This window comes from Tachypleus tridentatus, chromosome 8, assembly GCF_004210375.1.
Source record: "Tachypleus tridentatus isolate NWPU-2018 chromosome 8, ASM421037v1, whole genome shotgun sequence".
NCBI lineage: Eukaryota > Metazoa > Arthropoda > Merostomata > Xiphosura > Limulidae > Tachypleus > Tachypleus tridentatus.
Window position 1 is genome coordinate 101,116,296 of NC_134832.1, and position 72,089 is coordinate 101,188,384.

The 72,089-nt window shown below is 33.0% G+C and overlaps 1 protein-coding gene and 1 long non-coding RNA gene across 2 annotated transcripts; both read left to right on the forward strand.

The window, feature by feature from the left end:
* Nucleotides 1–8,618: 8,618 nt before the first annotated feature.
* On the forward strand, nucleotides 8,619–35,926 carry LOC143223070 (uncharacterized). The gene is made up of 3 exons (XR_013012647.1): nucleotides 8,619–8,934; nucleotides 13,657–13,735; nucleotides 34,875–35,926. It is a non-coding gene; the product is annotated as an uncharacterized LOC143223070 (long non-coding RNA).
* A 6,456-nt stretch (nucleotides 35,927–42,382) lies between these two features.
* Nucleotides 42,383–57,396, forward strand: LOC143223071 (histone-lysine N-methyltransferase MECOM-like). The gene is made up of 3 exons (XM_076450487.1): nucleotides 42,383–42,847; nucleotides 51,704–53,259; nucleotides 56,834–57,396. The coding sequence occupies exons 2-3, from the start codon at nucleotides 51,768–51,770 to the stop codon at nucleotides 56,872–56,874; spliced, it is 1,533 nt and encodes a 510-aa protein (XP_076306602.1). The 5' UTR covers nucleotides 42,383–42,847; nucleotides 51,704–51,767; the 3' UTR covers nucleotides 56,875–57,396.
* Nucleotides 57,397–72,089: the final 14,693 nt, after the last annotated feature.

Sequence of the window (72,089 nt, forward strand, 5' to 3'; positions counted from 1 at the left end):
TGTAAAAGTGTATCATCAGTATTTAGAGAAAAGAATTTAACACGCTGTTTGTTTCGTTTGAACCTTTACAAAAGGTAAGACATTTATTGGAAACAAGTGAAAGTGGTCCAAATCTCGAGTATTTTTTCTGACAGGAAAAAGGTTTGCATTATGTAAGTCTATTGTACAAAAGAATGAAAAGCTCGTTTTCCGGGTTACGCCGTGAAGGGACAGCCCCACAACTTTAGCCCTTATTCACTCACCTCCAGGGAAGGGAGGAGTCTCGTGGTTGGTACTCCGTGTCACGTAGTTTCTCTGTGAAGAGAACAAACCTCGTCTTCAGTGTTTGAAAACACCTTGAAACCTCAACAGCAAGAAAATGTTTTTCAGGGTGGATTCTGAAAATGTGGAATGTATTTCATCCTAAACAAACTAATTCATTCATTATGGCAACTAAAACGACAAACATGATTGGCAAAAAGTGGATTCCTTAAGCTGAAAAGTGTGTTTTCAAACAACCTAAAGTTGTCTTTTGGAGAAGAGGAAACTGATGGATAAAGCTCACACTAAGCTACTAAAACTTCCAATATAAATTTCTGAAACAGCCCCCGTTTATGAGAAGAGTGCCCCGCCTACCCCTAGGGATAGTTAAACCGGTAGCTACTGTAATGAACTGGAACTGTCTCTGTCGAAGAAGCTACTGAGTAAATACTTCTCCAGTACAGCTCGTCCTTTTAACCTGGTTTATTTTTTAACAACGTAGATTTCAAACAATTTGGAGGAAGGCAGAATCCCACTTGTTCCAGTATATGAAACCATCACTCGGCTGTTTAATCTGTGAATAAATTCTTTGTTTTGGTCTTAATATTGGAAAATAGTAAATACTTATTTCTTTGGATACTTAAGGAAACTGATTTTAAATCGATAATCTTTGAATGTTCGAAAATTGAAAAGCAAAAAACCTCATAGCTTGAGAATGTTGGGAATACATTAAGTTGCATGAGTAATATAGGTTGATCTCATATCAATATATTTTCCTTATGATATATTTGTGTATAAGTTACTTTAACGCTGATAATAACACTTACTATACAAAATATTTCTGGGCCACCAACACTCCCAAATTTTTCTGCTCCAAGTAGTGAAAATAAAGTGTTCAATAATTTAGTTCACGAATAAAAGCCATTTTAACAGCTTTATATTTATATGTTAAATATAATAAATTGTTCTCTAACTTTTCTTCTTCTGAAAATAATAAAGAACCTATAAGTTGTGTTTCTTTCAGAATTTTGTTTTGTTAGGCATAGTAGAAATCATAAAATGGTTAAAGCTATAAATGTTGATCTTCAAATTATGTTACAAAAACAAGTTAAGTAAAATACGTCAATCATATCACAAAATATGTGTTTAAGAAACGACGAGTTGCACTTGTGTTATAAAAATATTTTGTAATCATTTTATTTGTTTGATTATTTTGAATTTCACGCACAACTACTCATTCCTAATTTAATAGTGTTAGACTAGAAGTAAGGCAATTATTTATGACTCCCCCACAGCTATCTCTTGGGATACTCTTTTACCAACAAACAGTGGGATTAACCGTCACATTACCACGCTCTCAGTGCTAAAGGGTGAGCATGTTCGCCGATGGAGATTGTAATGATTTAGAAAATACGTTAATGTTTCATGTAGACTTAACACCGCAAGAAAAATATTTTAGTAACAAACTATAAGATTGTAAACTGTCTTCTGAAGTAGATTTAAAAATTCTGCAGACCTTTCACAAATGTATCAGTTTTATCTATGTTTGAGGTCTGATTTACTGACCACAAAGGAATCCGAGGTAATAAAATCAGCCGAATGAGATACAAGCCAACTCGAAATGATAACATTGGTGTCAAACAAATCATGAAGTAAATGTTTAAATGGATGAGCCTAGATCCAAAATTATGGAAGTTTTCTGTTCTTCTGAACTAAGTCTTACGACTATATTATTTTAACACAATGCAATTACAGAGATTGTTGTTTTCTAGAATCTAGTACGTTTTCACTCTTTCTTCTTGTTTTGAAAGTATAATAAATTATGTCACTGATTCATATTTCAAACAGTTTCTTAAATGTAATTTCTGACTACTGTAGAGTACTTATTTCAGTAGTATTAAAAACCGTGCTAAACTACAAAGTTTTATTTATACATTTAAATGAGATTTTCCAATATGGATTTTACCTGACGAAGGTGTTTATATTTATCTTCTAACTGGTGCACGTTTCTGTTTGGAATACCTTTTGCACAATACCAGAACTTGTCGACTAAGCTGGACGGGGTCAGATCAAGGATGATCTAAAAAGATTTTATTACAAGAACTTTCAAATTACATTCTTCAACGTCAGGCTCGGCATAGCCAGGTGGATAAGGCACTCTATTCGTAATCCGAGGGTCGCGGGTTCGAATCCTCATCACACCAAACATGCTCGTCCTTTCAACCGTGGGGCGTTACAATGTGATAGTTAATCCTGCTCTTCGTTGGTAAAAGAGGACCTCAAGAGTGGGCGATGATGATTAGCTACCTTCCCTCTAGTCTTACACTGTTAAATTAGGGACGGCTAGTGCAGATAACCCTCGTGTAGCTTTGCACAAAATTCAAACCAAAAAACCTTCAACGTCAAAATCTCGCCCTGTGGTTTCTAATGCTTTTTTAACCTTTGGTCTTCAAACCGTAAGTTATTTCATAATTAAAACAAATATTATTACAAGTCACTAGAGTCTGCCGTAAGACGGAATGAGCAAGATATTAGAGCAACATTGGTTAGTTATTATACGTTGGCTGCCTGTAATTGCTTGTTTAAAATTCTGTTCCTATGGGTAATGTATCCTAAAACTAATTTTATTACTAATTTTCATATGAAAATAAGCTTCTGATTTTTGTAGCAATCTAAATACTCAAATAGGCCTAATCTTGAAATACCCTACAATTTTTGCTTTTTGAATTCGTATTAAATGTACTAGGAAGCATGGCCGTCAGGCAGAGCATGACCAGACCTGGCGACATAGACTACGACAACATGGTTAAGCTCAGAAATTGTTTTAATACAACGCACTCAGTCTCTGTAAATTACACGTTGAAAGTCTTTTGTTTGTTTGTTTGTTTGTTTTTGAATTTCGCACAAAGCTACTCAAGGGCTATCTGTGCTAGCCGTCCCTAATTTGGCAGTGTAAGACTAGAGGGAAGGCAGCTAGTCATCACCACCCACCGCCAACTCTTGGGCTACTCATTTACCAACGAATAGTGGGATTGACCGTCACATTATAACGCCCCCACGGCTGAAAGGGCGAGCATGTTTGGCGCGATGGGAATGCGAACCCGCGACCCTCAGATTACGAGTCGCACGCCTTAACGCGCTTGGCCATGCCGGGCCCCGTTGAAAGTCACAGCTTAAGATGCACATATGAGTGGATTACATAATATATTATAAATCATTTTTCACCCTATCTGGTGTTAACTTTCTTAACAAGCGAAGAAAAGGTAATTGAGTTGTTTACTGCTTCTAAGTTATAGGCAAATTAGATATTAATATTTTTCAACCTGAACGAAACCTCGTGCAACAGGTGGACTAAACAGCCTGAATAGAGACAACGAAAATTTAGGCATATCCACGATTTACAGTTGCTGACAAGGAAGTGGACATCTACGCAAACACATTTTAAACCGAATAATGGGATTGAATATTATAATAACTGCTACAAGTGCGGGACATGTTCACTGACATATTGTATTTTAAATGTTGGACTTTCTGATATGCAGTCCGTTACGATAAACATAAGCTACGCCTGATCCAGAGAATACACATATGAGCTAACGTAAAATTAATAGCTGGTTGATTACGGTGTGATTGAACATAGCAATTCACTTTGAATTAAGTGACATAAAACGAAATGAGCATTTATAGTGAGGAATAGTGTTTTAAATGGCGAAAAAGTATTTTACTGAGAAGAAAATGTTTTCTCCTTCTGCTTTTACACGGGAATATATTGATATCAAATGATACTTCTTATGGAATCCTCTATATTCTACAAATTATTACATCGAGATGCAGAGATGATAGAAAATCTCGTTAGATATTCTCTAAATTTTCTTTTGGATATAAGAATAGTAAATATCTAGCCAAATACACTTATTAGTAATAAAGAAGCTATTACAGAAGTTGAGCACGTGGTATTAAAAACCTTTTTTATACAAAATGTCGCCCCTTTCAATCGTCCTTTAGTTGACGAGAGTGCACCTTGGAAATAGCCTTGCAGAGTAGTTTCAATTGCAAAAGCCCGTCGTACCTAACTCACACCTTACCTGCATGCATACTTTCCATAAGCCATCTATTGTATAAGAACGACAACTTTTCAGTGTATGTTTCAACAAAACCAGTCGCACGTGATTCCATAGAAATTGCGTTTGGCGATTTGATCGATGTGTTTTCGTATAGAATTGCATGAATACACATTATTTCTCCAACTGCTTGAGGTATGTGACGGCTGAACAAATGAGTTATGAAAGGAACTTTGGTCGCTTTTACAGAGTTCTATTCCCAGGAACACAGAACGACTTTTGCAACTTATTCTGCGTTGCTACAAGACTGCATGCTACCCGATAGCTCAAAGGTAAGTTTGCGTAGTTATAACGCTAAAAATTGAATTTCAATGTCTGTGGTAGAGACAGCGAAGATAGCCAATTATGTAAGTTTGTGTTTAATTACAAAGAAAATAAAAAATATATATTTGATTTTCAAGGCTGGGTTATTAATTGTTAAAGATCTCTTTCTGAATGGCCATGGTGTCTCAAGTTGTTTCACGCTGCTTTGTTGTCCAGTGATATTTAGTTCAAAACATATCCTCGTCTTGTAAATTCTAAATTCTGGATCTCAAGTCATCTTTATCATTTTAGTATATGAATTTTTTTAATCAGAAAGCAATCAATTTTCGGTTGCAACTCCAACCAATGTCAAACTATAGTTCTGATACTTTCCGTTCCATCTGACTTTAAATTGACTGTGTTTTTAACGTAGCTTATTGATTTGCACATCAAAAATTGTTTAGTGAAATCTACTCATCTCTCTATATTGTTCCAGATCGGTTGGACTAACTTCTAGTTCATTCATTGTTATTTTTAACATGTTGACTTCATAGTCAAAGCTATGATACTAGCATTTAAATAAGGAAAGCAGACATATTAGACATTCGATTGGAAACTTGCCAAACTTATTAGACTTTGGCGTTTAAACCGGGCCAGATTTAGATGAACATTACACTTTTGGTTAATTTTAGGGTGATAATATACACAATTATCTAATTCAGATGTGGATTAACGGAAAACTAACGTTAACTTGTTTACACCACGAGCTAAAACATACACAGTCTTACTGTAATCTAAGAGAATAGAACGTAAATTCGATTTACAGTTCTTAGAGCTTTCGTCAAATTAATATTTCATGGCAATTCTTCACTTGAATTCTTGCGTGACTACTGAAATGACAGGCCTTGGAATACTTGCAGTAAATGAAAATACAGGTAGTTTTACTTCTACTGTGATACTTCTGTTTCACCAACTACTTTTTATTTTGTAAGATGTATATGTTGAATAAATTTTCCGATTCAGACACACGATAAAGAAGTCAAAAGGTTATAATCCCAATAAAAGTTTTATAAACATGGGTATAAAATATTTGATGAAACATATATATTCATATGTTCTTATTTTTTACTCTCGAGGAACAAAAATCACACGACATATTGTTCGTGACAGTGACAAACACGCACAAAGAAGTCAAAAAACGCTGTGACATCACGTTGAAACATGTAAAAGCGCTTTCAGAATTTGGACTTGTCTTCTTTGTCTAACTTTATTCCTGAAGAACGAACACATGTCCATCTGTTACAAGAGGATTTTACTGATGTGATTTACACGAAAAACTACTATATTGGAGAAAGAAATACTTTCGAGTTTTATCAGATTTTTCTATGTATGTATATATATAGTGACTGAGATATTAATATATATTCAAATGTCTTAAGGCTACGTTATTCTATAGAATAATCAACCTATCTTGGTTTGTAAATGTATTTTAAATGTCGTGTGTTAAAGATAAAAACATTCTGTGTCGGTTTCGTGTAGCTTAATAGATAATCGATATTTTTGCTTGTTTGATAGCGAAACCCGTCTGCCTGATAATGCAAAATACTCAAAAAATAAAATAAAACAAAAAATAAACTTGTTCATATCATAACTATCTACCTACCAGCCTCAACCGACTGTTTAGGGAAGTAATTGGAGTACAGTTGTCAGGTGGTTGTCTCTACCAGTGTTTAGTCAGACACTTTTTTTTCTACAACACCCAAAATGCTTAGATAAATGAATAGCAAGTCATTTAACACAACTTTTCTGTGCATATAGCACAAGCCTAAATAAGTTAATCGCATTTTCAACAATAATGAGATCATATATCATTTCTTTACTCATTAAATAAGTATTACAGCTCTCTTTCTGTGATCGCTTAGTATGGTGGTGAGTTTAATAGTTACTAATGTTAAATTAATCACAGTAGTAAATTATATAGTTATTTGCTTTATAATTTCACAAAAAAATTAGAGGGTTGTATATCTTCATCCATAACTTTGGGCTGATAGCCAAGAGATAGCTAGCCAAAAGCACCCATCGCCAACTCTTGTCCGACCGAACAGTTGGATTCGACCGTCAATATTATAGCGTTCTCACAAATGTTTTTTTTTTCGGCAACGGAACGCCAACCTCGAATCTTTAGAATCTCACTCACCACTCGCCAGGTTAAGTAGTAAAGCAAGTAGAAAAGAAATGTTCGACCAGTCTGACGATGTTGTAAGAAAATGTAAAAAATGAAAAAACCCAACAATAACATATTGAATATAGTCACCACCTGAAATTATTTTTGTAATAACATAAAAATTGTTTATAAACCTAAGTCAATTTAGTGTAGATGTCTTTTGAAACACACAAGTTGTGTGCATAAGTGTATTTTCTAATTATTCCTTGGATATACAATACTAACAGGTGGGACTACTAATGATATAATGACAATATTTTATATTCTCAAGGCGACGGGTGTAGATCCAAATTGATAACAACTTGTACAGATACGTAGTTAACAAGCTTAATCCTGTCTCTATAGTGGATTTCACCTTGGACGTTTACATTGAATAATATTATCAAACAACAAACTCTTTGAAGGTTCACCAGATTATAAAGAAAAGCTTCATTTTTTTATTAACAAATTCACAACTTTAAATACGTATACAAACTAGAAGTTTACGCGTGTCGAAACATGAGGTTACAGTTGGTTAAACATTAGGCATTCAGTGTATATTTACAATAAAAGGAACATCCTAGCCAATAAATCTCACCCGTGCCATTTAAAACAGGAATGACATTGAAGGTAAATTAAACGTATTAAAAGTTGTTACGATGTCATATCGCCTATCCTTCTCGATTAAGTACATTTTAGCCGGACAGTTGATCGAATGTCATGGTCAAAATTTAAAAAAAAATTTATAAGCCAGCTGCAAAAAGATAAACTACAGACGTTACTCGAGTATAGTATCCGATTTATAAATATGGTAGGGCTAATGGTCGGGTGGTAAATTTCTTTGAACATTAAATAATCTAGATAAGAGAAACGCATGTGCATAAAACAGGAGGTTCAATAATTCAGCAGGTGAACTTTGAAACGACAAATAATGACGAAAGAAAGAGACGACATACACGTTATTCTCTTAAATTTAAATATTAGAATGAAATATTCAGCCTTTCTGACAAAAAAAAACTGTATATACGCATGCTACCCCTAAAAACAGTATTACAAAATTAGGAGAGCTTTTCCCCCCTCCCTCTACACACTCAAGCTGTTTTTGACCTAGTACTAGAACCTTGGTAGACCCGGCATGGCCAGGTAGTCAAGGCACTCGACTCGTAATCTGAGGGTCGTGGGTTTGAATCCCCGTCACATCAAACATGCTTGCCCTTTTAGCCGTGGATGCGTTATAATGTGACGGTCAATCCACTTTTCGTTTGAAAAAAGTAGCCCAAGAGTTGGCGGTGGGTGGTGATGACTACCTACCTTCCTTCTAGCCTTACACTGCTAAATTAGGAACGATTAGCACAGATAGCTCTAGTGTAGCTTTGCGCGAAATTCAAAAGAAACCAAAGTAAACAACCTTGGTGACAAGTAAAACTGTATGTATCATGACACACCTAAACACTATTACATAATTGGAAGAGCTTTTGCCCACTATGATTAACAATTTTTGGAAAAAAATATGAGCAAAAATGAGGACGAAAAAAAAAATCATATTCATTGCAAATTTCTACTAAGGTATCATTGCGTGTAAAGCCGAATTATATATAAGTTAGGTACTGAACTATTCCATAATTCTTGGTAATTATTATCTAGTTGTTGCTTTCGGAAAGTTATATAAAGAGCGTCAATCATCGAAACAAAAATCTCAAACCTAAACTGAATTAAAATATGGATATTTTGATTTGAAAAGTTAAAAAAATCAATATTAACTTAACCCGCGCTGTTCACCTGTACCTTTATTATTCTGTCGATATATTCACGGTTGTGATTACGAATGGGCAGCTGCTCTGACTCTGTGTGCTCAAAGTCCGCGCTGTTCTCGACATCCGGTGGTTTGTCTCCTAGTACTCGGAATATCAGGCCAGCACCTGCCGAGTAATTACCTTTTCATAGACCATACTGAAAGCATAAAACGTTTCGGTGGGGAGCAGGGAATAACGGGTGTGAGATGCCACGCAGTTGCCTAACACCCACAAAAGAGGTACAACATAGAAAATTTAGACAGGAGATGCCTGTCTGTGATTTATACCGCACGTACTTCTCAACACCAAAATAGCTGACTCAGAAAAATCTCACGTAGGTAGATTTTGTTTGCCATTTTCGCTATCATATAATGATATCCTTCACGTGCTAAGCATACGCAAAATTATGCTACGTATGTATTAGCATCCTTATGTTTCATAAATGGATGGTTGGTTTTAGATTTTCGATATGATGAAGAGAGAAATAAAGATCTGGAATATTAAGAGAAAACACAAAGAATGAGACCGAATAATATCTACAGATTTGGATATAATGTAAATTAGAATTTCTAGAAAGTCGAAAAAAGTTTTAATTAAATAAGTCATTATACATTAAAATAGCGAGAGAAATGTTGAAAAATAAAATGTGAATGAAATTAAAGGGAATAAAAGCAAAACCTAAACCGAACAAAATTAACTACGGTTGAAAGAATGAAAAAAAAGTTGGAAAATATAAAGGAGATAATGTAGAATGAAACAAAGAAACAAAGATGGATATTATACAATACAGGGACTAGACATTATACAATAGAAAGAGTAGACATTATACAATAGAGGAAGTAGACATTATACAATAAAGGGAGTAGACATTGTACTTCAAATGGCAGAAAAGACAGAGACCGTAATTGGATAAACATATAATTTTTATTTCAAAAATATTTTTGTGTTTTGATCATACAATGTAAGACCAAAGTTAGACTTAGCTATGTTGATTTTACATATGCATCAACTATAAAATATATGGACTTGGAATTACAAACTTACATCACTCTACTGCTAAAAAGAAATCAGAATGAAGTTAGTCAAATGAAACACTTACAACAAGTTATTTTTAGCTCAGTGTGAAGTAAATGAAAAGGTAACATTTAAACTTTATAAAACCGATGTTCCACGTTCTATGCCACATTTGAAACTAATGCCTTCCCAATCGCTATGATCGTTGCTTGCCACTATAATCTTCGTTGTAACAATTTCCTGCGAGGAAAGTGAAATCAATATTAGTCCATATACTTTAGCAAACTTTTTAATGATTAATCAGATTTAAAACACAAACTTCCATAAGATCAGCGGCGACAGACTTGAAAGATGTATAGTCGAATGGTATTATTATGATTTCAAATTCTTTGGCCATATTTCTCAGAAAGACAGCGACTGATTTCAAACTGTACAGTGGAACCCCTCTAAGCGGCCACCCCTCAGATTCGGTCACCCCTTGAAAGCGGTCAGTCAATCACAGTCCTTTTTTTTTCTCCATTTATCCCCATGTTAAAGTGTTTTTCTCTCTATACAGGCCACCCCTCTAATCAGGCCAATTTTCTCAGTCCCGAAGGTGGCTGCTTTAGAGGGGTTCCACTGTACCTGAAAGACAGCAAACTCTGATAATGAGTCTTTGTCAGTTTCTTGTATTTGTTTAGGTACCTAGAAATACACATTTTCGTCACAATGGCGTTGTGGTTTTGAAAGATCTCATTTGGAAAAATAGCAGTAGCTTCACGGGTAAGAGTTTTGCTTCGAACTGGTTTGTGCTATGGTTTCGTAGCTCATTACTGTCCTAAATTTTGTGTTTAGCCAATGTTTCTGTTTCCATGGCTTCAAAAACACTAAAAAAAACCTATTTATTCCTCGTTAAATGATTTCTTTGTGTGATTATTTTGTCTTTTAAAAACTTTTTTTAAATACTTCTTTAGCTCTAGTGGCACCACTCTGTAGAATGGTCGTAATCTTACATAGAACTGAATGAGATATATATGATATGCACCTCGGTTATATCTCTACGACTGTCAACAGCAAACAAACACGCTTTATTAACACAAAAATCATTTATTAATTCCCTGTATTCAGCTCAGTGTAGAAACTATATGACGAACACAATTTTTCAGTTCGTTACCAAAATGTTATAACAACTAAGTAACTGTTAGGTCAAAAAAATAACAGGATGAATAGACAACTTTTATATATACTAATAAAAAAATTCCCCAACTAATAATACAGATTGGATAAATTAATTAAAATTTAGTTATTCAACCTTTTACAAAAATAGCGCCATGAACATACAACTGCTATAGAGTAAATAAAAACAGACCGAAGTAAACAAATCATTATTGAACTTTTAATATGCAGTAAATCTTCTAAACATTCAATCACTTGACCTTTTACAAAAAAATACGAATGTGAACAAACAGGTGCTGGAGTTAATTTTAAAAAAAAAGCTTGTTAATACACATTTATGTAGCTTAATAAACTTGTATCTCCACACCGCAATACACAGACAAGGTAAAAACAAATAACTATTCAAAGGATGTAACTAAAGTTGATTAATCAATGCGGTGTTAAAATTAAGCGCTTAATACCGAACAACTCTACTCGTCATAAAAACAACAACAATGAATCACGCTTTGCTAATTAAAAAAAAAAAAGCGCTATAACGGAAAGAATCAAAATACTAAATAACTACATGTACAACACCGTATAAGACGATAGTAATAAACATAAAATAATTAGTTGATTATAATAGCAGCATATTCAACGTAACTCAAATAACTATGAAAATAGAATATCAAACAATAAACGTTTCAGTTCAACTCACAATTATCATAAGAATGTTGCAACTTGGTAACTTAATATACTATTATTAAAAAGTAAATCTTCAACATATTATAAACAGTTACTTAGTCAAGTATAATAATAGCATATTAAACAGGCGACTAATAAGCTTATTATAATAACACGATGAAAGGACTTAATTCAATTTAATATAAGGTATTTAATAGGTAAAATCTCAGTACATAAAACGAGAACTACATCATCTATATCATAAAAAACACTCCATAAAAATCATCAACTGCAAAAACCACGAACAGTCTTTAACCATATGTAGAAAGTGAACATTAAACAGTGTTCGCAGCACAACAAATATCATATTATATGTTATATCAAACTAGGTAATTGATTTGATGCACATGAAATAACAAGTGTAAGATAAGGAAATTTAAAAACTGAATTTCTGTTAGCAGATAACTATACAGTGCTCAGCGAGGCCATACAATTTTTACTTCGGATAACTACAACAGCGTGGAAATCAGGCTAATAACTGTGTGAACGTGAGACTTGGCGTGTCGAATAGGACAATTTACTAATAAATCTTACAACTCTCTCACTGTCAGTAGCTTATGGAGCATGTAAGCCACCTGTGATGTTTTTTGGGGATTTCAAAAAAAAGTATTATATCTTGATGTATGTTTAGATTCACTGAGTGTCGGTACCTCACATCACGTATTTTGAAATATTTTAAGATAAAGATGACTTAAAATAGAAATACTTATTTTGTTTTAATATTTAGTAATTTTACTAGAAATTATATTATTATACAAAAATACACATATATGAGAGACCTCCAGAGAAAAACCTTTGGACATTATACAAGTTAATTAATTGTAGACCAGAGTTCAATATATACCTTTGGCGCGAAAGTGAGAAATTTGTGATACCTGCTTGAAAATATAACTTTTCCCATTATTATGTTTTTCCTATATGAATTAAAGAATAACAGTTTACCATTTGTGATACCTGCTTGAAAATATAACTTTTCCCATTATTATGTTTTTCCTATATGTATTGAAGAATGACAGTTTACCATTTGTGATACCTGCTTGAAAATATAACTTTTCCCATTATTATGTTTTTCCTACATGTATTGAAGAATGACAGTTTACCATTTGTGATACCTGCTTGAAAATATAACTTTTCCCATTATTATGTTTTTCCTACATGTATTGAAGAATGACAGTTTACCATTTGTGATACCTGCTTGAAAATATAACTTTTCCCATTATTATGTTTTTCCTATATGTATTGAAGAGTGACAGTTTTACCATTTAATTGCTCTTGATGCAAAATCTTCTACAACTTTGTAGAAAATCTTTTTTTCTCGCAACATTTATTTAGGTAGAGATTGTACCCGCCCCTGGTGGACGTTTCTGAAACATGGAATATTTTACTCTGTAAAGTTTCAAGACTTATATAGTCTCAGTTTTATTGTAATTAATCTTGACTTTGAACAGGTCATCTCAACAGATGCAACAATTTCTGGAGCTGCAAGTAGCACCTTGAGTGTGTTGCATACGTTGTTATAAACTGTTGCTAAACTTTTTTTTTTGTAAATAAAGCGTAGTGTTTCAAAAGTGTTAAATATCTGGGAGAATTGTAACCAGGTTTTAGAGTTCAACCGCTAAGTCCCTATCTGGTTCAGCTCCGTTGGGGCTAAATAGTAGTTTTACAACTAAATTTTTGCACGATTTAAAAATCTCATTGTGTTATACATTTTCTACTTCTTTAATATCACACCGATTTCGAAAAAAATGACAAACAATCACGGAGTAACCCAAATATATCTTCAGATTTCTTAAATCACAGTCCACTGCAACATAGAAATATTTTTTGAACAAATGTTGTTCAGCAAAGATGAGCTCAACCTAATATTCGAAGCTAAAAATGCATTTCTTTCATGTGGCATGAGTCTCCCGTAATTCTGGAACAACTAATTATTTTGTGTCATTTCTTTAGCGCTTGCTATGACATATTGCATACCGTTTTCTTTAAAATCAAAACTTTTGCCACATGCCATTCACTAAATTAATAACAATATTTTGCCACGAACGTGATTTAGTGGTTAGCGTGCCGAATAGTGAATCTATGTTCATTAGGAGACTAAATTTTGTTATCAATTCCTCTTGAAATAATAATAAAATATCCATTTCTATTTATGTTTTTATTGCAGGAATGGGGGAGGTGAATTGACCTAACAATACTTCTGCAAAAGCTTCGCTTGTTTTTGGAAAACGAATAACTACTGAAGAGTAAGTTTGCAACCACAGTTCTACTTTCTTCCATTTCTTAGGGCATTTCATGTTTTTTTTTTTGTTCACAAATTACTTACATGAAAAAGAATAACCTCTAGTTTTAAAGAGTACACCAGAAATGGATGTGACACTATTTGAATTTTTTTTTCGAAAACAGTTTTCTTCTGAAAATTATCCTCTGCGAATGAAAACATCGAGTATTTTATTTACTCAGGTTTATGGTTTACTCACATATCTTTTGTTTGTTCATCTATATTGTGTAATTACAAACCAGTACTCGAAATATCCAGTATTAGTATTTTATTATTAATGATTTTCCTTAATTGCTTCTTCAAAGTACACAAGATTATCTTCCCACACTTAGATGTCTTTTGTTTTGTATAGGATGACACTGTTTTAGTTCATTTTCAGCTGTCTCTTCTACTGATGAACTAGGAATGAGAAATGATCAAATGTGCATTTCTGAATTTCTGATTGTGTTTTCTCTATTTCTTACGCAACATTAAACTAATATCTTGTTAGCCCTTCATTCACTTATAACTATTAATTTAATATTTGCCTTCTTTCTCGCTAATTATTTCTCGGTTTGAGTTCTTCGCTTAATCAGTTCTCTGTTTGAATTATTTGCCTTTATCGCTTTACGAATCTCTTGTCGGCTATTCTTTGCAATGCTTTATTTATAACAGTTCCCCCACCGCGAAATGCTTGTACCGTTCTTCCGAGGTGGATCTCGAACTAGCTGCTTCAAGCATAATGTATGACATGGTTGACTCGCGTCTACAATAATTGTTACAGATATGTTATGGGCTGTCAGGCGCTTAACCAAAACTCTACAAATAAAACAATATTATTACTATTCCTTTCACACACGAAAAGTACAATTTATAAATCTGAAAATTCATTTTTAAAATGTTCTTTGACATTTAATTAATTGAAGATTACTTTTTGGTCGTGCTAAATTAATAAAATAGATTGAACATAATAATGATAAAAATCATATATACAATTCGCGGCATGCTTTTACTGAAACAATTCTAAACTTTGACAAGGTTGAAGAGTCTACTAGGTCCCGACAGCCCGAAGCTCTCTCGAATAATCACAGGGTAGCACTGACAAAAGCCCTGTAATAACTCTTAACATGCTTTTTATGTTTTTGTTCACAGTGTTAGAGTGAAATTCACTTCAACTACATGTGTTGATAGATCAGTACGAAACTGATGCGGGCAATAATTATCCACAAGTGTAAGTGTAGGCGTGAATATTAACGTATAGGAATACAACATTAGCATTCATAGCTTTGTATATTGGGACTCAATACTACAACGTGGCATTGATTATTTACTTAGGTATAATAAGAATTAGATACAATCTTACAGAGACGTAAACTTGGATTACCTCTTGATTGCTACAGCACTAATAACACATTTGTTTAGGATTGACTGAAGGTAATCCGTTATCTACTGGATAGCTCGCAGGAAAATCGTAGCTGATATACACTGTTGATGTAAAGAAAAACAAGTTTTATACTACAAACATATATACACATTACAACCACTACTTACCCAGCTCTAGAAATTATACCATAACCCGCCAGGCGTTGATACATTAAGTTGTTTTACTTTACATAGTTTTCTTATTTTACTCGTTCTAACCTTTCTAGGTGACTGCTACCAGTGTTAGTGCATTAACATTCTTGTATTCGTTTGTGTAAAACGTCAAATATTTTTGTGTTTTGTAATTCGTTCAAAGTTGTTATTTTCTATAGAACTGGCACACAGTTTACCAGAAATGACAACTACACTGTTAAAGAGTTTCAGGAACTTATTTAATCAGTTCTTTTGTTACAACAACTTGCAGCTGCTTTTTCTCTATTTAAATGAATGTGAAAGTGATTATATAGTTTTGGTCAGCAGTGTACTAGTGGCTAGAGATGTGATATCTTATAATGTTGTATGACAGCTACAGTATAAGGTTAGTAAGGACACAAAGAAACAATGGGAACCTATTTTCTTAGGGAATTGTTATATTCTTTCAGTACAGTTTTACCACATACCCTCAGGGCTGTACGAACACATTAACTAAGGAGGCTTGAAGTGAACGGGAGAAACTACGAGCCCTTGAGCCCACTGGTGTGAGAGACAAGTTATGAAAAGAAGGGGCGTTCTCTTAAATATATAGTGAGAAAAGATTTCTTTAATAAAATAGTGGATATCAAAAGTAGGCCATTTTACGTACCAGAATTGTTAGTGCGTGCGGAACCAGTTGCTGAAGAAAATTGTTATTGTGATGATTCATTCCTGAAACACGTGTTGTCTTCTTAATTCAGTTCGCGCTAAATAATTCAATTTTTCAGCTACTTATGTATTTGTATAGAGGGCGTCTCTTAGAGGAGCCAAAAACCTAACTTCCCCTGATGTGTGGTGAAAATTTACAATTATCACACTTCTGAAGTTACCACACTGATCTAAACACGTTGATCTAAACATGTCTATTGTATTGTTCCAGGTGTACTTACTATACTCATCACATACCTATTGTACTAATAGAGAAATATGTGTAGTAATCCAGATACACAGTGTATACCGTATTTGTCTATCTGTAATTACTTTATTAATACAAACATTATTATACTTATGGCGATACAAACTAGATTGCTTCAAATATAATTATACTTTATCGGTAGAGAAATACGTACCATATTGACGTGAGTACTAATACTGGACCTTTATGCCTATCAACGTGATACGGAAACAACCACAGTGATTCAAACATACATGACATGTTGATTCAGACATTTTTGTTATATGATTAAAACATACTCCCTGTACTGATCCAGACATATGTACGATATTGCTCTGGACGTATTAGTATATCGATAGATACTTATTCTTTATATATCTGGTCAAACCATGAACAGAAATGTGTTCAGTTTAGTTTAAGTGTTGATAAAATGAGTCTCTGATGCACGTCAAAAACATCCTGAAATAAGATATTTGTTAGTATTTTTGAAAAAGAGAAAAAAGAATCCTTATTCAGTATGATCATACACTTCCTTTCTAACCTGAGAAAACGATCATGCATTTCCCACACAGCAAAGCGAATGTTTTATTCTAGTAATGTTACCAAATATATTTTAATATAGTTGTAAAATCATTGCTGACTCTTGTGCAAAACAATAAACTCCAGAGACTATAACAAAAAAGCAATGTCACTACCTTGATGAAAAAAATAATCCTTTGGTATCTCGATGGATTAGCGATAAATCTAATGGGTTATGGCGTCAACAACCGGATTTCTATACCAGCGATGGGCACAGCGCATACATTCCATTGGATAGCTTTGTGTTTAACAACGAACAGATAAAAAAAAAACATTACTCTGTGACGTCAATTCCTACTCTCGAATTCAAATTGTATGATAACTTTACTGTACTTTGATTGGTTATATGGCAAATTGTTTGAAAACTTTTGTCTTATCAAAATACAGATAAGAAGCAGTGAAGAGAAGTGCCTGTTTTTTAGTAATGATGTATTTTTGGAGTGTGGAAAACAAAATATCCGAACTTTTTATTTATTCTTAGTTCTTTTATTGCAATGTCATTTCCCAAAAATTATTTGTAAATTATGTATTTCCATTATTTGTTCTAATAAACCACGTCTTATTGTATTCCAAGGTTCTTAGTATTTTCACATCGTCTATGCTGTTTCTGTGTTATTTCTCTAAAGTAGTAGTTTTATGATTCCTTATGTTATATTCTTGTCTTGGTTATGTGTTATCGGGTACAAATGAATAAAACAAATAATATTTTAACATTCTATTCACAATTTACATTGAGAACGTTATTAAGACAAGCTCTATTGTTTCACCTCGAAATTAAATATAATTTGATATTTTGTTTGATTGTTGTTATGCGAAAAGCTACACAATATACTATTTGTGGTATGCTCACTAAAAGCATAGCTGAACAATCGTAAGAGATCTAGTTTGATAAGTTTGATTCTAGTTCAAGTATTTCTTACTCTGATATAATTACGTCTCTTAATTACACCTTAAGGCGGTTCCTGTATTTACTCTCTTCATTTATATGCGGGGATTTATTTTCTAATATTCATTCTATTGGAAGGTTCCATATTTTCAGCTCTGATTGAATCAGAGGGTTCTGCTGACTGCTTGCCTTGCTTCAGGTTAACAGTTTATAATTAAAGAAGGTTATGTGGTCTCTGATCTGAACAATTAATATATTTGTCCCATGTGGTGTCGTTCAGATTGCAAATACGAAAAATTAATAATTTAATAATGTTATTGTAATAGTTAAATATTTTTACTATTATTAAACACTGAACTTTTAATACTTAAAATTAATGACATATAACACCACTAAACACTAAAACACTACGATTTAACTGGTGTCAAATTCATATTACAATGGCCTACAAAAACATATTTCTTAAAAAAATTTCTTTTAATGCGGCACATTTGATTTCTACTACAAACTAGTTTGACTTCTCTTTTCAAATTATTATTCAACTGAAGAAATTAGTTCCCATTCACAAAAAGTGGTTAGTACTTCAAATAAGGAAAAATATAAACCGGTAAAACTGAAGAAACGATCAATATCACAGTCCCTCGAGTCATAGACAGATAAATCTAAATACACGCTTCTTGTGTTTCGTTGTGGTTTGGGTTTCTTTTTTATCGAGATATCATTTGCTTCTGAAAATAACATTCATCGGTTTTATCTTTTTTTATTATTGTTAATCGTATTTTGCTACTTCAGAGCTCAAATATACAAGTCGGGAAAAACTAGAATAAACCTTCGTGACAACAAGACATAAACTACTGAAATCATGCTGGAATAACGTGATAAACTTAGTAGAATTTTTTCCGAACTGTAAATCGTGAAGGCATGTGCGATTCCACAGTAGCAGCCACGTGTCCCGAACTGTGAGTATTAAAGCACGAGTCACGTTTACTGTGTTGCCACTATATATATATGTATAGAAAGAGAGAGAGCGACTCACAATTATACAGATCTACCTATCTATCTATGCGGCTGATCCGCAGGTTCATTCTACTCTAATCAGTTTATATTACTTTAGACACCTGCTGGTACAATAAAAGTAATACTAAAGCAAAGTCTCTTAAGACTTGATAGAATGATTCGAAAGAAATGGCGAATTACAGTGGGTATCAAATACTGATAGTCATGGCTTAAAGTATGCATGGATGGTCAGGTCATATAGGTATCTTAGCTATAGTGCTGAATAAAAGAAATATATATAATTATCACTCACTAAATTTCTAGTTCACACCTTGGTTAACTTGACACCCCACACATTCCTAGAACACGGAGTAGAAAAAAAACAGGTAACAAAAGGTTATTTCAACCACATAGAAAATCAGCCAACCGCCCAAATGCTCATTTCTATCCGAAATTAAATAAATTTACTCTGTGGCAAGAACAGCGAAAGAATCCAATTTATGAAGTACACCCTACTTTATCAGGTAAATTATCTCCTAACGCATAACTCTAAGAGAAGAAAAGTAATCCTAGGTAAGAAAGACAAAACTAAACTCTTATCCAGTTTTTAATAGGTAAGCAAGAAGCTACTCACTAGGGCTATTTGTGGTGTGCCCACCACGGGTGTCGAAATTCAATTTATAACGTTATAAGTCCCCAAACTTTCCTCTGTGCCACTAGGGGCACTCTTATTTGATAATAACTGTAAGGTATTTTAGATGTTTCTCACGTTCATGCCATATACTATAGAGCAAAAAGAAAGAATATTTTGCTAGTTTATGTATTGTGTCTAGTTTTAAACTTTTAAGGGGTTTTGAATAGCGTATTTCATAAATGATTTCATTTACCAAGACACTAGCATCCGAACCTAGATAACATGGGTTAAACCTAATGAGCGGTCTTTTTTTTAACTTCTATGTATAAGTGATGGAACGTTGCAGCTTAAATATAAACTGTTAGACCATATGTGAGGCTATTTTGTTTTGTTTTTCGTTGATTCGTTTACTTTTTACGTGCAGTTTTTTGTTTACACAAATGTGTTTAATTATTTACTCCTTCATTCAACTTGTATACTGTTCACGCTCTGCTTCTAAGCTTTAAACTATGAGTAAAAAAAGTGAATGAAAAATCAGCTCCACTTAAACCACACTTGGTGCTTGCAACGATAAAAATCGAGTTTCGGTACTCGTGGCGTCAAACCCCCAGATGATCCACTGTGCAGAAATGCAATTAACAACAAACCAAGAATCCTTCTGAAGTGACCTTCTATCATTTTCTAGATTATTACGAACATCGGTCATTACATTATTCTACATCAAATGATGTTTCAACCAATTAACCTTCGAACAGACAAAACTGACGATGATAATTTACCTTCTCACCGTTGTTGTATGTACCAATAATAACGATTATTGACAGCTAGATATCTAATTTTATGTTCCTTGGAAGCTAGACATCAGTCATCGAATTTGTTATCAGACACGAGAATTTCTAGATCATTTTGTGTACATGGCACGAAACAAACGCTATGTTTACGATATGAGTTGCAAGTGGCAACGGTCAATCATTTGCTATGACGGTTTTAAGATGCCGACAGTTTAACTCGTTAAGAAAAAGGAAGGAAGGAAGTATGTAATGAAGTTCCTTATTAGTGGTTAGTCTCTTTTTACCCGAACATTTAGAGAGTGAAAACTTTTAAATTCTGCATTAACTTAAAATCTGCAATGCAAAACTTGAGATAAATTAAAAGTATTTATACGATGACAGAGTTATGCTTCTTTCATACCGTATATCTAATTTAAACTGGTTGAATGCAGAGGTAGTTAATCGGTAATAAATCTTATCGTCAATCCAAAATTTAGGCTTAGCGTCTAACAGAACTTTCAACGTATAAATAACTATACACCGTCTTTGTTAAATATTCTTTTCTTCTTCTAACTCAGCCATTACCAAATTAGGTCCAATAGATCTTATGAATTGTAAGACAAGAAAATAACTTGTAAAATCTATCAGCGTGATAAGATTTAAATATTTGGATTTCGCGCAAAGCTTCACGAGGGCTATCTGTGCTAGCCGTTCCTAATTTAGAAGTGTAAGACTGGTGGGAAAGTAACTAGTCAACACTGCCAACTCTTGGGCTACTTATTTACCAATAGAGAATAGCGGGATTGACCGTCACATTATAACGCCCCCACGGCTGAAATAAGGAGCATGTTTGGTATGATGAGGATTCGAACCCGCGACCCTCAAATTACGCGTCGAGTGCTTCAACCAGCTGGTCACGCTAAGCCAGGTTTAAATGTGGAGAAAAGAAAAGTTAAAACGTGCCTGCACAGCGGCAAACCTTTATGCTGACGACTCTAAAAGTGGTTTCGATATTCACGTTGAGCAAGGCACAGACATCCCATTGTGCAGTTCTGCAATGAAACAGCAACCAACTATAATTCTTAAAGGATACTGGCATAATAATATCATTCTACAACTCGAGCTGTGTTATGAACAGTCCCGTGTGTCCTTGACGAGTAATATCTAAGTCCTACAGAAACAAAACTTTTCTTTTCAATGTTTGAATTCGCACGAAAAAAAAAAAAATCCAAATGATAGAATACTCCTTATTTGGTTTCTATAGGGACTTTGATTACCAATACAGTGTTCTATAAGAGGTAGTTTTCGCTTGATAGAAGATAGTGCATTAAAGTCATCTGACCATAATCATTCGCATACGTTTCGTTTTTAAATTAATAGGAAATAATAAAATTTACAAGATCCTGGTCATGGCATACAGTATTAATCCATTATCTTATAATTGCGTTTCGTGACATTTAAATCAAGTGCTTTTTATAGTCTATGTTCCCTAGACTACTACTGTTTGTTTCTAGAGGGCGGGGTATATTTTAAAATAGAACTTTTAGTGGATAGATCGTCGGAGTTCCTTTTCCGAAAACATTTTCTTTGAAATGCAACATGACTTGCAACTTAATCAATAATATGTTATTTTTTGTTGTTATAAAACGTGACTTATTTTTTTCCGTATCGGGAAATATACCCCACCTCGCTAGAAAGAAAAAAGAAAAGAGAGATAGAGAAAGAGAGAAGAAAACGTAAGACAATAGTGATCTGAAGTTTGAAGGTTCTTTAGGAAATGTCAAGAGGCGTGGTATCAATCATTCTCTACTCACGTAGCAACACAGAACAGTGGCTTCACGAAGATGTCATGAACTCCAGATCATGACTAGACACTGTTATAACAATCACATACATGACCTTATTGGCAAGAGAGGAAGCCCTTTGTAACAAATCGTCAAGAAGCAAACATCCATAAAATCGAATAGAAAGACAGCGATATCTGATGTGCAGAAGTCTTTCCAGTTAACAAATTACTATATGCCTAATCGAGCAATTTTCTTTGCCTGTTTATTTTCGTCAGTAAGTTAGTTTCTTTAAAGAAAAAGAAATTACTTGGAAAGAAATTAAAATGTAACAAATTATCAAGGTCTTAAACGACACATGTCGAGTTTTTTAATAGAATGGTAAAGTTTCTTAGGAATTTAAACTCGGTATATGTGAAATTGTAAGTACCGAGATCAGATATAAAGTAACTACAGAGAAAAACGTTATAATGAAGGAAGAAAATATATAAATGGATGAAGAGAGAAAATATCAATAGTCTACAGGTATAACGACAAAAACTGTAAACCATTAAATAATTATTTGAATCAAGTCGTTTTGCAAAAATAATTAAAAAAAACAACAAAAAAGAAACCAAAACTGAGTCATCTTTAGTGAGTCACAATAGATGAACGAATACCTTTTAGAAATATTTAAAAAAACGTTAATGAATGATGATAAAACGAATCATCATGTGAATGATTCACAGATTACCTCATAGCAGTGACTCGGTTCAATGTGAATGACGTTTGATGTATGAATAAGTACAATTCTGCTTCAACCGTTTCCAAGAAAATCGATGTTATATATGTAATGCCCTTGTTTGTTCGATCTCAGTCCTTCAGATCTTTAATCTTGTTTTGTTTGATATCAGTCCTTCAGATACTTGACCTCAATCCTTCATATCTTTGACCTTGTTTCGTTTGACCTCAGACCTTTAGATATTTGACATTGTTTTCTTTTACCTCAATCTTTCATATCTTTGGTCTTGGTTTGCTTGACCTTAATCCTTCAGATCTTTCACCTTGTTTTATTTGACCTCAGTCTCTTATATCTCTGACCTTGTTTTGTTTGGCCTTATTCCTTAAGATCTTTGCCCTTGCTTTATTTGACCTCAGTCCTCCAGATATTTGCACATAAATCAATTTTTCAGAATCTTGGGTTTTCCTTAATATATTGAACTATTTTCATATTTTGTCAAAATAAATACATACATTAAAAGTTTTATTTAATTGTTACTTTTTGTAATTGTTTGTGTTTAAGCTCCAAACTACTCTTTTTTGTCTTAATAAAACGTACATAGGAGAGTCAGATCCGAGGTAGCGAGAATTTAATTGCAATGTTAATAAGTGACCTCCGGTGAACTTGTGGCTAAATTTGAACAAAAATCTTACCTTAAACATCGAATTGTAGATATACAAATAATATATTATTAAATTAAAGACTACAAGATACGTTTGGTCATGATGGAAGAAATTATTTTTTTCATTTATCGGAGCAATTTTGCATCGTTGCTTTGAATAACCTGGTGTTTAAATTTGGAAATTATTTTTTAGTGTCTTGTCAATATTTCTTACATCTATCATGCCAATCTTCAGAAAATACTGATTGGATATCAATGTGTTGATTCAGTTTGATGTACTTCATCACTGTGTTTATGAGTGGCGACAAGCTGGTGATGGAACGGGTGATATTACAGGTGTATTTCTGGTCTAAGGTTAAAAAAAAAGAAATTGGAAATACATATTATAATTTATGCTACTTTATAAAAAAGATAATAGTGTCTTCAACGAACGGCGTAAGGCAAAAAATACAAAAACGTAGTATTGTGGAAATCATTCGGTCGTTTTTCCTGTGTTATGTATAAAGTCAATTACTAGGGAGGACTGTAAAGAAACAAAAAAATGAGGAAGGTAGTTGCTAGGCAGCTGCACTACCTTGTATACTTCACACGACGGAAGGCACATCTGCAGGCGCCGGATGCGGGAAAGATGAGACACGATCCACCTGCGAGCGTGACGAAGCCTGTCCCAAGGCTAATACATACAACTACCGTTGTTATTTCTATGGACAGGTGATTCTAATGTCTGTTGCTGTCTAACTATATGTGGTTTTAGTAAAAGATTGTCGGGTAAAAACTTAGACGTGATGTATCATCAGCTGACCTTGAGCATTCTAGACTTGCAGGAAAACGAATAAAGGACCAATAGGGCGAGGCAGAAAACGTGTTATTTGAAGAAGTACTACTGTGGCATTAGATTTGCTCGTTGCGTTCAGAGGATTATAGATTTCCTTTAACTGAAATTTCCATGACTTACCATGAACAAATTCATACAAATCCTCATTGTGTAGAGTATTTGTTTTTTTTTTTTTTTAACTTTTGGTTTAAAGCTGTGATAGAAAAAAGATATATTTCAATCCACTGTTAACATTAGACTAAATTTATTGCTTAACATACCACTAATTTTAGGATAAAGTTATACACTGCATTACAATAATTTTAGTATAAGCTGAAACTAACTTTTAAAAAGTTAGCATAAGATTAGATCCTATTCTTTACACTTTGCTCTAACATAGCTAGGCCAGTTTGACTCATTGTTGGCGTGATGTTCAAACTTGTGGTTTAACCGCTTTTAAGTATCGTTAACTCAAACCAAATCTGCCTTTCTACACTATCACTCATACAAGGCTAAGGCTTCCGCTTTAAGTTAATATTAGCGTAGAATTAAGTTTCCTATTCATAGCGTTATCAGTACAAAACTAACCTTTATTTTATCCTAGTAGTACGTGAAGGCTAGCGCTCTTATTAGTTTAGATATTGGTATGATTTAAAGTAAATGAAACAAATAAAGAATAAAGTTGAAGTATAAATTTTTGTAAGGGCTAATAATTAAAATTATAAATCTGTAAATAAATAAATATATATTTGTACAATTGCTGTCTGAAACACTCAAAATAATTTTTATTTTTTCTTTAGACTTAGATCAGATATTGATTAAAGCTGAATTTTTATGTAGTAAAATTGAATTTTCTTCAGTGTGTTTGATATCAGCTATTCAGTTTATTCGACCCCGCGGTGGCACAGCGGAATGTCTGCAGACTTATAACGCTAGAAATTGTCTTTCGATACTCGTGGTGGGCAGAGCACAGATAGTCTATTGTATATCTTTGTGTTTAACTTTAAACAAATCAAATGATTTGTTTCTATATCTTAATCGATATTTGACGTAAGCGGCTTAATGCCTTGTATTTGAGTGTAATTGTTTTGTACTTTTACTAGGTTAATTACTAATGCTTATAAAATTTATATTTCTCAGTTAAATATTTTTCTTTAAAATTAAGTGTTTGGTAAATCCTTTTAGGTTATGATAAATAAGGCTATAACTTTGCACTAATTTTTATAAAACTAAAGGTACTAACTTACATATTGTTTCTAAAGAATTATATCTAGCACTTAATGCTGTTGTGATACGAAACTAAACTTATAATTCTTACACCGTTTTTATATAACACAAAACATATTATGCAAGACGTTTACAATATATATATATATTGTAATGTATGTACCACATGACAACGCTTTTACACAAAACTAAATGTGACATAACACTTTAATTTTATTATGTAATTCTAAACTTATCACGTTACTCTTTTATTATATAACAACAAACATAACTTTATACTGTTTGGAAAAACCTATGTATGAAAGTAAAGGATATGTATAATAATATATAAACCACGTCATGTCTGATATATCTGGCGCCGATGAAGCTTTTCGTACATTACCACGACTCTGGGATTCTACAGGTACAGTATAATATTCATATAAGTAAATTGTTTGAACAACTGATTTGATGCATAATGTGTTACATCGTCGACGTAAAATGTCAACCCACTTTACTAATTATACTACAGGGTTAAATATTGTTAAATATACTTCATAATGAATCTTTGTTTTATTTTAGTTTTCAAACTTGCTAAACATTCATAAATCGACTCATATAATAAACGTTAATTTTTCACATGACTTATGTTTAGTAGCAATAAGTCGAGATTAAAAAAATATATCGAGTAAGAATTTTAATCACCAGTTTCCATAAGCCATATATAAGATTGTTAATTGGTTTGAATTTTGCGCAAAACTACACGAGAGCTATCTGCGCTAGCCGTCCTAATTTAGCAATGTAAGACTAGAGGGAAGACAGTTAGTCATCACCATCCACCATCTTGGGCTGCTCTTTTACCAACAAATAGTGGGATTGACCGTCACTTTATAACGCACCCACGGCTGAAAGGGCTAGTATGTTTGGTGTGGCGGGGATTCGAACCCACGACCCTCAGATTACGAGCCAAGTACCTGGCGCTCCATATATAAGAGAAACTTTATTTACAAATACGAAAATATTAACTATTTGATAAAACAAGAGCAACAATTTATTAGGTTCAAAACGCGAATATCTTAATGCTAAATAAGTCCTATGTGAAAATGTTTTTATTATATTTGAAACAGTAATTCACACTCTTCCTTAAACTGCAGAACTTGAAATGACTTTAGTTAAACACTTTACAGACCCCATACCTAATCACAGATCGCAGTTTTTTGTTTGTTAATTTTTCACTCTTTTCGTTTAAAGTATCGATCTGTTTATTCTGATTTTACTTCTTACCTAAATTATTGTGTATTTATCTGCTCCACACCAATAGAGGATGGCTGTTTTCGTCATGTTTATGTGAACATCACATGCGTTGACTCTAATTACAAAAACATCATTTTGGAACTCATAATTCGAATATAAATGTTTACACAATTCTTTTGATTTTACTATTGATCAATATTTGGATTTATTCTGTCTGTGAAATAATAGAAATGATGAATTTAAAACATTTTTATCGGTATTATTCCATATAGATCAACAACGCATTTGATTTTAGGTGTTATCGTTTTTATAGTATTAATACGTCATGTTGCAAGGTGATTTGATTCATTATATCAGGTCATAGCTGTAACAACTGAATAAAAATTGTTTACGATTGTTGAATAACGATTGTTTTTATTCAGTTAACAATATTTCACCAATAATGAACATTTTAAGAATCAGATATCAGTGTCTTAAATTACAAGAATTAATTTAATTTTAAAGATTTTAACACTTTTGGCAGGACCACTGCATTTTTTATCCTGAGTTATTTCCGGTACTGTTGGATATGAACTCAGAATTTCCTTTATTTTCTTACCTTATCATCCTTTTTGATTAATTGTTTCTTTATTAATATCTAACGAAAGTTTACTAAAAAATACAATAGGAAGCAGTCATATTTAGTGAAATCGATGTTGAAAATACATTATTATAGAAATAGTTTCTGGTCACCGAAACTGAAATAAACTGTGTTAACTTCAAACGATGATGGCATATAATGATAAATAGTTCTGTTTTCAAAACATAAATTTGTATTCTAGTAATTTTATGACTTGATGCAAGTTTTTATATAATATCTCCAAATAATGCTTTACACCTAGTGGATAATAACATTTTCAGACAAATATAATTTAAATTATATTAATATAAAACTGAAAATGGCTACGTTTTTATTTTATGAACTGTATTGGTATTGTTCGAAGCCCATTCGTGAGGCTGACTGGTGGAACACAAGATGTGATTTTACACTTAGTTGTGAAAGTTTATAAAACTTTTTGATGATCAAATATTTAATTAGTTTGTATGGTTTAAGGTATTACGTCGTTATTATTACTGTTTTGATTTCGGACATTACAAGAAAAATACTCGTTATTTTGACTTCTGATTAAAGTAAAAATACAAAAACTGGTCTCGTCAAAATCTAACCAGTTTTTGTATTTTTATCCACCTTTCAAGGAGATAAACACATACTTCTTGTTTCAACTTTTATGCCCAGTTTCTGTGCAACAATAAAACTTAACATGCTTCTTTCTGTATATTTCGATGAGAAATCAGTTTTCTAATGTATATTTATAACTTGAAGTTCATGATTCACTTTCTGGTCAAGATAAATATTTCCAAAAAGAACAATTTTTCTTGAGTGCTTTTTTTAATAAACTAGAGCAAGTGTACTAATGTGATAGTCAAAAGATGTAGACAAGAAGGAATAGCTATTTACCAAGTAAACTGTATACCGTTAGAGAGAACATGAGGTAAATTTACATATCGTTGTTTTAAAGGTCTTCTACATTACTTCCCATGGCAGTTTTCATAATTTTGAATTATTGCAGACACCCAAACGATAGACCTACCTGTGTTCAAGATGTTCAAAATATAGGATAACTCCGGTATATCATCTTACGCCCTTTTAAATAAATACAGTATGCTGTATGAGTCTTTTAATGTACGAATGATTGCCTTGGTTACTTGTGTTTAGTGCAAAGCTACATTTGTTTTTGTTCACTGTTTTTCCCTTTTGTTAGTGCAAACTACACAAAGGCCTATCAGTGCTATGTTTGCCGCTGGGAATCAAACCCCAGCTTTTAGCGTTTTAAGTCCGTAAGTTTATCATGAACCCTGAATGCATATATGATTGTTTGTTTGCTTTTAAGCACAAATTTACATAATAGGCTATCTGTGCTGTGTCCATTATGAGGAACAGAATTGAGGACTTAAACGACATAAATCGTTAGATATACCACTGAGCCAGCGAAGCACTGAGTGATAGCTACTTATGTAGTTTTCGTACTGAAATAGTATGAAAACGAAATCACCTGCTTCATGTTTAATAAATAATGCCGATAAAGCATTTATATTTATCCTAATTATATATATATATATTTACTGCGTTTTGTTTCTTGATCGCTTCATTAGTTACTATTCTAAGCTCCTCTGTTGAAACCCAGTTTCTTACAAAGAAATATGAGCTTCATTGTGAGATTATTTATATTTCGAACATCCATAATTATTGCTGTTGTTCCTCTTGTGTGTAAGCAGGTATTACATATTATTTACAGCTAACTGTATATATCCTCTTTTTTTTCTAACTGAATATAATTAACTTCATGATTCCGGAACATTAACTTTTTCTTTCTTCTGCTTGATGATATAATCTAAATGACAGTAGTAGATGTTTTGATGTTGTTGTCTTCGTTCACGTTCTTATTTAAACTTTACAAAAACACAAGCTGAAAAGATTAGAATTCTCCAGGTGACACCGGGCACATCCTTGTCTATGATTTCTGTTTTGCATCATTGCGAATGACTTCTTTGATGACGTCCTTCAAATAAAGTAAGGTATTGAAGAAGTAAAGGGAGAATGCACAGACTCTAGTGTCGGTGTTCTGTGAGATGAGTATTGATTGGTCACAACATTTTTTGCTCGCATCTGTAATTTCAGTGGTAGTCATGACGATATACAGACATTGTGACCCACTTTCTGATTTTCCCAAGAATCAAAAAATGACTTCAAAAGCTACTCAAGTGAGAATAGTGGCACAACGTGTAAACTACGTCAAAGAGAATTTGGTGTCAGCCACGTTGGACTAGTTCTGTTGGTGATATGAGCTTTAAATATCAAATGAGGGGGAGGAAGACCAGTTTTGTCAAGCAAAGAAAACAAATACTGAACACAGGGGATGATACAGAAAGAACCCTTCCGTCATGACCTCAGTCTGTTTCACTCCAGTAACTTTACTGACAAGAATATCATGTCAACAGCCGGTGGTTTTATTTGCGCAAGAAAGTCTCTCACGAGCCTTTTCCCTCTTCTTTAATACAAAAGTCCTTGAGATTAAAGATACTCTCTGGACATTATTTTGACATTGGACGTGGATGAGTGGACAATACAAAAATAAAAGGTAAATGCTCAATGAAAACCTGTAGTAATATATAGCTCTTATCTTGAACGTTTAACATACATGTTTCACAGATATGTGTCAGTAGAAATTAACATGAAACCACATTTGTAAACAGCATCGTCAGGTGATACTAAAACATCTGCATTGTCAGTTTGGCAAACATCATCTTTGATGAAACACTTGCAGAGATGTTAATATTCTCTAAGTTACAGACAACACTTTGACAGATCATTGATCATTAAGACATAAAATGTAGATTGTAATCAGATGCTACAGAACGATTAATTATTCACATTGAAAGAAATAACGTAGGTTAGCCTTGAATTATGAAGTATACTATACATTAGGTATTAGTTTAACGTACGTTAAATTATGGTCGGTTTTTTTGTACAAAGTATGTGGAAGAGAGAAATCCTGGTCATTTTTATTTGAAGTATTCTCATGGTTGAGGATGCATGAGTGGAATTCCATTTAATGCGGTAATGAACCTGGATAGATTTGAAGAAATGACTTACACAATAAATTCAAAATCTGGAATATATGTAATCTATCAAAATAATTAATTTTCATAAATCTTTATTTTCTGACCAGAGTTAAACGCTATAAAATTTGTCTTTGAGTCTATTCAAGATAAATACATATCTTAATTATATCACTAGTTGTACTACAACTACTTATCACAAAAGTGTATTTAAATTAGGATATGTATTTTGATTAACTTTAGCTCCTACTTAGAGCCAATGGAGCAAAGTAGAGAAATATTTCAAACATACTGTTGGTGTGAACGTGCTTTGTCGTCACTATGAGAAAAACATATACACTGTATAGATGAAGTAAAGAGAAAGTGTCATTGGCCACTGTTTTGTCCTTCACATTATATAGCCGCATTATAAGTTTATTTATTATCAGAAAATATTTGTTTATTTTGAGGAAATATGAGATAGGTCTTTAAACGACCCTTTGCAGTTTTAAGTGTTTTGAAGGTTGATGTCCGTTTTTACATAGGTAATCGTCGAGTACTGTAGAATAAAGATCATTGAATAAGCTAGTAATTGTTTACTCACTTCTATACGTATGTGAACGTAGCTTTAAAGTGAAACCAAAAACGTAGTACGGTCATTGTTCCGATTCCACAACTGAACGAACTCTTATCTTATTCCCGGCAGCCAATATACTTTGATAATAATTTTATTTTTACCCTATCATAATAAACAATATCAACCTAACGTTAATCTTCTTTATTAAAATACACACTACTATATTTTGTGAATATACACGTTTAGAATAATTTTCATTGACTAGTTGTATTCACAGATTTTGCAGATAGAAGTTAAAAATGAAACCAAAACAGTTTTGGTATTAAAAGATAAAAATATCTACATTCTAAGTTTTAGTCCCGACTGAACACAGCTAAAATTAAGAAAAGGGTTGTATTTATGGTGGAAGATATTGAAGAAGTGTCCTCATTACTAGTGTTACTATTTTAATGCTGTATACTTAATAAAAGGATACAACCTATCACTGGTGAAAACTTTATTTGCATCTAAATTTCCCCTTAAGATTTTTATAGAGTCTATTTCTCTACAAATTACAATGGTACTATTCTGACATGACGTTTTTATACACTACAGTTTACACAACTTAACAAAAGAAATATACTTGAAAGTTAAACAATATTCATCTTTTTTTAATTAACAAGCATTTAAGCCAGTTATTATGAAATCCTTCTTCAGTAGATATAAGAAACGAGTTTTACCACAAATGTAATCTGATTTTCATAGAGAACTAAATACTTAATATGTATTAACGGTTCTACCATTCCTCTTTGACGTTCCAATGGAATTGTGGGCTATTATAACGATGTATGAAAATGCATTTCTAAAGCTACTACCTTACCATATATAATTTGTTAAAGTAAACAGTTTTGTCAGATTAATTGTGAAACTAAAGGTATGTGAGAAAATGAGCATTTGATCAGGAAAGTTTTTATAACAAATAACTTAAAGGATTGTTCAAAAAAGATAACTGTTGGTTAACTTTCAAGTATGTGAAATCTGTAGTGTAAAACATCTACTTCAAAATAACAATACAATCAAAACAACTGATGTAAGTTGCAGAAAAATAGACTCTAGAAGAAGTTTCATACTAAAATTTAAAGGCAAATAAAAGTTTTTCACCAGAATGTTGGGGTATTTTTAGTAGGTGTGCACGGATGGCCAATAAGGAACGTAATATTATTTTTTTGTCAGCTGTTCGTGAAACGTTGACACCAAGTTTGTAATTTTATATCCTAAAGAATTGATGGAAATAATTATTTAACAAGTATTTCTTTGAGTTATTTAGTTGGTGCAACGAAAGGTGATGTACAACTGCAAGTTTTTTTTAAATTCATATATTGAAGTTATGTGTGTGTATGTTTATGTTTTTCTAAAAGCAAAGCCACATCGGGCTATCTGCTGAGCCTACCGAGGGTAAGTTATGTGCAGTTATTTGTTATTCCTACTCAAAGATATCGATTTCAGTGTGATCGATCTGGGTGAAAAAGGGAGAGAATCGAAATTCTGCGAAGAGACAGGTGTGAAACATGTTTAGTCTATATGGAAGTTTTCTCCCTGTTATCTTTTAACTGTTATTTTGCTGTTCTGGAGTTCTTATACTGAATTTCCTAAAAAACAAAACTAAAAAAACTAAAGTAATATTCTACTTTTTAGAATATTAAGTTCTGGACAAATATTTAAATAATTATAAAGCAAACAAATAAATGTTTTTCTAAGAAATTTATATCTTTAATTTTTGTTGCTCTGAGGCAAAGCTTCACAATGGGCTATTTGTGCTCTTTCCACCATAATAAATCAAATCCTTGATTCTAAACTGTAAGTCCGAAAGCTTTCAGATGTGTGTCTTTATAAAAACGCTAATTTTCGACGTGATTTAATGTTTTATGAAACAAATATTTTTAATATTATTTTGTAAATAATATTTACTTAAAAAAAACAACAACATTTGATTTCGTAACAAGAGAACAGGTTGATTATTTGGAATTAAGCACACAGCCGCACAACGGGGTATCTGTGTTGTGCGGGTATCGAAACCCGGTTTTTAGCAGGGTGAGAGCGCGAACATACCGGTATACCCGCCAGTAAGTATTTAAGGTGTAGTTCGTGACGAAAATGTGTTTTTACAACTGCTTTTGTTTAGTATTTTCTTAGAACTTCGACCTTAAAGTGTAAATATTACAAATATAATATTAACCAAATATTAATCTTCAGTGACTAGAAAATAAACCAGTAATATACACAGATTTTCAATAGAACAATGATGTTAAAAAGTAATAACTACAAACTGATTTTGTTTACCCTTTATTTTGACTTGAAGATCAAAATTCAGTGTTAAATAGTAAAGTATCAAAGATTTAAAAATACCTCCAAAAATACCACCAACAGAAGACATCAAGTTTTAGAATGTCTGTTTTCCAGTCGTTAAATATTGATGATCATTCGCTAACTATTCAAATATATCGAATGTTAGAGCATATACATTCATTAAACAGTAAATTCCATGAAATATACATTGTTGCCAATAACACCTGTAATAAAAGTAATACAGCAACAAGACCCTTTTCAGCTACTTCCGAATTCATTTTTACAAAGAAAAGTTTGGCCACTTCAAAAATACTTCTACTCAATATTACAGATGATAAAATCCTGTTTTATAATAAGAAAATAAATCCACCATTCGCCATGTGTTCGTGCGGTATCTAAAATATCAAGAAAGTAGGGCTTTCTAATCCTTTTTGTGTTTCACGTTTTATCACGCTCAAAGGCCACACCCGGCTTCGCCGCAGGCATCTTTGGCACAATGGATGCCTCTCCCCGGCACAGGCTAGCACAGAGGCCCAGTCGCTAACCGACCGGCCCGGCCATACATATATTTGATGGCCTATATGATAGTTAGCGTCGGTTTATTTGTTATGAGTAGAAGTGTAGCGTTTAACCTCTTTGTACTACTTAGCGGTCTCAGAGCTGCATGAATTCATCTCATTCAAGCAGGACGTTAACTCAGAGGTAGCTTCTCTCCCAGTTTGGTTACAAAGTCGGTTAAAAGAAAGATGAACTAAATTGTTACAGATGAAACATTTCTCATGAAGTATCAATGAGCGGGTTGTACTAACTATGTTTGTACCCGATACAAGCATTATATTTTTAAGATGCTATATTTTAGTTATCATGTTTCCTTTTCATCTTTTAAGTTTATCGATTGAAAATGTTTTTTTGATTGAGCACAAGGCAAGACAATTTTCGCAATCTTACAGTCACATTACACAGTTTAAAAATTAGAATGCCAAACTTAAAGTAAAGATTAAAATTATTTCAGACATTTTAAACAGGAATTACGTATTTGATTTTTAAGTTTAAAAAACACGAGTATCAGAAACAGTTTGTTCGTAAGACAAAGGTAGACTTTAGGCTAGCTGTTCTGTGTTCACTGCTAGTATCGAAACCTGTCATTTTAGTGTTAAAAGCCCGCAGAGCCACCGAAGGGCAGATGTGTTTCATAAAGAAGTATCTATGACTCTACGTTAAGTCAGTGAAAAATTGTACGTTACAAGTTCTTTTACTCTGAGATACGTTCATAATCAAGAAAACAGTTTTCTTCTCGGCGTATGATGGATGCCTTTTTAGACATAATGAATCAAATTCAGTAAGAAGGCGAAACACTATCATGTTACCATTTAGCAGCATTAGTTTTTCTACACTTTTGAATGATGGTCTTATATTAATTAACGTCGTGTTTCACAACTAACTTCTTCAACAGTCTTGGAGCTAGAAGGACCGGCCATGACTGGTAGACTAGAGGTGGACCATGAGGTTTCCTTATTTATACAGCGTTGCCTTCCTACCAAGAGGAATTACGTCGCGCCCTGAAGGTCGTCCAGCCATGATGGGGAGTACTAATAGGTTTTAAGAGTTTTAGACCAAAATCTGCCAGCGAATCCGGACCTCCCCTCGTGATCCCGGAGCGCTTTGTACGAAATCTTGTTCATATCCTCATTCACAACCTAGAGAGACAAAACTTGGCACACTTCCCAAAGTGCCATGGGCGAATGTCCTAATGTTTTTTTTTTTTTTCAGGTAAGGACCGTTTTGGACTCAGCAGATTGCCCAATGTGGCTTTGCTATAAGAAAACGTACATACACAAGGACCCTTTTAGAACAGAGATAAAAGAATTGGAGTTTACTCAGGAACTTGATTAAACATTGGGACCTCAGCAATTCATGAAAAGACCTATGAATCCAACAGTGGAGATCGTCTATTTTGTAATAGTTACCTGTTAGTATAGATTAATGTTAATATAAAATTAGCAAAAATAAATCAATCTACAGACTCTAAAGGAAAGATATGTCAAAGTAATAATAGAGCAAAAATAATATATATGCAAAAACGGCTCGTTTGGGTTGAGAAAATATTTTACGTAGAAGAGCGAACAACGTTTCGACCTTCTTCGGTCATCATCAGGTTCACAAAGAAAGAAAGAGGTAACTGACCGGAAGCTGACCACATGTTTGGAAGGGGTTGTGTAACTGAGTGTCGGAATGTAGAGGGCGGTGTTAGATGTTTTAATATATAATTTTATTTTATTATATTTAATATAGGTATAAAGGCGTTCCTTTGTATTGGTTTATTTTGGGTTTAAGTTGTTGTATAAGTAAGGCTTTTTTAATTTTGCGTTTGTTTATGTTTGTTTCTTTATTCAGTATTTGAGTGTTTTCTATGGTTATGTTGTGTTTATTTGACTTGCAGTGTTCGAAAACGTGTGAAGGTGACTTTTTATGTTCTTTGAATCTGGTTTCCATTTTTCTACTTGTTTCTCCAATATAGAAGTCGTGGCAGTTATCACATTGTATTTTATAAATAATGTTGGTGTGGTGTTTGTCAGTGTAGTTTTTACATAGTATAGACCTCAGTTTTGTGCCTGGTTTTTGAATAAATTTGGAATTAACTGGAATATCATATTTTGTTACTAGTTTTTGGCAAATGTTGGTTATTTGTCTGCTGATGTCGGGAATATATGGTATGCAGCAGTATATGGTTTCGTGATTTTTTGATTCGTGAGATATATTTACTTTTGTTGGTTGATTTTGCTTTCTGTCTAGGTGTGTGCGTATAATGTTTTCTACGGTTTGTGGAGGAAACTTATTGATGTTGATGAAGTATTGTTTTATTTTGTCTAATTCATCGTTAATTTTATCTGGTGAGCATAGTTTTATGGCTGTGTTTATTTGGTTTCTTAGTATGTTGAGTTTTTGTTTTGTTTCATGTGCTGAGTCCCAAGAAATGTATAGTCCAGTATGGGTGATTTTTCGGTGGATTTCTGTTTTAAATTGTGTGTCGGTTCTTGTAATTTTGAGGTTAAGAATTGATATTTGATTGTTTTCTTCCTGTTCACATGTGAAGTTAATGTTGGGATGTATAGAGTTAATGTGATTGAAAAAATTAAGTATGTGTTCAGTAGATCTGAATCCTGCAACATTAACTTCACATGTGAACAGGAAGAAAACAATCAAATATCATTTCTTAACCTCAAAATTACAAGAACCGACACAAAATTTAAAACAGAAATCCACCGAAAAATCACCCATACTGGACTATACATTTCTTGGGACTCAGCACATGAAACAAAACAAAAACTCAACATACTAAGAAACCAAATAAACACAGCCATAAAACTATGCTCACCAGATAAAATTAACGATGAATTAGACAAAATAAAACAATACTTCATCAACATCAATAAGTTTCCTCCACAAACCGTAGAAAACATTATACGCACACACCTAGACAGAAAGCAAAATCAACCAACAAAAGTAAATATATCTCACGAATCAAAAAATCACGAAACCTTTACTGCTGCATACCATATATTCCCAACATCAGCAGACAAATAATCAACATTTGGCAAAAACTAGTAACAAAATATGATATTCCAGTTAATTCCAAATTTATTCAAAAACCAGGCACAAAACTAAGGTCTATACTATGTAAAAACTACACTGACAAACACCACACCAACATTATTTATAAAATACAATGTGATAACTGCCACGACTTCTATATTGAGAAACAAGTAGAAAATGGAAATCAGATTCAAAGAACATAAAAAGTCACCTTCACACGTTTTCGAACACTGCAAGTCAAATAAACACAACATAACCATAGAAAACACTCAAATACTGAATAAAGAAACAAACATAAACAAACGCAAAATTAAAAAAGCCTTACTTATACAACAACTTAAACCCAAAATAAACCAATACAAAGGAACGCCTTTATACCTATATTAAATATAATAAAATAAAATTATATATTAAAACATCTAACACCGCCCTCTACATTCCGACACTCAGTTACACAACCCCTTCCAAACATGTGGTCAGCTTTCGGTCAGTTACCTCTTTCTTTCTTTGTGAACCTGATGATGACCGAAGAAGGTCGAAACGTTGTTCGCTCTTCTACGTAAAATATTTTCTCAACCCAAACGAGCCGTTTTTACATATATATTTCTCTACAAGTGGGGTTTCTCGACATCACTGATTAGAGCAAAAATAAGTTATGCCAAGTTATTCTAACCAAGTACAGGAAGTTGACTGATTAGAAATAGTTTTTTGATGAAACTAAATAAAAATAATAATAAGTAATGGAGATGGGAGCCGTTAACAATTGCTTGTTCATCACTGCTGTTTATGAAGCTATAATTACTGTGTTGTTAAAGGTGTTTGCAAATAGAGGCTAAACATAAATGTACATAATGAATCACTTTTCAGCTTTGGATGTTACTAACATCACCCAAAAGTATTATAAGCTAATGTAAATAAATAATAATAATTTATGTATATTGCAAAGCTGCTTAGGCAATCTTCCGACGTACCTGATTTTGAACTACAATCAATGACGTGCCATCTACCATTCACGTAAAAAGATTGACTCTCACTCTTATAACTCACCTACAGCTTAAAGTACAGAGAGGATTATAGTATCGCACGGATTCAAACCCGGTTAGTTAGCTCCGAAATCGAAACCTCTACCACTTGATCAGTCTCTTCCAGCAGTGACTTGAGAAAGCATTTTGGTACAAAAATATAAAAAAGTCCTAATGGAGAACATAAACTTCTTTTTTCACATAAAAAATATACTCACAAGCAGCACACCATTAAGATTATATTATCTCTCCATGCAACTTCAGTATTTCTATAAAGGCCATTGGAATGAGACAGGAATAAGAGAAGTAATAAAGAAATAAAAAAGGAGATATATAACACTAAAACTTATAAGACATGTTGACTGATGCTAGCTAGATTGTGGAAATAGCTTTAAGCCTTGATTCACTAATAACTACAGAGGTCTTAGATTTATTAAATGTTGAAACTGTCATAAGAGTTAAAGTTTACTAGGTGTTGTATTTTAAGGATACTAATTTTATAAATAATTAGCATTACTAAACTTCACAATCAATCTCGAAGAAAAATAAAGGCAGACGCCACAGTAAAAAAAAACCTATTTTTATATAATGAATGACTTTTAAAAGAATTTACCACATTTCATTCCTTGTTGACATATGTCATAGGGTTTTCTTGGATAACATAGCTTCATTTTTACACTTGTATATGTTTGTTTGTTTTACTTCAGTTTTTACACGCTTATGATGTTGCAGTTTTATAAGTACGCATAAAAATAAAACAAAATGTGCTCTGATTCTAGTGAAAACGTAAGTATGATAAAATAGTGAACGTGCCAAAATGCTTGGTAAATAACAATGATAATTAAAAGAAAATGTTTTGTTTTTGTTTGTTTTATTAAGTCATTTTCACCTGCTCAAAGGAAATGCGTCAAAAACAGATTTTTTTAACCGTAACAAAAACGTTTTGTGAAAAAAAGATGCAATATTTTGTAGTTTGGTACACATAAGGGTTTCAAATTATAAGGATACGTTAAGTAATGGACTTTATTTATATGAACACAGTTATAATCCTCTGAAATAATTCAGCCCACAACTTAAGGATATGCTAAGTAGAGGTCTTTATTTATACAAACACAGTTCTATTCCTCTGAAATAATTAACACTACAACTTCATGTTGTCGAGGACTATATTTTGGTAATAAAACTATTAAAACTTCGTTATTTGATAAAACGGAAACATTTTAGATGCAAAGCGAGTTTTCAAAGTGAAAGCCATTAACGGCTTCAGTTAAGTTTTTAATATTTTGTAAATACGAAACATTGGTTTTAATCATATACCCCGTTTTATATTCAGAAACATAGCTATTTAAGAGTCATTGTAACGTGTATTGATAAAATTATCGTTTAGATTCAAAGTGTCTATAAATATTACTAATTATAGACATAGAAAGTAGTTCAAAGACAGCAGTGTAATTTGAAAAGTGTTGAACAAACAAAATAAGTAATAAATAAAAACTGAGAATAGGACGTATGAAAATGACATCGAAATGGTTGTATTAAAATTAACGTTATTATTATATAATACGGTATTTCAATAACCACGTAAAACACTCTGTGGATGTTTCTACTGTAGTAACATTGTTAAATAAATTTTCCCTTATAAAGTAACATAATTTTTTCTTAAAGTTAAAAACACACATAATTTACCATCTTAAATTATTTTAAAAGGTTAAACCGTTTCACTTTTCTGGTAGGTTTACATATTTCATCGTAATTGAATAATTTTATATTTTGCCTGTTTTAATACTCACTGTAAAGTACTTAAGCAGAAGTTACACCCATATGGTGTGAGTTCACAACCCTCCCTTTAAACGTGGCTTAACATCCGGAATTAAATTACGAAATATTAAATGGTAATACTTAATACAAATGAGCTTACTTGTAAAGGTAAGCATTTTGAAAAGTTACTGTTTTCTAAAGAAAAAAAGTCTCCATAAAATATTATAATTATAAAATTATTTTAATGACATGTATTTAGCTGAAAGACCTTTTGTTTTATGCTCAAAAAGCACAGATGACTTTTATTGTGTTTATACATTTACACCTTGATATACATATGAGTATATATATATATATATATAAACTTTTATTTCTTCTAAAGTTACACCTTTAAGGGGTTAATCTCTGCCTAGTGTTTGTTGAAATACCCAATTTTTTATTACAGCATGTGTTACAAAGGCCCTATAATACCAAAGTTATTGAAATACAAGCAATCTGATGTGTAAGTAGTTTAGAATTTGTTTGTTTATTGCTAAGCCGAAAACTACACAAAGGGTTATCTTTACACGCAGAGGGAATCGAAACCAAATATTTAGAGTTATAAGGTCATAGACTTGCTGCTGAGCAATCAGGGGTAATAGTTTAGGAATAAATGCGTTTGAAATGTCGTTGAGGTCTATGTGGAACCCAATCGGTACTTCTAGAGTGTCATAAATGTTATGCTTAGGTTTTGGTTTTGTGTCCATTGTCGACATACTTAGTTCCCAATCAGAGACTTTGATTTAATATATGAGTATAGAACAGAACTGTTTAAAAATATTACTATCAAATAGAACAAAAATATTTATTTCTTAGCAATATTATTTTTGTCCAACCTTTTGCATGAGTTAAAACATATAGAAAAGGGCGGTAGCTGGAAAAGTAGTTTTCACGATAAACACTCAGTAGCTTTCTGTACCAGCCTTATTTGTCAAGAAAGCCTCTCGGGAAGTTCCCACCAAACTTGAAAGTAATTGATTTCAGCAACCTTCACTGACAAGTAGATTTATGTCTTACTATCACGTGACTACCACGCACTCATTGTTTACATCTGTTGTCCCTGATATTTGATACTTGTTCAAACACATCCTTGTTAATACCTGGAAAATCAAAATATTTCTTAGAGTGCATCAGCTGGACAATAAGGGTGGAGGGAAAGCACTGGCGCTTCTAAACAGATCATATGTTTATTATAAGGTACAGCTGTAGCCAAAGAACCATTTCTATAGATCACACTTCTGGTCTTTCACACGTAACTGTGAGCTTATGAAGGAAACTCGAATGTGTTTACATATTCACGTATCTTATATCACGCTAATCAATTGCATGCTTCTTATTGTTCTTACTATGATTTCCAAACTATGGACTGTTATCAGCAAATCTGTGCACTCACATTATAAAGAAAGATATCCACTACTGTGGCTTGGTTTACGACTTATTATCTTCAAAACTTTTTCAGTCTGTTGTTTCTGAACTAACACAAGTTATTACATTAAATGTGATTGATTCAGTTTTATAAAACTGTGTTTCCGAAATGTCGAATAACAGGATTTAATACAGCGCTCAACTTACCAATTTATATTTCAAATATTTACCAATTATATTTCAAAGTTATTTTTAAAATGTGTAAAATAAATCAAAATTATACATCATTTCGACATTCTCAGAATAAGAATTTTCAAACGTGGTTCACAAAACATTAAAGTTTAAAAGATGACTACTCCATCATCACTCCAGGGTCGTAAGGAACAGAGACATGAATGATCATAGGAGAGTGGGTAAGGGTGCTGTCAGAAATGTACTCCAAACAGAAAAAAGAAAGTTGTAGAGTGAGTGCAGCATAGTAGACGCAGGAATGAATAGTTAACCGGAGCAAAAAAAAGTTGTATGGTAAGTAGGTAGATGGCAGTGGGAGCAGGAAGGCACTGCTAATGGGAACAAAAAGTGTCGTTGGGTGAGTGGAGCGTAGTAGAGACAGGAAAGAACTGTTGACAGAAATATAAATGATTGTATGTATAAAGAGAATAAAAGTGGTAGAAGCAAAAATGCTAAATTAGCAAGGTCACGAACAAAGATGGTGGTAGAGACAAGGTTAAAAAGGATAATATATGGGTTTGGATGTGACAAAAACAGGGTCAGAACAGTGGTTTCAAGAATAGAAAGTGGAAGGGGGAAGAAATGTCATGTAAGCGAGAGCAAACTTTTTGAACTGGAAAGCGGGTAGATACAGAAGTAGGATAGCTGTGCTAATATCAGGAAGAAAACAAATGTGTTTAAAAACCAATATTGAAATTGGTGGCAGGATTGGAACATTGGGTAAGAAGGGACATAAAACCGTCTGGAGGTTGTATCAACAAATAATCGATACAAATATGCTATAGTAAAAGCAGAATATAGAGTATCGAAATTACTGTGTATCAAGAGAAAATAAGAAGAAATAAACATGGGTTTGAGATTTGCGGGAATAGATACGACTGTATTTAGAGTAAATAATACAAATATGGAGATTAGATGTATAGGAAGGAGGAATTTATGAAAATTGTTGGACAGTAGGAGCACTAATTACTGTGTAGGAGTTACAAGGCAGTAAAAAATGACACGAAGAATAAATTACATTTCAGTTGTTACTTCAGGAGGTAACAATAAAAGTAAATGTTTACATTTCTGAAGAGAGCTAGCACTACTGAATGAGTTTGTCCTTCTGGATTCTTCTCACAGTTTCCATGGTAACAGAAACAAATATCCTAGAGCAAAGAGTAATTTTAAGATCGTGACAACAGAAAATGTCGTTATTTGAAGAAAGAAACATGTGTAGGCTGGAGGTGATGCTAGCTTAAAACTGGGCCACAGCGGCTTCACGCACCACCATCTGGAGCAATTACCGGTTTCATGAGAAATATATACAGATTGAAAGAGACAAGCCTCGATGCACGTTACGAGCACGCGCAGGTAGCATTCAGACGTCACTGAGCGAGCCCCTCTCAATCCGTGTTCTTTCGATAGGTTGACACACCAAAGTTCCAGGGTGAAGTGTGAGATGGAAGGTGCGCGGACGCTTAACAGTTTATGATGTGAGTAACTGTGACGAGCACATAGGGGCGCAGCGATCAGCTAGCTTTTAAGCAGGTTTCATGACTGAAAAGCTCTATTATTCTAGCTTTGGTTGTTCGTGTCAGAAGACTCGAGTGGCGCTTTGTGTGCATGTGAGACGGTGAAAGCGTTACTTTGGCTAAGTATCACAGGATATTTTTGTTCGCCTGTCATCCTGTTTACAATATACTTAAACTCAAAATCTAAGAGACTGCTTTAAACGAGATAAGCATTATTACGGTATGTTTCGAATTAATTCATCTACGTTATTCACTTTTGAAATCTAAGGTATTTTTTATAGACTGTATAACATTTGTATGTATAATATTTATGTTTATATACAAGCTAAAGAAAAACCTAACGTTTATCGAAGAGAATTGTTTTCGTATAATTTGATTTTGGCTCAAGGTGACAAAAAGAGATGGGTTTTCGAAATAGCTCAAAATTTTGAGCCAATATTTTTACACTTGTGTTTCACTTCAAAATTATATGTATATATATATATGTGTGTGTGTATATATGTATTCACACATATTATTGAGTGGTATTTTATTTTTAAGCTCTAGGCTTATGCTTATACGTATAAACATTGTAGTTAGCCAAATAGGTTTGATCAGATGATTCTAAACCTTGTTGCTAAAACCTTTTAACCAAATTTTCTATTACTTCATCTCTTTTGAAACAATATTGTCAAATTGTTGTTAACCATAAAAGTGTTTTAAATTTATAATATGCACATAAAAGAAGGTTCAAGACAATAAAAGCCGTTTTACGAATCTAGAAATCTTCCACAATGTTTGTATGACTCAAAAGTCTGCTCAAAGCTATGAATTGACTGCCTGTACATACCTGCCTCTGAATTTTAACTGATAGATTTGATATTAGATTCAACCAACCGTCAACTCCTAGGATATTATTTTCCGATCGAACAGTGAGGTTTAACTTTCACTCTTATATCGGTTCACGAAGTCTCGGATTACAATCTGGGAACAGTAATCCTGGGCCAGGCAGTTTATATTGCATAAGTTTTTCCTGGAGTGAAATTGAGTGCTTAAGTTAGAAAAATCGAAAACTTTTTACATTCTGTACACAATAAAGAAACTTAACCTCTTATTTCTTTCAAAAGAAAAAGGTCCAGTTTTTCTTAATATTACCTGGATGCATAATCACTTCTGGAATAACGTATGGTTAAAAACAATTTGGCTTCCAGATGTAATTTAACTTCTCTCACTAGTCGTTCTAAGGTCCCACAGTTTTATGTGGAAAGTTCAGCTATAGAGTATTATAAAGAAGGTATCTCTGGGTCTGAGTTCTGGAAGGAGAGCGCTATTGTACCTCGTTTAGATATTTTAAGTCAAATTCGCTGAAACTTCCAAGCACGTATCATATAATATTCAAGGTTCTGAAGACTTAAATATGTATAGGGTAACTTGGTTTTACATAAGGTGTCGAATCCAGATTTTGAAATGTTTTGAACCAAAGGTGGAGACGTGTCGAATTATACATGTTTTATCATTTAAACTCAGAGAATGACCTTTTTTAAAAGTGTGTACTAATTTCACTTGAAACATACTTATTGGACATCATATAGAATATCATTTTACCTGAAAAGTAAGGTGTAAGAAATTGGACATTAACATGTTTATTTAAAGTAGGATTACTGCAAAACCTTCATGTATAAAATCCTTTCTTTTTTCATTTTGACAAGCAGCAACAGGGGACTGCAATATACAGCAGTTATTGTACGTTAAATGTTGTTATTAAGCTTTACTTGGTTGCTTCAAACAAATGTGCCCAAGAGTTATCTGCGCTAGTCTTTACGAATTTTGAAGTGATAAACTCGATGGAAAGACAGCCAGTCAACATCACCTACATCCAATACTTGGATTACTTTTTTTTTACTATCGAAAATGAGTATTAACTGTTACATTATAACTCCCAAACGACTGAATGAAAGAGCAAATGCAGTGACGGAATTCGAACCCCCACCCGCATATAACTTATCAAGTGATCTTACCACCTGGCTATGCTAGATCCTTTCATAAGTTAATAAGTCGTTAGAAAGACTACGAAAACAACAAAACTAAAAATAAAAAATAAATGTAGACAACACTTTCACCGAACAGCTTTTATTGGGGCTGTGTCCACATTTTGCAACTGTTTAATTAATTGTACTTGTGTTTTCCTGAACTAGCACACAGTAACCTGAAAAGTTTTCTATTTGTGTCAGAGCTATTTATTAGTAATATCATCACATTATTAGCGCCATTAAAAAGTGAAAAGTAGAAAATGATACGTGTTTGTTGATAGAATATTTTTCATGAAGAAAAAAAATCAAAGCACCAACACTTCTTGTTGTCCCCACTGGTACAGCAGTATGCCTGCGGGCTTAAACACTAGAATCCGGGTTTCGATACTCGTGGTGGGCAGAACACTAATAGCCCATTGTGCACCTTTGTGCTTAATTACAAACAAACACTTCTCGTTATGATCATTACGAATCCATTGTTTTATAAAATAAAATGAATCGCTTTACTTACTACGCCAACATCAGAATCTTGTATCACTGAAGATATTACTGTTGAGTCAATGTTTCGCATAGCTCAATAATCAGCGAGACTTACAACACATCGAAATATGTAACAAAATATTTAAATAATCAGGATTAAGCCTTAAAATCTGGTGGAGTAAAGCAATTTTGTGTATCTAAAATACGCTGAGGTTAACGTACAGATAATTTTAATTTGAAACTACTGTTCACAGTCTAGTTTTCAAATTACTGCACTGATAATTTTATTTATTATTTTATTATGTTGATAATCTTAGTTATTGCTTATATAAATTCGTTTGAAGGTGGTATTTTAATTTCGCCTGGCTGGTTAGGGTGCTCTACTCGTAATTTCAAGGTCGCGGGTTCGACTCCCCGTCACACCAAACATGCTCGCTCTTATAGCCATGGGGGCGTTACTATGTTATTTTACAGTTAACATAAAATTACACCAGAAAAAAAGAACCATTTAGAACAACCTAAAATATTACACTTGCGAACAATTTTTAAAACTGCTGTAGATGTAATTAGTTGCGTACATGTTTGCGTGAACTGTTATAAAAATTCACGATTGTTGAAGTGCATTTTAACGTGCTACTTGTCGTAGGAGGATGATGGAAAAATTTCATTCTGCCTTCAGAATTATTAATTCCCTTCTTGCTTTATTTAAATTATTGTTGTATGTAATCATATTTCAGTTACCTTTAGGAGATGGGCACGGTTTGTATGCAGAAGTGGAAGAGCTTCAGAACCTCAGAGCTGATCAGGTTGAGAAGACTGGTCAAATACCCGTATTTTATGTATAAACGTCCATGTTGCGAAGATCATTAATACAATATTAAACGATTGGTTTTATACTCCACACAGTTCTGACAATGTTGTGGAAGGTCCCGTAATAACTGTTAACTGCACAACAATTAGGGGTTGTCTATGAACTCAGTGAGGAATTAAGAACAGCAATCAGAGCAACAAGAAGGTAAATAACAGATTCAATGAGTTTACTTTAGGTCGAGGAAACTTGCTTTAGTCTTACAACTCTTTGGGAGTTGATTGTATCATCAGAATTAGAAGAAACGCCGTTAGAGGTCTGTATTCTTCACAGCTGAACCGGTTTCTTTCCCTCTTACTGACTGACAGACGTGAATGTGTCCGAATAACCGGAAGTGAATGACATATATTTTAAGTGCAAGTTTGATTTAGTTTATTAGGCATTAGTGTGAATGAATGTCAAGATCGTATTATGCTTCTATGGGAGCATTTGCCACTCGATATTACGTTGACATCATATTAGGCTCAGAATACATTATGATTTTTAAGGACAGAATTGTTTTGGACTATCTTGAACATGGATTGGTCAACAAGAAGTCATGATGTAAGTTCCATAGAAACGTCTTTGAAACTTTCATGGAATTCTTATAGTAGTGAGTATAGAAAGTTTGGCGTTTCGTTGACTGGTCCCTTAGGTACATAAATTGTAACATTGTCGGGAGTGTGTGGTATGTTCGTTACTAGGTGCCTCTTTTTGTTAAATGTGATTTTCTCTGGCAAGATGAGTCAATCATAACAAAATTATTCGCAACCTATATTTAGCGAGTAACGTCTCCTAAAAGATATTCTAATTTCACTTTTTTCAGTTGATTATTATACAATCTGCTATTGAAGTAGTATAGTTACTTGTGGAAGGTTTTATGTACAAATGCATCACTAAAGTTTATTGTGTACTGTTATACTTAAGTTTACAAAACGAAATTCTTTTGATAATAATTACAAGAGTTCAAGAACAATATTTACACGACTATTGAAGTGCTCAAGCTTGGTTAAAAATGTTGATTTAATAAATGTGAGACCCTTTTTACTAGTGCACTACTGGTATCTGCTAACTTCATCCTATGCAACATATGAGCAGAACGACCAGGTCAGAGAACTGAAGGCTCAAGTACAGCCGTTCCCAGTATAGTACTGCTGACCAGAGAGAGTTGAATCTGTCTGTAGTGTCTACCATCATAAGGCTACTCATAATCGAATAATGGGATTGAGTTGGTCCTTATAACTCCCAGCCCAGCAAGCTAACCGTTAGGTTAAGCTTAGCTTGACCCATTACTAAAATAATATTCTAGTTTAATTCTGGCCCACGTGGAACATCAATTAAGAAAGTAATATTTGAGTACCGAGAATGTTTTATTTGTTACAGTATATTAATGTATTAGAAGTGGCTTCGATCATTCGCGGTCACTGTATCGAAACAGAATCAGTGGGTAATGACACCAAATGATTGATTGACTACATCTGAGGACAGTGTATTACTAGATAAAACAGCATTAATATTACAATTTTAAACGTCCTAATTAGTATACCATCTGACTAGTTCTCTCAGCGTTATTACAATTTTGATTGTAGTTTGATGTGCAAGATTCTGCCTTGTTAAGGATTAATTATAGACAGTAACTGGAGAGGGAAGAAAGTCTGAAATATAAATGTTGCTTCAGTATAAAATAACCTCGAGGCTTAAAATGAATTGTATAGACGACTTACTACCGTATAAATATGGCAGTTTGGAGTTTTGGTTATAGATATCTGTATAGAAATATATTCATATATAATTTTTGCGCAGTCATCTATCATTTTCCCAGTTATTTTCCCAGTTATTATTTTGAGAACGTTTGTTTAATATTTATTAATTTATTTTTGAACTTCGCGCAAAGCTACAGGAGGGCTTTGCGCGAGCCGTTCCTAATTTAGCAGTGTAAGAGTAGAGCACCACCTGCTGCCAACTCTTGAACTACACTTTTACCAAGGAATAGTAGAATTGACCGTAACATTATAACGCCTCCATGTTTGGTGTGATGGTGATTCGAACCCACGACCTTCAAATTACGAGTGGAGCACTCCTAACCACCTGGCCATGTCAGGAAATATTTATTGATAGCTTCTATTGAACCTGAGCTAACTCTATGAACTTGAACTAAAAAAGTAGCTTATTGATTAAAAATTCTAATTCTGAAGAACTGGCTAGACGTAAATAATGTCGTAAATCAATCCACGAGAACTCTATATAGCAATTAAAATGTAATAAATAATCAATTTGATAAGTTCGCTATTAACAATATTTTCTCAATAATATTCCATAAGGTTGAGCCAGCTTACAAGATTAGAGTTGGTTCTAAGTCCATAAACCAAGCTGAAAATACAAATTAATCTCCACAAGTATTTAATGGTTTATTTTCATGATTGCTGTACAATGAAATTCTTGATATATAAGGGTCTCCATCCGAATCTCTTTTACGCTGTAAAAACAACCCTGAGTTTATTACGAACACACAGTATAGAATGTATTCGTAATTCCGTAAAGACACAACACACAGTATAGAATGCATTCGTAATTCCGTAAAGACACAACACACAGTATAGAATGCATTCGTAATTCCGTAAAGACACAACACACAGAAAACAGTAAAGCATCTTAACGTTGTAGATATAGAAATGTTTTCATGTACATTTAGAAGTTGATTACAGTAACAATAAATTATAGCTAATCCTCGTACGTAAGTAATGATATCAATTCATCTTTAATTACAGGAAACCACATCTGAATAATGTACTATTTAAAAACATTTCATTTGAATACACGAGTAATGAGAAAACGATAAAAATATAATTGTAGAAGAACTTGTTAATTTTGTATTTTCCATTAAATCTGCAGTTTCAGGATTTTAATGACTTAATTTATTATTCAATAATTGAGATACACTGTGCGTTTTCTATCACAAGTTGTTTGTTTGAATTAAGCACAAAGCTACATAAAGCGCTATCTGCGCTCTGTCCACCACGGGTATCGAAACCCGGTTTTTAGCTGTGTGAGTCAGCAGATGTACCGCTGTGCCACTTGGGGACTTTTTTTTTTTATAAATGAAACTCCGATGGTTATGTAAATTTTGGATATTTTTATACGTGATATCCCTAACCAAATTGTTACGGTAGCACTGTTCATCTTTCTACAGAAAAAAAAAATGTTAGTAATTATGGTTGTAATTTTGAATATGTTTGAGGTAAAAAATTAAACGTCCATTTATCTGCAGAAAACTCACTTCACTCAGGAAAATATCAAAACTATTTTCACATCTGTGAAGATTATTTTGCTTTGTTAGCCTCGTAGATTGATTTTGGACTAACTTAAATCTCGTCAAATCTCGTGTGATATTATATTGTGCGTGCAACAAAAAAATGTGGTTAATTTCGAGAGCTTCCAATCTTAAATGAACACTTTTTAATTATTGAAGGCTTCAGTTCTGCTTGCGACTTAATTTTATTACATTGTATATTTCTAGACAGTTTGTAATATAGAAATAACTTCATTTTTGTTAGTAACTTTTTCATTAGTATCCATAGAAGTTACTGATAATCTTTCTATAAACATATCAGACTATATAGTTTTGTGTAGCTTCTGTGTAAACTTATAATACGATAAGCAACAAGCTAAGTCACAAAGATACAAACAAGCAAAACAATGAAATCTCTTTACTACACGAAAATAATATGTGTCAGGTTTTCCAATGTAATATTTACCAAATTTTTTGTTTGTTTTGTTCACCAAACTATGTTGCGAAACAGTTTGTTCTTTCCCGGAAAACTTATTTAGACAATTCTATAAACAGATATTTTTGTTAAAGATTTGGATCACTACAATCTGTGATAGCCGCATCAGTTAATATATCCATATTATACACACTATATAAAATGAAATGGCCCACAACTTGATTTTTTTCATATCGAAATGACTAGAACTGTCACTAACACCGTTGTATTTTATTCATGTTTTTTATGCCGTTTTTATGGTATGTTGATCGTCCCTCTTCAAGTTATTCTGGCAATTATTTCTTTTTATTTTGTGATTTTCAAGATTTGTAAAGAAAACAATTGTATATCGTTATTCATAATACCGCCCTTACATCGTATTTTATGTTAAAAACATTTGCATGTCGTTATTTATGATTCTTTTCCTTCACAAAATTGTTTGTAATAACAACTGATTTTTTTAATATCCATAGAATGATATGAGAGTGAAGCCATAAATAGAATAATGTATTAGGCTTTGTAAGGAAGAAAAATGCTAATTCACGCTTTCGTAAAAAAAGAAAGAAAGACAAATACCTTAAAACAAAGAACACATTTTTCACTATTTTAAATACATGTGATCACTTTAATTATTTACGTGTACTTAAGTACCAATGTATCAGCAAAGAATAGGATTACGGGTTTCCTTGACCACATTTCACTTAGATTTTATTAAAGATTGTGAGTTATTTTTACTTGATAGAATATATCAAAATTAATCAAATGACAAATAACTCTTACGTAACTTTTGTTATAATAAAGACTGCAAATTTTTCGGTATTATCACGTGAGTTTACAAAGAAAAATTCAATAATAGGCTTAGCTAAGTGGATATCTTTGGTCTGTTTATTAAAAAAAAACGAAAGTTGTTTTTGTTTTGCACTGAAAGTTTGGTCCAGGATATTTCAAATTAAATATAACACAACGAGCCCAGATTTTTTCTGGATTTTTTTATTGAATGACCTCAAAGATTAAGCAAAAATCCAATTACACAACATTACAAACATGTTCACTCAGAAGATGAAATAGTTCAGTTTAAGTTTCTTATCCTGGCTATTTAAAAATACTGCTTTCAAAAATAAACATGTACTAAAGAAAATTGTTAAGGAATTATTCCTTTATCAAAACTAATCTTGTTTGTAAAAAAAAAATATATGCATGATGTTACCGGAAATAGGTCTTGTGTTTATCATGTGACTGTCAACGAAATATGCCTGTTGACTGTTGTTCAACCTACTTTCTTAGGTAGAATATCAGATAGTTTAGATGTGTGATCAACACAGAAAGATATGCATCTCTGAATGGAGAGGGTATCGTTCCAGATCAAACAATAGTACTTAAGAATTAAAAGTTGATTGGCTTTTTATAGTGTAATGGTACTACCAACACAGTGACACAACTCCTCTAAGGTAGCTCTATTCTCAGATAAAAAACAAAAGAAACGCTTCCCATACTTTTCCTGATTAAATAGTATATAGAAATGAAATATAAAAGAAAAGAAGTACATCCTTCAAACAGGGAGTTGATGTAAAAGCTGTATGACATAACTGATATGAAAGTTTGAATATAAATTACGCTTGAAATTGATGTAAAAATATAAAGGAAGAGATCACCTATATTATGTAAAGTGTTTCATGTAATACATGATAAAAGCAGGAGATGTAAAGAAGTAATACGACGATTTTTGTTTTATTTATGTTTTACAATATTTGAATTTGTATTTGAAATCCCACAGGATTAATTGAATATAGCTTTAATGAAGGAATTCATCTTCCAAGCCGATTTATTAAATGTATGTACATTAACTCGATAGTAATATGAGCGTTACGAGGTGTTCTTAGAAATATGAGAATAAATAAAATACGAACTAAATGTATTTTTAAATTTTATTTACAGAACTTAAACATTTAATCACACATGTTTTTGTATTATTGCAGAAGTGTCTTGAGTCAACAGGGAATTTAGATTGTGTATTCTATCAAGGCTATAGGAGAACATCTTATGGTACTCGATCCCAAGCTGGTGCCTTCCTCTTCTATCTGTTACCATGGTTACGGAGTTTTTTCTCCGTTCAATGACAGTTACCAAAACCCACTAATAAAGATGTATAGCCATCATAACCTAGGTTCTCCAAAGCAGGCAACAGTTTGCCCTGATCCTTTAAATCTTGTGCCTTTACCACATTCCATCCATTCACTTCCAATGAACTTGTCTCCTCCTTGCGATATGGATATGCCTTTTGATCTTTCCAAACATAAGAACAGAGTTCCCGCCGAAGATCGACCTGAATTTCGCTCTAGAGTACTAGAAGACACCCAAGACGATGAACCACTAGACCTTCGGGTCTCGCACAAAAAGATACCTCGTCTAGCGGATCATACATCATATAAATCCCACATTTATGACCACAAAAATAGCCAACTTATGTTAAAAACCAGGTCAGGAGCTCGCAAGGATGATGCTTCGTCTTCAGGACTCCAAATGATATACCCTCGCCCTCTCCACCCACTAATTCTGGAATCAATGTACAGAATCGAACAAGACAAGCCGGCTTTCCCAATTTTTGGGCCTCCTGAACAAGTGACAACTTCTTTAGACTCTAGACACCCTTTTTTAAGTAATTTTTACAATAACCGATCCTCGTCTTTTAACTTTGTACAGGCGCACATTGAAAAACTTGGAAAACCGATGCACAACATATTAACCCCAAACTTCAGTAAATCCAAGGAAAGATATTCTTGCAAGTTCTGCGGTAAAGTGTTCCCTCGCTCTGCCAACCTTACCCGACACCTTCGGACCCACACAGGAGAACAACCATACAAATGTAAATATTGCGAAAGATCGTTTAGTATTTCTTCCAACCTTCAACGCCACGTCCGAAACATCCACAACAAGGAGAAGCCGTTCAAATGCTCGCTATGTGATCGTAGCTTTGGCCAACAGACTAATCTGGATCGACATTTGAAGAAACATGAGTCAGATGGACCGACTATTCTTGACGACTCTCCGAAACAAGCAGAAGTCAGAGATGGGACAGATACATACTTTGATGAGATTCGGAATTTTATCGGCAAAGTTACCGATTCTCTTCCCAACGATGTTCAGAAACCTTTTAACTCTACCTTGGACTCTAACTTTTCTATCACTGACCAACTGGAGAGGAAACAGTTACTAACTTCAAGCAAAAACTTCTCTCAGCAGAAGATACCAGTTAATCACAACCTTGATGATAATAACCAAGAAGACAGTTCAAAGTATGAAGTCCTCACTGAAGCAGACAGTTATAATAAGTCTGCTTCAAATGAAAAATTACCTGATTGCGAAACTAAATCTGATGTGAACAGTGATTTGTCCTCACGAAATGCTACGAAAATCTTCGAAACTGACTGCCTTACTGTACACAGACAACATATATATGCTTCGCATGCGGTTGAAGAACCTTCCCAGAATAGCGGCAATAGTGAAGAGGAAACAACTATAGAACATGTGAAAGGTAATGACAAAGATAGACATTGCTCAAGCCCTAAATGACATTCCCTGCTCATCTGTCTGGTAGCCATAAAGACTAGTCAGAAGAAACACTAGTTTGCTCGAAGAATTTAACCAACAGAAAGTTATTTTACCGTCTTCTGTTCAAACGTGACATTTAAAAAAATACTATCTTTTGTAGCAACCTTAACCTACAATTCTAGTCAAATCTACTTCAAACGATTCGCTTACAAATAATAATATTAAAACGAAGACTGATCAGAAATTTGATACGATTTAATAATCTTTATAGCTCAATGAAATAAACATATGATAAAGATCTAGGCATGTTATTAGGACATACTCCTAGGGACAAAATTGTTAACTTCGTATATGCTGATTATATAAGTTAATTTTCTTAACAATCGAAATACAAATTTCAATTCTTTTATTGACAAACTTTCACAATTTCGAACCTTTCTGAGCTCAAGTCATCTGGCAATTCAATTTAATACAACATACGAATACGTGTGTTACTAAAAATATTCATAAAGACTTCTGTTGGCACACAACTAATTTTTTGTTCACTCATTAGCTTTAAACATTAAACAATTATCGATTGTTTATGAGAAAAACAAATGAACTGTTGTTCGAGAAATCAGTCAATAACTGTTTTATTATACCCTTCATCTCTCTTGCTTTCAGTTTTATCAAAATCTGATTAATTAACGTTCTTACATTTAATATTTAAACTACATCGGCGGGCCAACATAAAAACATTAAAGTTTCAATAATAAATCATGAAGTTTTGTAAATTTTCAAACAGCCCATTACCATGTGACCATACTAATAAAAGATGTAAAATATGCAACTGTTTAACATTAACACAAAAGTTTCCATTAAATGCTGGCGATATTTGTAAATTAGGCCTAAGTGAATCAGTGTGTTTTCACTGTGCTACAAAAAGTATCGTCTGCAAAGCTGTATTACGAAGATGCATATATAGCAACGGACTTAACAACCGAAAACACTGATACCTAGCTTTCAAAGCAACATTAAAAATTGCTTCAGCCAATCACGGCAAAGAATTCATGCTTGGGTACAACAATAAAACATGTTTAACTAACGTGCTACCATTATTGTCTCTGAAATAGTTTTTATTTTTAATTGAAAGCTTTATTTAATGTTTAATATGTGTAATGCGCTTGCTTACAGATATAAGATCAGTAACTGGTTGCAATAAATTCAACCACATTGTGGTTAACAGTGACAACGAAAACATTTCAAAGAAACGAGTAGGTTTGATTTATTTGTTGTTCTAGGGTTGTCACAGGTTAGTGTTTTGTTAATAAAACACTTCTCTCACGATGAACAGAGAACGGTTGCTACAGAAATTTTCTAACCTCTGATCTCAAAGGAGTAGAGTGCGATGCTACCTGAGACAATAGGGTCATAGACTTCCATAGATCAGGGAAGACCACCCTTATAAACAACGTCCTTGTTCATCGTCCATATTGAGAGCAGACCATGACTTAATTTAATTCTAGCATAATTATTAATGTCTTTAATCTGAGTTTAAACAAAAGACATGTATTTCAGTGTTAATCTGTTTGTGTTTAGATAGGCCATATCTTCAGGTGATAACTTGTTTATTTTAAAGCACTAAGACACACTTTAAATTGAAAATTTGTTTGTCTTTAGAAACCAAGACACATATTAGGTTGGAATCTGTTTGTGTTAAGGTGTACACAAACGTGTCTTAAGGACGTTAATTTGTTTTAGCTGCTATGATGTACCTTCAAGTGATGACCTATTTTGATAAGGTACTATAGTGTACCTTCAAATGGTGATATACTTGAATTAAGGTATTATGATGAATCTACAGGTGATCTGTTTGTATTAAGGTACAAAGTAATATGATGTACCTAGATGTGGTGATCTATTTGTTTGAAGTATTATGATGTATCTTCAAGTGATCTGTTTATGTTAAGGTACTGCTATGTACCTTCATACGGTGATCCATATGAAACATTATACAAGAAATTTTTCTTTGGATGATTTTCTATAGTAAGGAAAACTGAAGAGGGTAATTAAAATAAATCATCTCGGTAGTACAAAAATGCCTCAAGTTGTAAGTACGCAATAAAATGACGAGGCTGAGTTTTGTAGAATGTTTTTTTTTCGAATCGTATGTTATTTTTAAAGTTAAGATAACTTGAAAATGAAGTGCGTATGTATTTATATAAAGCGTTATATAGAAAGAAATGAAATTGTTAAATATGAAAAAAGGTAACTCACTTTTTCGTAAATATTAAAAAGAAGTAAACAATTTTCGTTAACGTCGTTAAGTATCGCTAGGAATATGCAACTTAGTTATAATTCCTAATAAACGAGCTTGAGATGTCGTGGTTACTTTCATTATTTATAATATAATATTGAGGAACGTAGTAAAAAGTGTGTAAAAAACTGACACTGGGCTCAATTTTCCATTTTGATTTAAGAACAGTCAAATTATATGAATTAAGTATGATATTTGATGTTTAAACACAGAAGTGTAATTTTAGCAATAGTAACGTTGCGTTTAAAACGTTGAATTATTACGAGTCTCACCTCCGTCCACGGTCTGTGTTTATTTCAGTTTTTAGTAAGAATGAAAGAAAATTGTGTTATTTATTTTTAGAAGAACGTTATCTACCCTAATGTTTAAAGAGTAATGTGTATTTATGATATGGGTCTATTCCCTACTTTCTTCTGATCTGACGTGAAAGATTTCAAAAGTTTCGTCACTTGAACTATTTTATTATTCACATCAAAACACGTAATCCGTCCTTGTGGAATGAATGTTTGATTGTTTCCTACTTCTGGTGTTTACATACATACTGTGTTTTTCCATCGTGAAGTTATTTTCTGATCAGAATATTAGAGTATAATTATATCTTGGCTATTACATTGGAAATTTCTAGTTTTAAATCTGTGATTTCTTATACTTAAACAGTTTTAATTGGGCTTAACTCATTGAAAGAATGATAGGTTGAATTTTAGTTGCATGGGTAAAATACATCCCATTGGCCACTTCAAGTACCTGATTTGGCAAACGAATCAATCAGACCAAAGTCGATGGATAATTGTTTTGTAAAGCCAATACGATTATGTTAAAAATGTCTCATACAGAAATTGTACAGTTATAATATTTATTTATAAATGATATCGTAAAGCTATTATTTATTATGATTAAATAATAAAATAAAGAAAAGATATGGTGAAAAAAAACAATAGAAAATCTAAAAATACGTGGTCCTTTGTTAAGAGAACGTCTACTTTAAAAATATGTGGTCCTTTGTTAAGAGAACGTCTACTTTAAAAATGTGGTCCTTTGTTAAGAAAATGTCTACTTTAAAAATATGTGGTCCTTTTTAAGAGAACGTCTACTTTAAAAATCCATTAAGAAATAGTAAAATCAAATTTTAAAGTATAGATCGTAATTATCTGTAGTATTTACGTGACATGACCAATGTTCATGTGATATTAAAACTCCAAAAAGTACGTGAGTCCTGTTTCATGACGTTTATCGGATGCTTTTTTTTTTCATTTCCATTCAGGTACACATTGTACAGAATTTCTAGCTGAGAATGTGCTCTAAAATCTACACAGAATAGCTTTTGTGGAAGAATTTCTCGAAGATAAGCTATATATAGGGCTAAAATTTTATATGGGTGTTTTAAAGACATTTTCAGGTGATTTTTTAACATGAAAATAATTGCGTTACATGTAGTTTTTGCATTGAAGTCTCCAATTCCGTAGCATGTTATATATTTCCATAGAATATTTTATTTTTAATAATTCTTAAAAATTATACAGGACTCAACAAAACATTCGAACAATACAAAGATTACACGTAATTTCACAGCTTATTTAGTATGGCAAGAATTATATGTAATCCTGCATAATATTAGATGTAACAATGATTGTAGATAATTCCACATATTAAGTGTCACAAGAATTATGTATAATTCCTAAAGGTGTATGATGTATAGAGTTTTATGTGTGTATATAATCATTTTGCACCCGGTAATTGTAAAAACATTATGTTTTTGTTACTGCTAGAAAAATATATTGTATGTTGTTTCCAAAGACCAAACAAATAAACACAGCAAAAAAATTATTATTTTGTAACTTGTTTTTTTTAATTTAATATTTTAACATTGGGCATACAAAGAGCACAGAATACTCAAAATAATGATAGTCAGTTTGCTTTAATTATTTGTAAAACCAAACTTTTCACTTCCTTTTTCCTGAAGATCGTGTTACTTATTATAATTTACCTCGGACGAGTCTCCGATTTATTATGTTACGTAAACTAAATATTACGATTTCAAATAGCCTGAAATTTTAATTTATAAATTAATTAAGTGTTATTATGTATGAAGTGTATGATATTTGCCAAAAATACTTATACACACAATTTTCTTTCTTAACACAAATGTATTTTAATATACAAATAATAATACAATCGATATGAATTGCTATCACAAATATTGGTTTGTATATAAGTTTTACAAACTTACATACAATATTGAGTCTTATATCTGGTCTGGAACTGCATCTTTTATCGACGTTCACACAGAGCAAATCAATTCTTTGTTGATACACCTGTACACGTCTCTTGACTATTAGCTATCTTGAAGCATCCCTAAGTTTTCACCGACGACAATATCTAATGTCCTCGTAGAAATACTAACGTCCCAACTTAATTCATGAAGTTGAATAGCTTGTAATGTTCGAATCTATAAACGTTCCTGGTCAAATTCTGTATTTTCCCGATTAATAAACGAATAAACGAGAGTTCAACACACATTCAACAATATTTGTCACATGCATCAATCTGTAACAAACGTAGGTATTCAAATAAATGTATAACAGTAAATTCGTTACACTTATAATACATCACTTTTTATTAGCTGATAAAGTGAATTTCACCAAAGCATAAATTTCCTTTGACACATTTCATTTGAAATTGTCTTTTGGTGCAAAATTTGAAGATTTGCCTCTTACAGGAACATGAAAACACACATTAGTTTAACACTAACGTCTGAAACGTGTGATGCATAGTGAGAAAAGATGTGCGGCGACAGAAATCTAAGTGACAATTCCATTCTTACAAATGTATATTTTCCCTATTTAATTCTTAAAAAAAGTATGCTTAATGTGGAATAATATCATTATTTTGAAAAAGTATTTCCCACTAAAGTTTAATTAAGAACCTGATGCACTCGACACGTTCTATTCAGTTTAAATAGAACTAAATAGACTATGAAACAATATTCTCACAGCTTATCTTGTGAAAGTTGAAGCTAAATGTATTATACAGGTATTAATAAATAGATGCAATTTAAAGCATAAAACAACTTAATTATTACATTCAATAAGCTAAGGTGGGTTGACAATTTACAATGCTATAAACAATGGCAGAATGATGGTCTAGACTCTCTAAAATATAATAAGAATTGGTAAACTGACGTTCCAAACTCTCTAGAGTGTAGTAAATATGATGGGCTGAAGTTCTAGAATATCATAAGCAATGGAAAATTGAAGGTCTTGATTGTTATAAACACCGGTGGACTTTCAGCCGAGATTGTTATAAGCACAGGTGGACTAACGGTCTAAAGTGATACAAATAATGTTTGATTGACATTCTGAAAAAATTAAATACTATAATGCTTCGAAGTTGGAACGGTAAAAATGTTTATGGACAGAAAGCTAACGTTAGATTTTCTTCGTTTGGTAGTTGGAGCAAGAAGTTGAACTGATTCGAAGCTCTCAATTCTACACTTTTAAACTTTCATTATCCGTATTTATAATAAACTAGAGATGATACTGTTCGTGATAAGTTCGTTCCTACAACCTGTATTACAGAAACGAACAGATGACAAGGTCTGATCACGAGCTACAAGATCTCTATTGCCTTTACCTAACCCCTGAAAGCCACTCCTCCAATAATATCGTGACTGACCTACAATATACAAGGATGGTGGTTCCATTACCTATAATCATTGTGCAGTTAAATTCACAATCTCCTAGGGGAGTTCAAAAATAGAATATCTCTTTTTTGTAATGTAGTTTTTTTTATATAAAGAAGGATAGGTAACTTGTTTTCTCAAACAAGTGCTATTTAAATAAATATTAAAAGCGTTAAGTATCACCTAACTATTTTCACGTGGTAAAGCCATTTCAATGTATCAACCCAAATAACTTATACAGACCTGTTATGGTCAACATTTTCTATTTTACTTTATCTTATCGTCATAACCAAATCGTATGGGAAATATTCGTTGAAAATCGCTTATAATATATACATTAAGATTAATCAACATCAACATAAGCTTAAATAAGAAAAAAGTGAAGCTGTTTAAAGTTTTATTCAGAATTTATATCATGTGTTCAGCTTATCTGATGATTCAACCTTCAAGCGGGAAAAAAAAGTAAAGGCCCGGCATGGCCAAGCGCGTTGAGGCGTGCGCTTCGTAATCTGAGGGTCGCGGGTTCGCGCCCGCGTCGCGCCAAACATGCTCGCCCTCCCAGCCGTGGGGGCGTTATAATGTTAACGGTCAATCCCACTATTCGTTGGTAAAAGAGTAGCTCAAGAGTTGGCGGTGGGTGGTGATGACTAGCTGCCTTTCCTATAGTCTTACACTACTAAATTAGGGACGGCTAGGTGCAGTGGGCTAACAACCTACTCACTTAAAAACCTGTTACAGAAACCGCAGTGATTGCGGTCCTATGTTCCTTAATGGAATCGAGTGGCAGATGATGATGATGCAAGTAAAGAAAAATTAATACGCGAAAATCCATAAAAAATTCAAGTACAAAAACTGAAAAATACATTTTACCATTTTTATTTGAAACAAAGCAGGTTTATCTTTTACATTGGTAATTAGTGTATAAAGGAAAGAAATCAGTTACAACATATACATACATGTTTCCATTTGATGGACTGTTTCAGACCGAAGATATGTTTATTCGAAGAGTCTCCAACATTTAATAAGGTAAGAAGAGTCGAATCCTGTAGTAAAAAGGTTTTATGTATACCTATATAAAACATATAATAACCTATTCATTTAAGAGTATAAGACCAGATAAATTGTTATTAAACTATATAATAGATTAATAATGAGTAATTAAAAGGCTATCCAAAGGTTTTATAGCAAGATTCCATACGTTTGGTTTTTATTTTTTTATTCAGTTTGCAAAATACAAACGTGTATTCGTGATCGTAATTCAGTGTTTTTTTTCAGGGAAAATAATTAACGTCACTGATAAAAAAGACGTGAACACTAGTCATGTCAAAAGCGGATAAGCCCAGCTCATTCCGGATACCAATCAGTTAACAAATATTCATGAGTATTTCATGTTTGCTTCAGAACATTGGTTAACATATTAAATAATAGTAGATAGTAAAGTATAACTAGTAGAATTTTTATCCGTCAGTTATACACGTTAAAATAATGTAATTAACAAACAACATATGGTTAGATGGAAATCTGCCTTGGCAGGGTTAATAACTACTTTTCAGTTTCATTTTTCACTTTATTCCACTTGTTATGATAAAAAAAAAGTCACTAAAATGGTAGATCTTTGAGAATGAAGGCGAGGTTAAGTGGTTGATCTTGCTATCATGTGTGAAATGATGTTTACAATATAAGTGCCAAGAAAATTTACGTTCTACATATATTTCACAACCCTTGCGTAATCATCTTGTAAAAAAAAATTACATTAGTTGAAAATAAATATACATATGCTGCAATCCACGTGTGCTAGTAAATATTTTGATACAATTAATAATCCAGGGTTTTATATCAGCTAAAGTACAAATGTAGCGAAACACACAACAACACATGTATTGGTGTCAGTGTTATTACCAATTTATCCCAAATAAAATAACTTATACCAACCTAACGTCAATGCTAGCATACGCTTTGTCCCAGATAACAACAAAGATGCTAATATCAGTATTATTACACATTGTTATTTCAAATGAAAAAAAAACAAAACAGATAGACTACGTCAGGGACGGGGCCCAGCATGGCCAAGCGTGTTAAGGCGTGCGACTCGTAATCTGAGGGTCGCGGGTTTGCATCCCTGTCGTGCCAAACATGCTCACCCTTTCAGCCTTGGGGCATTATAATGTTAAGGTCAATCCCACTATTCGTTGGTAAAAGAGTAGCCCAAGAGTTGGCAGTGGGTGGTGATGACTAGCTGCCTTCCCTCTAGTCTTACACTACTAAATTAGGGACGGCTAGCACGGATAGCTCTCGAGTAGCTTTGTGCGAAATTCAAAACCAAACAAACAAACCTCAGGGACGAGAGAGAATCTTTCCGCCCTCTTTTTAATTTTTGTGGGATCTATACAGAAGATCACATTCAAAATAATTAAGTAAGACTTTTTGCCCCTTCTATATTTTGATCTTAAATCCCGCCCATGCTAGCAACAATATTATTAAACACATAATTATAAAGAATGACAGGTCAATATTACAAAGAAAGATAGCTATTATTTTTTTACAAAATGCAACACTAGGCAAGTATGCGTAGTGGATAAAACGTGTTAATACTAAAAGACGGCCGAAACTTTTACTTTATAGTAATATTGCACAAATCTTGATATATTCACCGATACTGACATCTAGATTGCGCGCATAACATGCTAGTAACCACTTCAGTAGCTCAGCTTCCAAAACTAGAATAGTGTAGTGTCTATACAACAATTATAATTAATAACTGTCAGCCAAGTGTTACGTATTTCCTTTTTGTTATCACTTCACTGTTTAGTTCTCTTTTTGTGAATCGGACTGCACGCGCCATTGGCTTAAAAAGGCTAATTTACAGTCTCAGTGGAGTCAATACATAGTAGTATTAGTAAAGTAATCCTAATTATGGCTAATACTGATTAATCTTAAAGCAGTTCAGTAGCAAGCCTGATGACTAATACGTCTAGAGATCTAGGCTTGATACCCGCGACGAACAAAACGCAGACAGGCTATTGTGCAATTTTGTGCTAAACCACAAATAGATGTAAACAATAATACTAATAAAAGTAAATAAACAAGGAAAAACATAGCAAACGTTACTTTTTCCTGTCCTTAACACCTCCATATACACCCACATACAAGGCCCCGCATGGCAGGGTGGTTAAAGTATTCGACTCGTAATCTTCAAACATGCTCGATTACGAGTTATAATGGTACGGTCAATCCCACTATTTGTGGGTAAAAGTGTAGCCTAAGAGTTGGCGGTGGGTGGTGATGACTAGTTGCTTTCCCTCTAGTCTTACACTGCTAAATTAGGGACGGCTAGCGCAGATAGCCCCCGTGTAGCTTTGCGCAAAATTCAAAACAAACCAAATATCCACGTACTAAACTAACCAAGTTGTAAAGCAACTGAAGACGTGGTTCTTGTCTTACAAGAAAACGTAACCCAAACAATAGAAGCGTCACAAAATAAGGTATATTTATCAGAAGGATCATTAATTGAATTAAACGTATTTCTTTTATCAGTTACTGGCTGTTACTTTTATACGTTAAGAGCTCGTGTTGAACAAGCCGTCCGTAGCACGTGCTATTACTTGTCAATTGCTGTAAGAAAGTCTTTTCATGTCACCTAATAATCACAGTCTGAAAAGTTGTGATGTTCCTCTTGTTAACACCCACGGGCTTTCCTGAGTTATTACGACAAGGAAAATATGTAAACCTATTGTTTGTAAACTATTAACTTTAGTTGTAGCCTGAGAAATCAAATATAATATTCTTTGGTAGCTTAATTATCTAACAAAACGCACCATGATATCAACAATTATGGTAAGTAAGTCAACATGGATATCATTATTTTGTCTCAACTGTTTTTATAGAAAAGCCCCTGAAGTAAAAACCCTATCTCCAGCGTTGTAGCAGAGCCATACCTAACTCTTTGCTGTGCCCCTCGCGGGGAATCAAACCCCATGCATTAATGTTGTAATGTCATTAATGTCACATCAGGGTGCTCTCTTCAGTCACTTAACTTCTATGTAACAAATACATTAATCTCTATTCTTTATTTAGATAAACCATATACTGAAATTATGAGGGGCATACCAGTTACATCTGTACCAGGAAAAAGTGCCGCACAAACCACATTAATGACAATTAGCAATAGTGCTAACTATGTTGGCAGCCAGCTTTACTATTAATTTAAACACGTCTTATAAAATGACTAATTTTGTGAAAATCTGGAATTTCTTAGGTCTTAACCAGTACCATGGGTAGTTAGATTTCTATAAGTTTTATTTAAAAGTTTTATTAATCTATATAAAATTTTAAGTCATTTTAGATTCTTGAGTAGTGTTTTGATTAAGTAAATATCAAAATAGGGCCATTAATCGAGTTAAAAGGACAGTTATCTTATACTTTTCAGAATATCCTCGATTACATCTAACAAACAACATAAATTTTCTATCTAACACGTTTCTTCCTTAAGCAGGTAAACTCTATCTTTCATATTTTAGATTCTTCTCTTTTTACTTCTAAAATATTAACCACATCTCTCTATGTAACATATCCTCACAGTCCTATCTTACATCTTATAAATATACTTGTCTTACAAGTATTAAGTCACCATCCTGTATCGTATATAAATAAACAGATACGTCCATCTATCAGTGAAACATCTCACGATCGTGTCTGTCATCTAATAATACAGTCCTTTCACCCGAAATGTATTTTCTGCGCTAGATTATATGTAATAAGTTACATTGATTTAATGCATGATTTGCTCTATGTCTAACAATGTAGTTCTTCCACCCACAATGTATTCACTATACTTCATTACGTCTAAATCAACATTGTTTTCCATAATCCTGCCTCACATCTAACAACGTAGTTTTTCAACCCACAATGAATTCACTATTCTGCAATAAATGTAACAACCAACATTCTTTTTTCATAATCCTTTCTTGTGCTTAAGAAACAATTTATACATTCTATCCACTAGCTCCCAACATCCTGGTTACACAATAGACGTCTAACCAGTGACCCATGCCTGTCATTCCCGCGAGGTCCATCCAAGGTGGTTTACTTTAATTTTACCATTATGAGAAGGAATCTGGCTAAGTGGAGAAGGATATATGTCTCTAGGCGTGTCTATGCTTGAATATTTTTTATCGACTGCCCATGCAAGTTTCCTGTATAGCCGTTCACAACTTTTATTTAATACACTTTGTGCTTATTGATATCTGATGGCTTCAAGTTGACTGTTTCCATAAGCACTTTAGAATTACTTTACTCATTTTGATTCACTTCACTGTTTATATATATATATATATATATATAGCCAGGTATTTTAGTCTAAAGAACATAATGTAACATGCACCTTTATTGTGTAATATTACTAATATACATTATATAATCATTTGTTTTATTGTTTATAAGATGTCCTTTTTCAAAAGTACACGCCGTCATTTGGTTAACTGTTTAATATTTTAAACAACTAAAATTGTATTATCCTTCTTAAATTAATTCATTGTAACATGAATTACAGGTTTTATAAACTCTATTCATACTTTCTATCATATTTGTTTGTTCTTTTTGTGTTCAACTGTTCAATCAAATGCTTATTACCAAAAAGTAAAAATTGTCTGAGTTCATTCACAACCACAACTGAAGCCATGAAATGAAGTTGGAAAAGAGCTTCGGCGCGTTTTTTATATGCAAATTGTATGCCCACTTTAAAATGTCTTTGTACACATTATTAAGCTGCGTATTGTATAACTTAAGTGTGATGTCATAGGTGAATGCCAACAAAAAGCCGGAAACTGAACAAGAATTGATATAATACCAATAGTTTGGGAGTTTACCGCGTGATTTATTGTCTTCTAGGTTTCTAGATGAAACACATTACATATTATAACACCAAATTGGCACGGACTGGTCCGGTTGCGTTGTTTTCGCATCCTTACCGCCATAAATAGCATCTTTCACAGAAAGGCACATGAATATGTAACAACCAATAATGTATATTTACGAATTGTGACATCACTCTAGGGCAAGTGAGACGTGGGAACCTAAAGAGATTGGGATTGTTAAGAAAGTGAATCAGCGATTTTGTCTTGATATCCGCTTCAGGATATAAATATTTCAAAAAAACGTCATGTTTATATGTCCAGTGCTGACCTGTGCTGACGAACCACGTCTAATTGCTGTGTCTTTTCTTCCGTGAAAACAAAAATCTTCTCACGGTTGTTAAGTGACACCATAAAGTTGACATTTTCTGTATACAATCTTTTCTGTTGAAGAGGTTTGCTTTATTATCTAGTAAAGTACAAATTTATATCTAATTTTTAGAAAAAGAAAAATCACACACACACATACACATAGAATATTTTTCTTACGAAGGCTACAAATATCCCTAATTTGTTGTTAAACCCTCAGCGCTTTATTTGTTCCAGAATTTTGTATTAAACTACACAAAATGCTATCTGCACATAGCCATTTCTATTTTTGATTAAAATACTAGACAAAGCAGCTAGTTAACATTACTCATCGTCTACTCTTGGGTCAGTCACACTTATTACGCACTTATGGCCCCAAAGTGATAAGCGCGTTTTTTAAGCGACAGAACAGGAACACTGAATCACCAGGCCACACCCGATTCGTGCAAAGAGAAAAAAGTCATGTACTTAATGTTTTGGCCGTGAAGGTCGTTTGGCCAAAATAAAATAACGGAATTATTTAAAAAAAAACAAATTTTACTATTTCTTCGTCTTTTCGTTATGTTTTTGCATTTTATTTATGTTTAGGCGCATTTGTCTATTGTACAAAGAAAGGCAGTTAAGTTGGATACAACCTAACAGAAAGTACATGAAATAATAGCACAAATAATTATGTATACGTACAAAACACAAATGTAGATCAGCGTGTGAATATGGGTTTGATAATTTCACTTAATAGAGAAAGTAATGTTGTTATACCTTTCACCAAACGTTTCGTAAACGAGGAAAGATATGATTCAGAGATTCTAGAAGTGTGGGTGTTTTATTTGTAAGAACGTGACGGGACGGTTGAGTGAACGGATGGGGGAAGACTGGCCGCCGTTTAGCTAGGTCTTCAAGTAGATCTAGGCCGTGCCCAACCCACCGAGCACCAAGGCCTCTCTCTGTACATGCAGACTGTACCTGCAGGGAGAAGGTAAGTCGAATTGACAAAGCTGTTCGTTATTTTTCACTCAAGCAGAACTGTGAGCTAGCCTTTGTTGTCTACTCCTAGCTTAAGAATGATACGAAAGAAGCAAACTTGGTGTCAGTTCGAGAATAAACTTTCTTTTTCTTCTTCAAATTCCTGAAAAAAAAAATTGTCCCTCTGTAATCATTTGCAACTTGCATTCTATTTATAATGTAAAACTGTTTCTTATATTTTAACATATTTCATGACAGTTTTCTCTTTGAATGTCTTTGAGGTCGCTTCTTAAACCAAACGAATTTTAATCGCCCATAATGCTACTCAAAAAGCGGATATGCACTTGTTACGCATCGGTGTTTGTTGGATGGGACGTTAAGGGTATCACGTTATTAAAGCCACGTTTTAGGAGACCATACAACGCAAGATGTGAGAAATATAGGCTAAGGTACGAGCAAATTTCCTGAAGGAGAGGTTGAGTTCAGAAACAGAATAAAGAAAAATGAAGAATTTGGGTTGATCGTGTTCGTCGTTTCTAGAACCCTTTGTGCTAATAATAAAGCATTGATAACAGATCTCAAATTATAACAAGTAATAGAACAAATTATTTAGAGGACTCGCACAAATAATCTAAGTATACGCATAGATAAGGAGAAAGTATGCAATGCACATAATATCAAATGACAAATCAAAAGGAGATGTGGTATTATTTTATACAAAACAAATTAACTTCATATACCATAAGACGGGCATGGCTAAATAAGTATTAATTAGTATAATAACAAAAGAAGAGAAATAAGTCAGTCTTAAAACTTCCCATTTTCCTTTCTCTAAGCCATAACTGCAGCAACAAAGCAATTGATCATGTTTATATTTCCGTGTATATCCTTGTTCTGATAGTGCATTAGAATGTCTAACAACGGTAATTGTATGTTTTTATACATTCAAGGTCTAGCTGTGTTCACATGTCACCATGGTAGTTATACCCAGAGCTACAAAAAAGGCTATTTACATACAGCTGTCTCTAGTTTCGAAATGATTGAATAGAAGATAGGCAGATAGTCAGCGACAGTCATCTTAAACCCTTAAGCTACTCTTGTTTAACCAAGAAATATGATTTAACAGTCACTTTTGTGGTGCACCCATAGAGCTCGCGGAAGGTGTTTAGGTGGCAACGTGTTGCAAATTATGAAACTGCGGATGCACATTTCTGGCATGATAACCACTAGGTCACGCCCATCTTAGATCCAATAATTATTTATTAAAACTTAGATTGTGGTAGTATCCTGCGATGTTTATTGGCACAAGAACAGTGCAAACAAAGCACTAGGGATCACATTTGCTACATGTGTTATTTTTTAGGGATGATGCAAATGTCAACCATATTATCTTGTTTGAATTGTTTTTGGAGGATTGATATCAGCCATCCCTACATTTACTTCCCTTTGAAGTTTTTTCTTTATTTGTTGGTTGTTTAATGTTTCTTTATGTAGAATTTCAATAGACATAGAAAGGCTGTATTTATAATAAAATTCTAAATAACTCGAGACTCTAACTGTACCATTTATTGTTTATCTATTACTGGCTGATAATTTCTGTTTTACCCTGTCCTTATGATTTTTAACGGGACACCAAATTTTCAAGGGGTAACTATAACATCGTTTACACTAGAATTATTATTTTTAATATTACTTCTAGGTAATAACTCTTAAGAAAGCTGATAGTCCTTTTGAAACTATTCCATCTCAATGAAATTGGTTGACACCATTGTTTTGATTTTTCAGTTAACATGTTGTAAAAAAGAAGAAGAAAAAGAAATGTAGACGTTTTGACATTTTCAGACATTCCAAGAACTTGGGGCTCAGTCATTATATAAATATTATTATAGAAGGAAACACAGTGTAATATGCTAAAGTTCTGATGATCTATTGAAGAGATATTTAAAATACCATTTCAATGAGCAGTCCCAACTATTCCTACAGTGCTGCCATCTGATAAACAATACAAATAAAAAATAGCGTTTTTTGTCTGTTTGATTCAAAATTTTATAAAACTCTTAAATTATAATATACGAAACACTTCTGTATGTCAGTTAACCTTACATTTACGTACTTGCTTGAGTATGTTTCAATTTTATGAACAAATTGTAATTCATCTTTTTTATATTTTTGTAACTTTTCTCTTTCTCTCTTTCACAAGTTCATACTCGAGACAAAGTGTCAAATACTAGTGGCTCTACAATATACAGAGTTGATATAAAATAAGTTTAGGTATAAAAGCAGACAACGTACAGCTTTGTCTGCTGGTACAAGTACATAAAACATACACAAAGCTAAGTGAACTTGAACACATACACTGTTTAACGTGACGTCATTACGTATTATAGAAGTTAAAAGTGTGTGTGAACATGATGCAAAATATCTTTTATTCACCCATCAATTAGTTATATTGTTATAGCTAAACCATGTTGACACACTATACAATGCAGTCACTGAAGATTATCTTGTGATGCTGCTCTCTCATGTCCTGCCTCTTTTGGAGTCAGTTGTTGAAACAGACGAAAGGCATACCGAACATTTGGGTGACTTGCTTTGAAACAACTGTATTATTAAAGTGAAATATATCAGCTTGCAGCGCTACTTATGATCTTATTTTTCAGAAATCTTTTCGCAGACATTTTCATCTAAGTGTAGCAAATAATAAAACTATGAGTTTTTCGACCTTCCCACTCCCTATACTCTAACTTTACTTGAGCGAGCCTTTCATATAATTATACTTTAGTAAGTTAGATTAATTCGGCATTTTTTAATTGTACACTTGTTTCAAAACATTCCTGAACTTCAAAATAGCTTATTTTTGTTTTAATGTTCAACGCAAAGGAATGTTATGTATGTAGACACGCTTTCATTGTTTTATAATGAAAAAATAAATTTTGAACGTTCATGCTTTTCCCTAATTGATGATAATGACAGAAACCTTCACTGCACACACTGCCAAAAGAGATTGATTATTTAGCACAATTTTAAATAAAGCTGATATGAATCGAATTATCTGAAAATATCAGTTACAATAAATAACATTTGTTTTGACCTTGTCTTTTTACAAAAATTGAAAAAAACCAAAACTGAATCAGAATTAAAACAAACACCCACCTGGGGGTGAGAGTTCTGAGCGATCATAGACTTATTTCCCTAGTAAAAGTTAACTTTATTTTAGAAGTGCAGAGATACTTTAACGCATTGAGGACTAATTTGTAAAAAAAATGAATGATTTCAAGCGAAACCAACCTAATGTTAAAATATCTATTTCGAAGACATTAACCTGATCAACAACTGCAGAGTGATTTTAAAATCTCCCATTAAGTCATGGGAAAAATCAAATAATCCTAAATTCGAAACTAACCATTGTAATTTTAAAAATAAACAGTCTTCTCCTTGAAATCAAGAACACGTGAAAACTACGTTACGGTCTATTAAATTTTGTCAAATACATTTTATAAGGATATATTATCACACTTTTCAATGAGAGAACGTATCAAATTTCCATAAATTTGTTTTAAAATTTATAACTTGGCTAGAGGCTCTGTCTTAGTTTTTTATTTTGTAAGATAAAAAATCAAAGTATAATAGCCCCAAATTTTGATGTAGAACCTTGTTTTGTATTTCATTTTATTTTATTTGAAATTACCTGTATGAGTTAGGAGTTCAAGAAATACGTTTGGATTACATGTCGGTATTGTGTACTTAAAGCACTGTTGAACATCATATATATGTATGTATAACGAGAGAATGATTAGTTTCCCATACTTTTAGCTAACTCAAGTGACAAAACAAAAGACAAAATAGACCAAAACCTGTTCTTGACGTTTCAGCTCTTCTTGAAAAGACTCTTATTTCACTTCCAAGTCAAACAAGAACGAGTTTGTTTATTTATTTGTTTTGGATATTCGCGCAAAGCTACACAAAGGCTACATCTGTGCTAGTTGTTCCTAATTTTAAATAGATAGTAAACACATCCTACCACCGACTCTTAGCATACTCTAATCAAGTAGTGTGCAATGCGAATATGCAACAAGAGAATGCGAAAAATAAACCTCCGTATTCACTGGCCGGCACATTAACCATTAGGCCTCGCCCTGCCCGAAAAATTCAATATAATCAAGCAAATTGTTAGTGTTGCACAAAAAAAAAAAAAGAAGAAAATTATAAAATAGTTGTCTTGCAGTGAAAGCACATACTCCATTACTAGAAGTAATTTATTATTTGTTTCTACTGAATTTCGCGCAAAGCATCACGAGGACTATCTGCAATAACTCTCATTAATTTAGCAGCGTAAAATTAGAAGGAAGGCAGTTAGTCATCAGCAGCCAACGCCAACTTTTTGGCTACTCTTTTACCAACGAATAGTGGGGTTAAAGGTAGTATGATAACGCCCACACGCTTGAAGAACGAACATGTCTGGTGTAACAGGGTTTCGAACCCACAATCCTCAAGTTACAAGTCAAGCGCCCTAACCACCAAACCAGAAGTAATTCATATAACTACACAAACAATCTAATTTATTCAGTTATGACTTTTTTTTAGTAAATGTGAATTTGTTTATCCAGTAACCTTTACGGAACAAAAAAGATTTTTTACAAAAGTGTATGATTGAAAATGAAGTAATAGAATCTTTTTAAAATTCTATTATTGTTGGATAAGTTATTGTTTGACATAATAAAAAAACAATATTCGATAAAAATACAAAGTGTATATCCGGTAAAAATCCTTTACTAACTCGAGGTGGGAAATATTGTGTTTAACAATTTTGAAATGTGTTCTGCATTTTCTACGTCATAGAGACGTTAGTTACACCCCCCCCTCTAGTGGCATAGCGGCATGTCCCTGTACTCACACAGTTAAAATCTTAGTTTCGGTACCCATGGTGGGCAGAGCACAGATATCTCATTATGTAGTTTTGTGCTTAATTTCAAACTGGCAAGGCTCAGCATGACCAACTGTGTTAAGGCATTCGACTCGTAATCCGAGGGTCGCGGGTTCAAATCCCCGTCGCACTAAACATGATCGCCCATTCAGCCGTGGCGGCGTTATATTGTGATGGTCAATTTCACTCTTTGTGGGCAAAAGAGTAGCCCAAGAGTTAGCGGTGGATGGTGATGACTAGCTCCTTTCCCTTTAGTCTTACCCTTTTAAATTAGGGACGACTAGCGCAGATAGACCTCATGTAGCTTTGCGCGAAATTCAAAAGAAACAAAACCTTCGCTACAAACATCAATTTAAAAAAAATCATTTAGTGCTATTTTGAAAGAAATAAAACAATTACATTTCCAGTAATTTTTAAAATTCGTGTATCTCACTATTCAAACCCTAACAAATAAAGAAAATGTAACATTTAAGCAAGTAATACCAAATTGTTTTTAAAAATCCGAATTAAAAAAATGGAGTTAATAACGTGTTTTATTCTACTTCTGATACATTCACGTCATATCTAAAAAGAAACTTTAGTATCTAATAAGTATTATTTTATCAATTAAAAGTGTTATTGAAATTTTGCTCTGTAAGTACCAAATAAAAGATAGACATGATTTGTTAATTAAATGACAAATAGATTATTTGTCATTTTAGGGACAAGTTTATAAGAATAAGTATTGTTATAA

Coding starts and splice junctions, on each gene's coding strand:
- LOC143223071 (XM_076450487.1), top strand. CDS start 51,768: ATGGTACTCGATCCCAAGCTGGTGCCTTCCTCTTCTATCTGTTACCAT. Junction 53,260..56,833: donor AACTATAGAACATGTGAAAG/GTAATGACAAAG, acceptor ATTTCCATTCAG/GTACACATTGTACAGAATTT.